The 65,663-nt window shown below is 40.0% G+C and overlaps 1 long non-coding RNA gene across 1 annotated transcript; it reads right to left on the bottom strand.

Moving 5' to 3' along the window:
* Positions 1 to 5,397: 5,397 nt before the first annotated feature.
* LOC138920414 (uncharacterized) lies at positions 5,398 to 27,831 on the bottom strand. The gene is made up of 3 exons (XR_011431565.1): positions 27,694 to 27,831; positions 11,352 to 11,460; positions 5,398 to 5,605 (listed from the first exon to the last, which is right to left on the bottom strand). It is a non-coding gene; the product is annotated as an uncharacterized lncRNA (long non-coding RNA).
* Positions 27,832 to 65,663: the final 37,832 nt, after the last annotated feature.

The raw sequence follows: 65,663 nt of genomic DNA, 5'->3' as shown, positions 1-65,663 counted from the left end.
GCCTCCATCTTCACATGGCCTTCTCCTTCTGTGTCTCCATCTTCGCATGGCCATCTCCCACTGTGCAGTCTCTGTGCCCAACTTCCCTCTTAGAAGAACACCAGTCATATTGTATTAAAGGCCCACCCTACTTCAGGATGACCTCATCGTAACTTAACTAATGACATCTGCAACGACCTTATTTCCACATAAGCACATTCTGAGGTGCTGGGGATTAGGATTTCAACAGATCTTTTTGGGAGACACAGTTCACCCCATAAGAGGGATCAAGCTATTGCTACTATTTTTTTGGCTATTATTATCAACGGATTCTTACATTTACTGAAAAATTCAAAGGAACAGCATAATATATTGTGCATCAATTAAAAGACCTCCTCAGGGGACCTATGACTAAGCCGATTCTGTGGAAGAAAGGAAATCACAAGAAGGATGCTGCTTTCAGTGTTTCTTCCATCTTACCATCCATGGGCCTCCCAGGCAATGCACATTATGCTCTGCCTCAAGCCAGCCCACACTGGGTGACTGACCATCCTGCCCCACTCTCTTCTGCAGAACAGTTTCAACGTCAAAAAAACCCCTCTGGCTATTCCCACCACTCTTTCGGACTGCAGTGCTTTGCCCTGAAGTTAATTTTTAACACTGGGCTCTTGAAAAACTATCTTGAACACCAAGATCTGGCACTGATGGTCTGCCTCATTATTCCATCTCAGCTTTAGGAAACTTCCTTAGTAAACTCTTCACAATGAGCGGGCTGCTTAGGCAAAATTTTCAGTCCTTCAGTCCCCTGTTTTCCAGTTTGCAATTCTAAAAACAGTGAATTCTCTCAAATCAGTTCTTAGACTATTTGGCATATCCCTTACTTTAGACAAATGTTTTGCCCCTCCAACTGTGTGATCTAGCTTTCTCCAACTTCTCTATAACCTATCTCACACCACTCTCTCTTTTGCTCACTATTCTCCAAATCCACTTCCTTTTGTTCCTTGAACATGCTAAGGCATTTTTTTTTTTGAGGAAGATTTGCCCTGAGCTAACATCTGTGTCAATCTTCTTCTATTTCATATGTGGGATGCCTCCACAGCATGGCTGGTAGTTGGAGCAGGTCCACACCCAGGATCCAAACCCGCAAACCCAGGTCACTGAAGTGGAACACGTGGAACTTCAACCACTCAACCCCAGCCCCTACGAAGGCCTTTTTTTTTTTTTTACCCCCAAGCCATTCCACTCGGCTCTTTGTCTAGTTCCTCAAATGTCTGCTCATTCTCAAACCTCACTCTTATTCTCAAACCTTACTCTCATTCTCAAATATCACTTTGGGAGCTTTGTGTCCCCAAAAAGCCATCATATCTAATCCACCTTCCTCAGACTGTCAGAATTTTCATGCACTTCCTTCTAGAGTTATTTATTCATTTCTTTATTTGCTGTCTTATTGTAAGTCTCCTTTATAAAAAGAGATCATATGTCTGCCTAGTTCAATAATAGTCTCTGCTGCTCATACAGTACCTTGAACGTAACAGATGCTTTATAAATGCAAATTGAATGAAAAAGTAAACCTTTAGGCTCAGGCCTTCCCAAAATCTTCACGTTTGCACTCCAAGCAGAAAATGCGGAAGCACTGGCCTTGGTCACCTGATGGGGCTGTTTTCTGGGCTCTGCTTCTGTTACCCAGATTCTGCCTGGGTAACTGACATGGCATTCTAAAGCCTGTCTTGAGTTTTTAACTTAACTCTAAAGTTCTGGATTCCAGACTCTTCTTACAAGAAACAGGGGCCTACAGTATCAGCTGGTCTTCTCCCTGGCTCTTGATGAACTTGACGCTTTTGTGCTGAATATTATAATAACTGCTCCTCCTACCTGCCTTTGTTAACAACCTCAGAATTGACCTCAAACCTGCCAAAGTCCTCCTAGCCTGACCCTACCCTGTCCTCCCATCTCTTATCCCTATCTTTCCACCCTAAATCTTCTTTCTTCCATTTCTACCCCAATCACGGCACAACTGTAAGCATAAAGGAGTGGTTAATGGGGACACATTTTTGAAAGCTAATCATTCCAATTCACAGTCGCCTCTCTATGGGAGGCTTGTGCAAAACTCCCAGTATATCTGTCTCACTGGATACAATAAATCTCCACGCCAACAATTAGGAGGTATGCATTTACCAACTCCAATATAGATAGAAACTAAATCTGCAGTGTTTTCAGCTTTGAGTACTTTTAAACAATTTTCAGCTACAATTGAGACCATTTATAGCATTGCAAGTAGGTATGCCTTGAAGTCGTTTCTCCTCTGTAAACCTAATTCCATCACTTTCCTTAAAATCCGATGTCCAGGAAGCATTTAAGAAGAGCTACTGTGAGTTGCCTGGATATTTTCCAAGCTCTGGATACCGTAGTTAGTCACATGGAATGTGGAATGGGCTAGACATTTTGGAATTGTTCTTAAATTGGTGTGAGCAGTTGGCCCAATAGCTTTAATAATCGTTATTTGTTTAACAAGTTCCTGTGAGGAAAGCTATGCAGTTGTCTTGTGAAGTAGCTTCTTAAAAGGCTTTTATTTTGTCTGGATATGATAAGAATCATTACATGGTATGTCTAACTGATGACTTAGTGCTCTTTCAGTGCATAAAAACTTCTATGGGAAAAAGAATTAGACAATACGTACCAATGACTTAATACATGCCATGTTTCCAATTCAATTTGCTTTGATAAAAATCAAACAATCCCCAGGAACACAAATATTTATCTACAGTGATTGGACAGTCTGTTAAAATTGGCATTCTCAGTCCCTCCAAAACATTCATTTGTCCTTTATACGACCCACACTTTGTCAAGAGGTTAATAATGTTGAAAAATTCCTGTGGTGTTCTTCGTTTTTGTGCTATCTGGCAGAGAAACATCAGGATCTTTAATTTTCTTTTCAACATAGCATGTTCTTTATTCACAATCAATGCTCCCCTGTCTTAATCAACAAATAGGAAGCAGATTTTCAAATTCTAAAAGCACTGTAAATTTATAGCATTTTTCCTTTGAAGTAAAATGTTTTATATGACTACGATGGAACATGAAAAGAATTCGTATGGCTTCACAACTCAGCAGGCTTAACAACTAAAGCACAATAATTTGTCCTCAGTGGAATAGACAAAGATTTCAAGGCTAAACAGGTATTATTAAAGAGTTTGGCAATGTGATTTTTAAATGTGCTAGATTTGTACTGTAGAATATATCTCAAAATATAATTCAATGCTAAATACAATTATCTAGCACACTACCTGCATGCAGAGATTATTCTTTCCTCTTTAGACATTGTTTTAAAGATCACACTTTACCTTGGTACTGAGTTACAAGGTAAAAGGTACTTTACAAATAGATAAGTTATCTACTCCAATAAAACCATAGCCAATAAACCCTTTATCAAATATGTCAAGTACATGTTAAATCATAAAATATCATAGAACTAACTACAGAGGACACCTTCATACTTTCAAGGTTACTATCTTTATCTACATATCTAATGTGCTTTCAAACAAGACTTAAAAAAGGAGAATTTATAATTAGTAAGATATGGCAATTAATATTAGTCATCAAAATCAAAAGCATAGGTGGGCTTCATTTCCTTCAATAAATCTCGGATGTTTAGAAGAACAGTACAATGGGAAGAAAACTCAATTCATAACATCAGGAAAGGAAGTTAGAATCCGGTTCGAATCTATCAGGGAGATGGAAGCCTCTAAAAACAGTATATTTTATAGATTCCCATTAGTCTGTGTGATAAGATATCATTACTAAAAAGCAAAACCGTAGACCACCATTTCTTTCAAAGTGACTCGTAGCCTAGAGATGTTTCCATTGTCATCACCTGTCCCCAACTTCTTTCTTGAACTTTGAATCTCCTCCTTGACCTTTACCTACCTTACCCACTAACCACCTTCCTCTCATCTCTACAGCTATCTTCCCATCTCCTTTGCTTCCTTCACACCAGCGAGCCCATCCTAATGAACCCCACCCAGCCTTGCTCCTGCCTGTCCCTACCTTCACACTACAGCTTCATAATCACACGCTGCTCCTCTACTCGGGGATATTTTGCCTTGGATCTATATCCAGCAGTTGTTGTGTGTGTATGTCTGTGTGTGTGTGTGTGTGTGTATAAGAGCTTGTGTTCTGTAGTCGTTCCACCTGTGCTCTAATCCCAGCTCTGCTCTTACTACTGTGAGGCAGGTTACCCAACCCCACGAAGCCTCAATGCCCCCACCTGCAACGTGAGGCTTAGAACAGAATTTACTTAACAGGGATACTGTGAGGTATGTGAGGAAAGTGCTCTAGACAGTGCAGGCAGAGAGTAAACACACAATAAATACTGATTATTATTATTCTCATATTTATTATTTCATCAACACAGAGGCAATTCTCTTCAGGACAAAGGCAAAGTATTTTATATTATTTTGTATCACCTGTAAGTCTGGTGACTGCCCTGTTTGAACTAAAATCAGGACAAATCATGAGGCAAATCACACGCACTCAGCGGCAAAGAGCCAGAAGCATTGACATGTAAGCAGCACCAGGTGATTCAGGATGAGAAAATCACTGTGTCTATAAATCTTGTGGTTTGCTTTTTTAATGGATTGAGTCCTCAGATAAGAGTGTGCCAGGTCTTAACAAGGGAAGTAAAGGATGGGTCTATTCGGGGCCAGATTCTGAATTTATGTGCAAGTTAAGGCAAGTTTTTTCCTTCCTGCATAGGATGCACAAATATAGACACCTGTGCAGTGTACTAGGTTATCACTCTTAAAGAAAACCTAATCTTCACTTCCCACAATTTATTGTAAGGACAATACCAAGAATAAAACCTTCCCAGTACCAGGGTGGGAGGGGCCAGCAAACAGAACAGGGCGGCAATAGACTGACCATCATGTGAAAACTGAAGCTGGAGGGAGCTGTTGATACAACTGGAACCCCTGTTGACAAGGAAGAAGCAGAAGGGCTATGGTGTCTGATGTCTTCAGTAACTGTGTTCGAGGACAGACTTGACAAGTGCTTTCAAGTCTGCTAACTGGATTGTTTTGGAAAATCTCAGCTTAACTCTTAACATCTTATCTGCTTAATTGCAACTGTGTCGATATTTTAAATGGGTGTTTGTATTATGTAAGGACCAGAACCTTTGGAAACCCTGCCATTAAGGTAATACCAGAGAAGGAGAGAGAAAAAGAGACAGAGAGACAGAGACGAGAGAGGTGTGTGGCTGAAGACTGGTAGAGCAAGAAAACAGCTCCAACAGGGCCTGGTTGTAACAGAATGGCCTCCTGTATGCTTTAATGGGAATTACCAGGATAGACACACGCCCTAGACAAACGTAAGTACAGTAATCCATTCCAAAGTCAAATACAAGTGCTTTTATTATCTTCTATCTTTTATAATTCATGCCTATGTTCCCAAGCATTTTCGTGGATAACCGAAAAATGGCAACATAACAAATTTCTTCCCTTGAGTCTCCATTTCTCTCAGGGCAGATGAGCTACCTGCGGCAGGCTCTCCCGGTAGCAGAGGACAGCTGTGCCTCTCAGGTAATCCAGCGGTCTTGTCCTGAAGGTTGTGCCCTTTAACTGTCCTTCCCAACCTGGAATGAACCAATACACATGGTCTCCCGGGCACAGAACACCTCCAAAAGGTCTTTTGTTTCCACGCTCCTATACTCCAGAGTCTTCACACTCCTCCGACTTTGCTTTATTTTCAGCGTGAAATATTTGTATCCCCACAGTATCTTATTTTGATAGCTGATTTATTGTTATCTCTCATATTGTGCTTTTTAAGACGTCACTGCTGACAACCCATTAAGACTTTGTATTGGAAGAAAAAATATCCATCCTGTCCTGGAGTAAGAACCATAGCCCAAAAGGTAAAAACGTATGGTCGTTATCCACTCACCATCAAACACAGATACACCATAATTTATTATTATTGTTATACAGAGCATATTTGATTATATTATACAGTGCATGAAATTGGGGCAGAAATTATTGAAGCTGGATCTAGGTACCCAGTTTTTCATTATATTGTTTTTCCTGCTTTAGAGTAGGCTTGAACGTTTTCCTCATAAAATACTTTTAAAATGTATATGATCAGAGAGACAGTCTCAGAAAAGAAAAAAAGTGATCTGAACAATATCCTCTGACTTCAGATGGATTTCAGATTACCGCGGGCAGCACTCCTAGGCTCAGTGGAGCTCCAGTGTTCCTCTCTTCCACTTGGGAACTCCTGAGAGGAAGAGGGGTATTTATTTTCAGTGTGAGTTACTTCAGGGAGAGTGCCCCATTTTCTTGTTGAGCTGGTCCAGACATGAAATGCTATACATGTGATTTTTCAAACTGGGTGGAAGCAAGGTAATGAAAAGTGTGAAGGCTTTGGCGTTGGGCAGACTAGAATCAAATCCTGCTACCTGTATAATTTGGGGGAAATTACAATTTCCCAGACTTTTTTCCCTTGTAAAGTGAAGTTAATACCAGCTTCACAAAGTTATTGTATATAAAGTGCCTACTGATGTGTCTGGCAAATAAAAGAGTCTCAATGCATGTTTACTTCCTGCCTTCCTGTCATAGTTTCAGCTGCTAATCATGTAACATGTTTAAGAAACTAAGACTTTCTGGATATAATTCTGAAAACCTTTTCAGTTCTCCAAAACACCAGTAAGAGCTTGGCATATCAGTCACTGTACATTATTAATAGAAAGGCTATTATTAGACAAGCAACCCATGTCTTTAGCCAGATTAGACACCAGATTGTGTGGTATAGTAGGAAAGACAATGAACTCTCTGTTAAGGACATGGGTTCTCATCTCCACTCTCTCATTAAGAAGCTATTGTCTTTGAAAGGGACACCTAACCATCTCTTGTCCTTGGAGAAGGAATTTGTCAAATGTATTTTAAAGTTTTCCACTTTCTAAAACGTAACAGATGACAGGCATAGAGACTGACTAAAACATATGAAATTAGTAATTTGATATGTCACTGTATTAAATAGAGATCAGCTTGGTTTTCCACAGGTATAAAAACTACCCCTATCAGATTTTGACAAATTAGGAGCACTTCTCAAATATGAGGTTTTGCCTCTGAAGCAAATGGCCTTGGCCAGAAGCCACTGCAAATAGTCGTGTTGTGTGATTACTATTGTTTTTACTACGATGAAAGCAGGATTATGAATTTAATACAATAAACAGCTACAAATTAGCTGAAGCCCAGCATAGAGAATAATTAAGAGTGTGGGATCTCAGGTGTCAGAGACAGCAGGCCCTTGGCTTGGCCCAGAATCTGACCGTGGCCTTGGCAGTTCGCTTCACATTTCAGAACCTCCGTTGCCTCATCTCTAAGGCATATCTATCTTTAAAAGTTGTAAAAAATTAAATGAGAAAATTCTGGTAAAATGTTCCCAGCATTTAGTAAATGCTTAAGAATCTATTTTCTTCATGAATTTCCTGTTTTAGAAATATCATACCAGCTTCTTATCAATAATTTTGATTTTTCTCAGAGTTAAAATTCAAAATTTTACTTTTCATGTTTATGAGTCACTAAGCATTATTGTGTGTGTGTGTGTGTGAGAGAGAGAGAGAGAGAGAGAGAGAAAGAGCCATTACACATTTATATGGTTTTTAAGAAGACAGCAACATCTTAACGAAATAGCAAGGGGACAGTATTCAGTATGGCCGAGCAGTCATGAAGGCAACGTGGGACTCACAAATAGATTAAGGGATTTAAAGATTGGGTGACTCTCAGTAGGAAACTGTTTTCTTCCATCAAAAGCCACAGATGTCTCCAAGGCCTCCCCACCACAGCCCCTGCTACAGACAACTTATGCAGGCACACTGGTCAAGACAATTTGCAAATCATCTTTGAATAACAGAGGAATCACACCTCCAGCATATTATATATCTGGAGAATTCGAAGCTAAGGAAAGAAATAGCCTGCATAAATACAGTAAGGGTCCATATTTGTGATGTGACATTTGGAACAATTGCCAAAGGAGACAGGATTCTCTTAAGTGGAAAATCAGCTTCAATTCAAGAAAGTGACCCAGAAAACCTGGACAGTGCAGGAAGTGACCCAGCACTCTGACACTGACACAGATCAGCAGGTGACCCAGATGACAGAAAGAAACAAACACATGAACAGAACAACCCAAACCAAACATTTCCCTGGACCACATTTATCATAATCCTAATGGATGGGAACAGAGGACAAGCCCCTGTCAGTATCTAAGCCACTCTGTAGCATGTGCTCGCTTTGCTATATGTAAAATAAATGTGAAGATAAGTATATATTTTTTTTCCACTGTTTAGGTTAAATTTTTCTCAACGATGGCCTGCAGTGTTGTTAAGAAAAATCAGGTGAACTGATGTGATCCCATATAGCATTTGCAGAGAAACATACCCATAACAACAGGTGGCCAGAACGGGCCCTAATCCTATTTGAGGCACCACCTCTTATGCATACACTGCAAGTATTGATTCTGGTTATTGTAATTTTCAGGCCTTTCACCACAAATGGGATTTAGAACACTTACGTAAGTTGGCTTTTTTTAGGGGCTCGATAGAATTTTTGACGCTCCCAGAGCAGAAAAGACAATAGAGCTTTATTGATTTAGGAAAAAGAGATTATTGTACCATCTCTCTGGAGAAATGACAAAGTAAATTATCTGCCTTGACATTTCATCTATCTCATAAGTCTTCCTCCATGTTTAACTCCTTATTTTTCTTCTTCTCTTGTATCCTCACATTTTCTTTTCCCGAAAGTTATTTGTCTTTTCCTCACCTCACATCAACAAGGAAATCATTTTACAATGAGACTGGTTGTCTCAGTTTACTTTTTCTTTTTAAAGACAGACTTTCCCCACAATGGAATCCCTGCCAAGAAGACAGCTCCACGGCCAGCACCAGCACCCCAGCACCCCCACCTCTTCATCCTTGGAGTGAGAAAACCCAGACATCTATCTGGACCTGAAACTGCCTTTGCTTGAGAAAGCATGAACCTCTGAGACAAGAGAGGAAATGCTGTAGACAATAGCAGAAGTTGTGCAGTCCACAAATGCTCAGCTCTTCACCACACCCATTGGTGGAATTTGTTACCAGTAAACACTCATTGCTCTAAGCACCATTATTTATTAGAGATGAAAGAAAAAATCGTCTGCTTTTAAAGTCAGCTTAGCTCCAAATATAATACATAGGAAAATTGGATATTTTTGCTTTTCTGAGCTAGAAACTAGTCAGGGAAACCCTTTGCTACCTAAAGATTGCTCTTTTCTGTGTACCTTGAGCACAATTTCTTCCTTGAAGCTCCAAGATGGGCATTATTTCAAATCGGATTGTAAAGTAATCAGGGCAGGGAACACGATGGAAACTCATGGAACACTGTTTGGAAATCTTACCACAATTCGTTAGGAGTTATACCTATAAATGAAATCTCAGTGTTTAGTCTTAAACTTACTAAGCAACAAGAAATGTTTAACATCTAACCTAGGTAAAAGAATGATGAAAAGAATAATAAAGAATAAAGAAAAAGAACAGTGAGAGTACCAGCCACATTCCACATCCTGAAGAGGTTCCTTCAGTCTTACCCAGCCTGTCTCCTCATAAGTGAAGCTGCTATAATTCTCAGAACTTCAGAAATCTCTCAGGCTCTTCTCCTTCCTTTCAGGGTATCTCTTGACTCAGTTCAGTAGCTGCATATCTGCCTCTCTCTGACTCTTGTCTGGTGATGAGCAGAGTATTCCGCCTTCTCGGCTATCAAACATTACTCACCTCAGGAGGCTGTGGGCTCCCCTGGGTTCATGTTCTGCAGCCTAGAGGCCAAATAATGCCCCTCCCATCACCCTGGAACCTGGTGCATTACCTATGCTTCCACCTATTTGGAAGAATAAGTCAGATCTTGTTCTTACTGCTTACTCCTTACTTAAGCCCTCTGAGTTTCAGTTTTCTCTTCTATAAAATGGGCTAGACCTAGCCATGCCAAATGGTTGCTAGGTTTAGAAATACTTCATGTGGAACCCCTGGAACAAGGTTTAAAATGTATTAGGTACTCCATAAACAGTAATAAAAATAACAGAAAGAATAATAATGACAATAATAAATTAGAAGTAAACAATTCCGCATTATGAAACAAGCACTAACTCCATAAACAAAAAACTGGTCACCTATTGGAATATATGAGATGATAGAAGTCATAGGAGCCAGAAAATTTTTAAATATTCAACCGAATCCTTACAAATATCCCATGAGGTAGTATGATCAGCATTTTCCACATGAGGAAACTGAGGCATGGAAGGACTAAATAATTCACCCAAGGCCAACCAGTTGTAATGCCCTAACCCTTTTTTGACCCCAGTTTGCTCTGACCCTGAAACCCATGCTTTTATTTCACCATTCTATTCCTTTTAGACTGAGAAATCTGTCTTCATCTCAGTACTGGAGAAGTAGACAAAGGGCTTCTGCTATTGAAAGTCATCCTGATTCAGTTTGAAGTGCCCTAGAGAGAGTTTCCAAGGTTCAGCATCTCATACAAGGACTCCACAATCCTTCCCCTCCAGAATCCACTCGTTAAAATCATGATGGAGTCCACCTTGGTCTTTGGGTTCCGCCCTCCTCCTTCCTCACTCTCCTGCTCTCCCTTTCCCCTATCCCAAGAGCCTCAGTGGACCTAGGCAGAACACTAAACGCGCTCCAAGTTCCCCTCCAAAAACACAAAAGTGCCCACCCAAACCATCTTTCCCTCTAAAATTATCTCCCTTCTCCCCTCATTAAAGCTTAGTATCTTCTCTCCTAAACTCCGTATCTCCACACTCCACCAGCTGTGAGAAAGGCAGGCAGTTTGATGAAACTAATTCATCCTTAAGAATTACTATGTGACAAAGCACCTTGGCATACTTACTTTACTTTTAAAGAAAACAGTTAGCCACAAAAGGGTAATAATAGATAAAGCATCCAAAAATAGAAGTTCCTGTTTTGTTTTCTTTTTAAGTAAGAGGTCGGACGATGTAAAAGACAGATTTCATGCAGAATGTCATTCTTCTAGGCTTAATATTTCACCTTCAGATAAAAAGCTTATGACACTTCCTTCACATTCTGACTTGCTCACTATTTTCACTACCCCATAGGACTCACTCCTCCCATCCACACCCAAGCATACCCATGAGCAAGAATCAAAACTTTAGTTCACCACTTTTGAAAATCAAATCTTGCTCTCCACGACACCTTAGTCAACGCATTCCTCCATCATATATCTTATCTTTTGAAATTGTTTTTATTATTTTTAAAAGAATGCATGCCCATAAAAATGCATTCATACAAGAGAGTATACAATAAAAAAAAATTTTCTCACCTATCACAGACCTCTTGTTTCACTCTCCAAATGTAACTGCCATCATGTTTTCTTATGTACTCTTCCAGATGTTTATCATGAAGATGCACATACATATATATAGCTTTTCCTAAGTTGGGAAATATAAACAGCTTTTTACTTGGCTTTTTCATTTAACAATATGTTTTGCAGATGTGCACATATAAACTTTTATTCTTTCAATTGTATATTATTCTTCAGATATACCATAAGTTATTAATCAGTTTCCCTATTGATGGATATTTAGTTTGCTTTTAGAAATTTCTTATTAAAAACAATACTTCAATGAACATACTTTGCATATGTGTTTGTGTATATTCGTGAACATATCTATGGAACACAGGGCTCAAGTTGTAATTGCTGAATAAAACATAAGTGCGTTCTGAATTTTGATGTTCTCAACTTATCCTCTAAAGGTTCTCCCAATTTACACTTCCTCCAATAGTATATAAATGTACTGCTTTTGCATACCTGCACCAACACAGTGTTCACCATGGGTCTGCCTTACCTCTGGGTGTGGCTGCTTTACAACTACTGATCATGACTTCAGTGTGCAAAGTGACAGTAAGGTAGTGACCATAAATTAGAAATCAAGTGGTACCGTAAAACGTGTCCTAAACAAGTTGGGATATGAAGTGGGTTTAGTTAGTTTTCATTTTATACTTATACAATTAGACATTTAAATGCATCCTTCAAACGAGCATCTTGGAAAGCCATTGTCTTATGCTAAGGATACTGCCAACATTCCAAATATCTTTGCAGTTCTTCTGTAGGTCTTTAGAGTCAGAGCCCCATTATTTTTTTACCTCTCCAGTGGCAACACTGTCTTTTTAGTGGTGGATTTGCTTTTTCTGCTAGCCAGAGGCATTCATAGCCAATTCTCTGGGAAATAAAATGGGTTATCAAGAGATAAAACATTTTGGTTAAAAATAAAATGTACCTTAAAATAGTATGTGTGTGAGAGAGACAGAAAGAGAGAGAAAAACTGGGTCTGAGGATGTTTCCAGTGAAGCATTTAAATATATTTTATGCCCATATATGTGAAAAGTTTCCCAAGGTCACAGCTCTGAAGGATGATTTGCAGTTGGATGTAGACATTGTGGTATGTTTACTTTAAAAGATTGATTATTTTATAGCTGCAACTCATAAAGCCTTTGGTTGTAAAACACCTCACTCTATCTTGGAGGCAGACCACACTGTTGTGTAAATAATGGTGTCAGGTTCTAACTCAGCTAAGAACACTTCTGGCCCTGACACGGCTGGACTCCTCTCTGTACCCAAGTAGCCAGGACCACTTCTATTCCCACATAATAAATATGACTTCTAGTTTATGTAGAAAAATAAAAGAGAAAATTTTGTTTCAAAAGAATAAATATTGTTAAAGGATAAGTCATTACTAAAAAATAAAAATAGCTTAAAAGATAGAAATAAGCATAATATTTGTTTGGGGACATTTTTATTTGTTATAAAGGGCCTTAAAATTAAAGAGAGAGAGAGAAAGAGAATAACTCTATCTTGTTTCAACATCTGCTGTTTGCCAGGATGACCACACCCTGTGTCTCCAACAGCTTTGTCACAGTTCACTTCCAACTGACTTAACTGTCCTCTGTCACTTTCCAGTCATACTCCTCAAATCTGCTCTTTGCTATTTTAGAAGCTGCTGTAATTTGGTATTCTATGTTTTGTCTACCTATTCCCTTCTTAATCCTTTAAAACGTGTGATTGTAGTTTCCCGAAAAAAGACTAGACTTAAATCAGACAGAGAAGGATTCAAATCTTGGCTTTTAGTTGTGACTTTAGAAAATGTAATTAACCTTCCTAAGCTTTTCCAAATTAAAAAAAAAAATCATAGATTGTTCTAAATTATTTAATATATGTTCATAAAAAACTAAAAACGTGGTTATACAAGGCAAGTGTCCTTGAGTTTGGTGTACTTCTGTATACATGTGATAGATATATAAGTTTTGTGAAATGGGAACACAGTAAAACGTTTCTTGCTCTGCAGTTTGCTTTATTTCCCTTTACAATATTACCAGGAACCCAGCCTCTGCTTACACATCTAGTTACACTGACCAAGAGCTAAGTGATTGTAAAAGTAGTCCTTTCCGTTCTTGTTGCTGTTACGTTGTCATTGTAGTTGACGTTAGAAGGTTCTTCTCCATTTCAGTTTTGAGTCTCCCTCCCTCTCCTTGCATCCACTTGCCCTGCTTCTGTCCTCTAGAACACCACTGGTACATCTAACCCCTTTGCCACATGACAGTCCTAAAATATTAAACGCAAGCCTTTGCATCGCTCTCACTCTTTTCTTCTCCAAGCTAAACAGCCCTGGGGTTTTTGTTTGTGCTTTTAAATCCATTTCTTGTTCGACATTATTTCTGGGTCCCTGATCATTCTAACAATAACACCTGCCAACTCTTTAGCCTCCCCACCCCCCCCCCCCCACCGCCGTGAGGCCTCCCTCAGTCTCATCTCTCACCTGAAACTCTTACTTCCTCAGTGCCAGCTCATCTCTCTTCCCCATCTTCTACTGGACTTTCCTCTGTTTTCATTTCTCTCCTCAGCTAGACTGTAAAAGATAGTCTCGTGTTTCTTTTGGAACAAACCACTCTTCACTTCTGCCATCATCAACCTCATGCGAGAGTATCTCACAGCTATCTTTAAATTAGTATGTTGACTTTAACAGTGATTTCCTTGTTTTATATAACCAATACATATTATGTGCACCATTTCAATATTTAAAACATTCTCAAAAGCTAATAAAATAATCAAAATGTGTTATGAACTGAAAAAGAAAGGATCAAACATAAAAGAGAATTTTCATCATCTGAGCCCAGTTTTATTTTTTAAACGTGTGTGTGTATAGCATAGTCGTCAAAATGAGGACTCGAGTCAGACTGCTAAGGTTCAAATCCGAGACACTTAACAGCTGTGTGACCTCTGCGTGCTTCTGTTTCTTCATCTGTAAAATGGGATAATAGCAACCACCTCATCAGGTTGTTATGAGGATTACGTGAGTTACCAATGTATAGGGCTTAGATCAGTGGTTAGCACTAGGCAGGCACTATGTGTGCTGCTATGGTGAGAAAGAGGAGGAGGATGTATGTGCTGGGGAAACCACTTTCCCTCTTCCTGAATCTCAATTTCCTAACCTGTTAGAAGAGAAGGAAAAGGGGTAAGTGCTGACAGCAGTGATAGTGACCCCATACAATCCTAGAGCCCGTGGCGTTTTACGAAGTACGTCCTTATGCATTGGCAAACACTTATTAGTGTTCCCCGTGCTCTCAGCTTAGCTGATTTGCTGGAATAGCTGACCGACGTGCTGCAAAGTATAAATACTGACTCTGGCCCTTGGCCTCCATTTAGCAGAAAGCTTCAAAGTCCTTAAATAGCTTATGCCTCCTCCCGTGCCTGACTTACTATCTGTAAAATAACTTAGGCCTGTAAAAGTTGGACTCCCAAATGGCACGAAGAGACCGGGAAGAAAGAGACAGGGAAAGAATAAAACAAAGGCGTTCATGTTTATTGAGCACCTACAACATAGATCAGTATAATGTCAATCTCATTGAGTCCCCACAACAACTAGGTAGAAGGTTTTATTGCCCATATTTCTGAGATAATTTCCTTATAGAAGTTCAACACCAATGCCAAGGTCACAGCTACTAACTTTAAACCAGGATGAAAGAGTGAGTGAGCCCAAAGCTCCAGCTCGTGCTGAAGTTTCATGCTGCCTCACTGAGATTTGCAATCTAGTAGGACTGGCATGTTGGTTATGATTTTAACTTCCCTGCTAAATCTCAAGGCCACTGAAGAGCTCTGTTTGATACATGATACCAAGAACACGATGAGTAAGGGAATTTATTTTATTATGAACAACTAGCCTATGGATGGCGGTATCTTTCCATCGTGACTGACCCAGTCTGGCACTCATCATGAAAGCTTTCATGCAAAAATGTCACTATATTTTGAATGCACCTTAAGACAGACATACCTTGCACCTTGTAAGTGATCAAGACAGCTATTGAGCAATGATATTTCTTCCATATTTACAGTACAACAGAGAGCAAACACATCTGAAGAATGATCGTTGTTCCATACAATAAGTATTGTCAGTGAATAAGCTCGGGACACTTTTTTGTCCTTGTTCTTCCTCATTTACTTCCCACAAACACACAAACACGCTTCTTTGCTCTCCTGATTTAATGAGTTATAGCCCTGAGGGCATATGAGGGTGAAGTCAGCATAATATACACTGCTGAAAAGTCTTGAGTCGGTCAACTGGGACTTGCTTGCCTGTTCAAAAGAAGTAGCATAAAAATGAAGGAGAAATGAAGCCAAGATCATGAAATCCCAGAGATTTCATTGTGTTTGGCAAACTCCATTAAATTAGAATATTGGGCCTTGAATAAGCAAACTTACAATTACATGCTAAGATACACCTAAATTATGTTCATTGTCATTTTAATTGATAGCCACTAGATGCTGCCAGGCAGGGTATACTATACATTATTGTACTTGGGCCTCACAATAATCCTATGAGGTAGGCACAATTATTATACCCACATATAATGAGAAAACTGAGGCACAAAAATGTTATGTAATTTTCCCATTGTCATAGAACAAAACAATGGTAGTACGAGGATTCGTATCCCAACGGCCTGACTCCAAAGCCCACACTGTCTTAAAGCAAGATTCTGATGTGCAGGTCTGTGCCCATAAACAGGAACTATTTCATTTAATAGTGTCCATGAGATTTCCGAATCCATTTAAACAGCCCTGTACTAAGCAGTTAGCGTGATGAAAATGAACACAACAATTTGTAAGTGCTAAGAAAGCCAAAGCCACCGTGATCACAGGGATTTCCTCAGTAGGGTCACTTCACTTACCTGTTCATCAGAGACCACACTTGAGTTGGAATTACACTAAGAATTTTCAGTATGATTGGGGAATTACACAGTTACAACTTGTGGTGAACATATGTAAGGGATTACACTTTATGCTTGCTAGTACTCTTCCTCTAAGTCTCTGACATTGAGAGGTACGGTGTCAGAAAGGAAAAGTAAGGGAAAACTGTCAGTCTATGGAACGACTTGTCACCAGTTTGTTTCAGAACCTAGAGTTCACGAACCTTTCCCTCCTTTTTACTCCGCAAAGGTCCTTCTCCTTCCAGAAATTTCCTCTTTCCAACGCCAAGGACTGATAAGGAATGAGGACAGAACAGCAGTTGCCTTCTTGTCTCAAGTGGCTTATTGACATCGCTAAGATTTTTTAGACTGGGTGACACCCATTTAGTTCCTTATGCCTGTCATAAGCAATAAACTTCTTGAGGTACTTTCTCCCCGTTGAGAGGGGGTGGATTGGGGTGGGGTGGGGAACATGCCATGGTATGAGTCTTTCTCTCTCTCTCTTTCTGTCTCTCTTGTTTTCAAATTTAATGCAGCTCAATCTATGTCACACAAGGGATGACCCCATTATAGAAGCTAACTGAAGGTGGCCACAAGGTACAACTGAAAGCCAAAGAGGGGAGAATGGATCATGACACAGGAGACGAGACACCCAACCCTGGGCAATGCTCCAGGTGTTATAAATGTTTGCCAAGGAGGAGTGGAAGATGGAACAGCCCTAGGAGTCAGAATGTCTGGATCCAAGCACTCCTCACCCTGGAGCCTTGGGCAGCACCTTTCCCTCTTGAGCCTCCAGTCATCTCACTGTTACGAGGGATAAAGCCTCACCAGAGGGTCGGGAGGAACTGATGAGCTCTCCTACAGGCAGACTGCTCTCGGCCACCCTAGGGGCCTATGTCAAATGCTGGTTGTGAGTTTATTTTTCAGTGTTCTGGCCTTGCCTCTCACTCTGACCAGGAACTTGTTGTTGATCCTTGAACCTCTTCCCAAGCCCAGGAGAGGTAAATATCTGATATTGCCTTGGGTGTGACCCCAGTCAGTCTTATTAATAAACATCCCTTCCTGTTTCTCTACAGTGAGAAAGGAGGAGGGAAGCAAGGTCCGAGGAGGGCCACGGGGCCTCATCAAGCGAGGACCTCAGCACAGGCAGAAAGAGCTTGCTCAAGCTGAGTCAGTCTCGTGTTTTTTCCTGTTAAATGATTCACACGCGGAGGCAAACTGGTGTGAGATGTGTGAACTCTTCTCTGCCTTTCATGAGCTTCCAAATGAGCTGGTGATTTTTGTTTTCGTTTTTCCTAGTTCCCTCTCTTTCCTTGGAAACGTGATTGCAGTGTTTTCCATTTGAGGTTGAGGTTTCCGCTCCTCATTTAAATGCCCTGGGGAGATGGGGTCATCATACCACAGAAACACTGTAGATGCTCTTGACTTTGAATCTAAGTGGCCATTCTAAACGTTATTCATATTCCTTAGACTTCCTTGTGGGTTTTGACTCTAGTAAGACTAAATTATAAATAAAATTTCATAGCTTATTGTATACAATGAAGTCTGTTTCTTTACAAATCAAGCTCTAGACATGTGAATTTTCTACGTGACTGAAAAGGCCTATTTTTGTAAACATCCAAGACATTTTTCAATTATTCTGAATGGGAATTCCTTCTGGAATATAGAACATGCATAACATTCTTCTTCGTAATGAAATTTAACCTTTCATTCATTATTAAAAGTCATTATCTTTGGGCCAGCCTGGTGGCATAGTAGTTAAGTTCACGTGATTTGCTTTGGTGGCCTGGGGTTTGCAGGTTCGGATCCCAGGTGTGGACCTAGCACCACTTGTCAAGCCATGCTGTGGCGGCATCCCACATAAAATAGAGGAAGATCAGCACAGATGTTAGTCAGAGCCAATCTTCCTCAAAGAAAGTAGAAAGTAAAAAAGTCGTTATACTTACATCCTTTTAACACTCCCAGCTACCATTTCATTCTCCTCTCATGTTTAAGGGGGGTCAGTTTTAGTTGAGGCCCTTCTTCTACATTTGGTTTAATCTTCATGCACATCCATAGCCATAATATCCTTTTCAGCCAAGTTATTCAGGAAGAGATGGTTTTACTATTTGACTAAATCTGGACAGTGATGACATTCCCCAGCTTAAAACTCTCTAGTAACTTCTCACTATAGTTAGAATATTAGCCAAACTCCTTTCCACCACCTGCAGAGCCCTATATGGCCCAGCCGTTGCCTTTGTCTTCAACCAACCCCCCCCTCATCCACTGTGGTCCACACACTGGCTTTCTCTCTGTTCCTCCAAAGGGCCAAGTTTTCTCGGGTTCTTTGCACTTGTCATTGCTACTTCCTGAAAGATTCTTCCCTCTTTTTCTTCTGACTGCCTCCTTCTCTTTATTCAGGGTTAAGGTCAAGTGCCACTTCCTCAGAGAAGCCATTGCTGTCTTCCACACAAAGCAGGCCATAACTTTATTGCTTTTCTGCTTTATTTTCATCCCAGCAGTTAAAGCACCATTGGAATGCTTAAATGTATTTTCCTCTTTATTCACTTTTATCGATGATCATTCTCTGTCAGCTCTGTCATGCTCCACGAGAGGAAGGCCTTTATCTGTCTTGTTTGTTGATCTATTGCAGTTTCTGGAACAGCTCCTGGCACCTAGGAGGCACTCAGTAAATACTACTGAAGGAATAAAGACTAGCTCATCTCCACACCTACTTAAAGCTCATCTCCATCTATCAAGGGGAGTTCTGGCTGCCTTGAGTCTTACTACACCTTGGGTAATCTGGTCTGAATTATCAACTGCAATGGCATCCTCAGATGGCTGTCAAAATAGTTAGAAGCTGGTAATGTTCAATGTCATTCGATCCAATGTTGGAAAAAGACAAAAGAAATAAAAGAATGTTGAGGACACACTCTAATTTCTTGGGTAGTTCTTTTTGAGACTTTTCCAACAAGATATAACTACGAGCTTAGAATAGAGAATAATAATCATTAGAGGGGGATCTAAACAGGAGTATAAAGTGGCCCCCAAGGACAATAGGTCTTTGAAGTCTCATGATGTATTTTTAAAATCCAGATGAATTTTGCATTCTAATCCATTATATATCTGGGTTTGATTTAATATAAAAGAAATTTCCCCTTAAATTGTTGGGAAAAAATGTGCCCTCCAAGAAGATGTGTCCTGTTTACCCTGGAAAAACACCAAGAATCCCCAAGTACATATGGTCCAAGCTGATAATCATCTAGAAATTATTCTGGAGGAGACTGGAAGAGAGCACAGCCCCCACCCATCCCTCTCTGCCCCATCTTCACCCCAGGGAGGAAGAGCTGTGGACAAAGATACCTAAGTGAACTGCGAGTCCTAGAGGGTGTCAAGTTTTGAGAAGGAAAAAAGGCTAAACATTTGATGTGTCTGCATCATTCTCTTTTCAGACATTTCTTTTAAATCATTTCACTGCTTGCTTTCTTTCCATGTGCTTAGTGAGGTAAAAAGTGCAAGTACCCCTCACTCCTGAGAGAAGAGATGTTGGAGTGACCATAAACTCAATTTTCTCAGGACCATCCTGGTTACAGCTATTGTCCTGACAGGATTCATAATGCTCCCTTCTCATTTTCACAACATATCACCCTAAGGGACACCTTCCCCACTCTTCCTCCCATTTAAAAGGACAAGCAGGAACCAAACTAAAGGAGTCACAGACAACATGATGTAAATCTTCTTCCAGACCAACTTTAAGCCACCAAGGAAAAGGAGTCCTTCGGACTCAGATCAGTTGTCCATATCATCCATTAAGGAATTCACAAAAGCATTTGGGGTCCAAACCTTGGTTTCTAGTAGTGAAGTTTCCTTTCTCTGATATAATTCTGCAGTTAGGAATCTGTAATCACTATGGACTGCTCGTTGAGGATTGGAGGTTCAGGATCCAGGCCATTATGCATACATTACAATAACAATATTTATAGGGAGAAGACAGAAGAAGCAACCAGGAGGGTATGGGTGAATTGGGTTAATTAGTAAAAGAAATTTTAAAATAAAATGTGATGAATGGAAAATATTTAGTCAGAGACACCACATGAATTTGAATAATCAGCCCTTTCAATGGCCTGGCATTTGAAGGCATGAAAGAGAAGAGCATTATCCCATGAATATACCAAAAAACAGATTGCTGGGATAGTAATTATCATGGCCACTGCGGGAAGCATAATAGACCAGTGGTCCCAGCTGCTGCCCTCTGAAATCCATCACCACCTTTGTTCTGAAGCCATGCCTTCTGTGGCTGCTCCCAGCCATGACTAAGCACAGCAGGCTTAGTAAGGCAGGCCCAATCCTGGAAGATGTAGGATTCCTCTGACAGGCACCTTTGGCTTGAGGAATCTGAGTTAGCCTTGCCAAACTATCTCAGATTTGAAATCTTAAGACCTTTCTTCCTTGCCTTCCTTTCCTCTCTCTTTCACAGGGATCGGCCCTGTGTGGTGGTCTGACAACCCTCCCATCCTCCTCCAGCTCCGTCTCCATTTTCTCCATGAGGTTCTCCTCAACAAATCTCTTGCACTTCTAATTCCATCTTGGCATCTGCTTCTCAGAGGACTTGAACTAACACAGTGAGCCAACTAGGGATCTGTTTGAGGGACAAGAATAATTAGGTCATTTAATGCATTTAGGATCATTCCATCCAAGACTAAGAGGAAGAGTAATGAGTGATCGTAAAATAATGAGTTTGACCACATTTAAGAGGGAACTTTCTGAAAATAACTAGGTGGTGATAGAAATGGTTGTGATGGTGGGGGTGGAGGTGAGAGTAATCAGGATCTGAAGTTATTTATTTGCGTATCTGATGCTACGTTAGGTCCAAAGGATAATTCAAGAATCTGAAGAGATTCCATTGTTTTTGGCAACATGGATAGTTTAGTGGATGTATGTGGACTGGAGCCCTTTTAAGAGGACTCTGTGTACTCTTCTTTGGACTCTATACAGTACTTTTAAGAGGGCTCTATATAGACATAATTTTTTTTTTGCTTTGCAGTGACTCGCTTACAATTTTTATGATTACAAAGTTTTGCATAATTAGAAAAAGTAAATCAGAAAGTTAACTACTTGCATCAGATGTCAATTTTTTTCAGCCCGTAGGAATGCACTTATTATAAAAGTAATAACTTACATTTTTATATTCTTTCAAAGTCTTCAAGTGTGTCAAACTTTGTTTCCCCGATGAGATACAGTAATGCTTGTATAACTGAATTGGAAAGTGTTTGTCATACACTCTTACATTTAAACCTAACATGGACCATGTGAGGTAAGGAGGGCAGGTAGTGTTAATACTCACTTTCACCAAAGATGAAACTGAGGCTCAATGGAGTTAAATAACTAATAAATAGTAAAGTTGAACCCAGAAACCAGGTTGTAAGGCAGAATTTCTAGGAATGACTCCTAAGCTTCCACACTGTGAACACTGCAATGTGTGAATGTGATGAGACATCACCCATTTCCATGATTGTGCTATGCTATGTAGTGTAGTTGACCTTAAAAAAGGATTATCCAAGTGGACTCATCTAATCATTTGAGCTCTTAAAAGCCTCTTCTGCTGGTGGTAGAAGAGAAAAAGAGAAATCAGAGAGAGAGATGGCAGAAGGCAATGTCAGAGAAAGTCAAAGCATGAGAAGAATTGAATGTGCTGTTGCTGCCTTGAAGATGGAGGAGCCCATGTGGAAGGTACGAGAAGGAAGTGAATTCTGCTAACAACCAATGAGCTTAGAAAGGAGACTCATCTCCAGATGAGAACTGCAGACGCAGCCGATACCTGGATTTTGACCTTGTGAGAAGCTGAGCCACACCATGCCCGGACTTCTGACCCACAGGAACCGGGGAATAATAAATGGATGTTATTTTAAGCCATTAAGTTTGTGGACAGCAACAGAAAACCAATACAGGGCTTTTCTGATTCCCTCACTATTTCACCACACCACCCTTTACTCTGGACCAATGCTAATAGAAATGAGTAACAGTAAGCTGAAAAAACACAGGATTAACCTTCTAGATAGAAGGATACCTTCTAGTTTTGTTAATTTAATTTTGATTGGAATTTTAGCTTTCTTAGAGATATTTATTTTAGGCCTGATCTCATTTCCTTTGGTTCTGAGCCTGTGGGCTTGAACTCATTTTTAAGAAGACACAACTCTCATTTCCTCATGTTGATTGTTTATTTGAAAATATTTCAGGTAAATTATAAATAAAATAATCCAAAAAGAAAATATGGTGAACTTAATTTTAGGCTGTCATAGCTTGGGTACATTTTAAAACTCTTTTTATAAAATACTGAAAATATCGTGGGGATTGTCTGAACACGTATAATGAAGGATTATTTTATCTGCTCATTGTACCTCCTTCTGTAAACTTTATTCCTATTCTTTGGGGAATGCTCTTCCCTCAGTCAAACCAAGTGCTTCTTAGAAAATGTCCATGTTCAGATAAAACCCCATCCTCCCACCCCCAGAGAATAGTACATTGGCCTAGAGATGGACAAAATCTCCAAGCTAAGACCCTCCCCTAGTAATTTCTAACTTTTCACCAGAGAAGGTATATATTAATCCATCACCAGTGGTAGAAGTTGTAGGATGTAGAACTCAGAAAGTGTTGACAGGAATGTTTCTTGCCGTGTAGAACACACCAATCTACACTGAAAGAGAAGGGAGCCAACACAGAGAGAGGAACAGAGCAAGAGCTGGAGAGAGATTCCTAAAAGTGTTTGACTCTCTGCTTCAGTTTTTCTGGAAGTCCGTCTGCATCCCTGTAATTCCCAGGGTTTGACTCTTCAGTTCTTCGTGGTATTCCACGAAACAGCATATTTCTCCTTTTACCTCAACTAGTTCAAGATGAGTTCAGTCACTTGAAACCAAGAACTGTGACTCATACAGCAGAGAAATTTTATTTCATTTTCCCTTGAAAATGTTTATCATCCTGTAGTGGAAAACTTCTAGCAAAAAAACTGCCCAAGTATCTCCAGGAGAGGGGTGATTCAGCAGGGCTTCATTTTTATTCCTTTCAAGTCAAAACTGGGGCTTTAACACCAACGGCCACACTAACTTGGTTGTTTTGCTCACCACATCAAATACTCCTTCCCAAAGGCTTTGCACATTTAAAAACTTTTAAGTTATTAATGCTGTCTTGATTACAGCAGCCTATAATCTGTCAGTGTCAGATCATAAACACCTACTAGGTACTTGTCTCACCTATCTAGTATATTTCCTTTTGCATATTTTTAATTAATGCTGAAATTAAATGAATTTATGAGTGTCACATATTGCTAAGGAGATTTGTCAGGCAGAGAGAGAGAAAGAAACAGAGAGATCTATTCCATTGTTTTTCTTTCATTTCTATTCATATTCTTAAGGGTAAAATGTGATAATAATTTTAAGTCAAATATATATGGATAATATGAAACCTATAGTTTTCACCTTTTGACATCGATCACTTGCAAGGAAGAGATAATAGTGCCAGGTATAAACTCATTATCTCGTGATTGGTTAATGTTTCACAAATAGAATCATAATGTGTGCTTTGGGTGATAAAGAAACATTGAAAGGCACTATTCAGACTGACCTTTGTTAAATCGTTGTTCTTTGGGCAAGTTATTTTAAATTCCCTGGGGCCTCTTCTCTAAAATGGGGATCTATAGGGTGTTGTGGCTAAGAATGTAAATGCTGACATAGACATCTTGGTTCAGACTTTGGCCTCAACACTCTGACCTTAAACAAGCTGTTTGGTGATTCTGAGCCTTGACTTTCTAGTGCATCTTAAGATAGACAAACAGATAGATAGGTAGAAACACACATATACATAGGTACATACATACATACTTACACACACCAGGCATGTTCAAGAATGTTAAAGGCCACATTGTTCATAAGAGCAAAACATAAATTAAATGAAACAACCCAAGTATCCACCAACAGTAGAATAAATTGTAGCAAAATCATCCAATGGAATATTATTCAGCAATAACAATGAACAGCAACACACATCAATAGTGATAAATCTCAAAATAAAATATTGAGGGGCCGGCCCAGTGGCACAGCAGTTAAGTGCACAGATTCAGCTTTGGAGGCCCAGGGTTCACTGGTTCAGATCCTGGATGCAGACATGGCACCACTTGGCAAGCCATGCTGCGGCAGGCATCCCACATATAAAGTAGAGGAAGATGGACACGGATGTTAGCTCAGGGCTAGTCTTCCTCAGCAAAAAGAAGAGGATTGGCAGTAGTTAGCTCAGGGCTAATCTTCCTTGGAAACCAAAAAATAAATAAAAAATAAAATATTGAGAAACTAGTAAGTTCTAGAAGAATTCATACTATAGGATTCCATTTACATTAAGTTCAAAAACAAGTACAACTCAACCTTGTATTTCCTACGGATACATACATAGATGGCAAAACTAAAGAAAAACAAGGTAATAGTTTACGTAAAGTTTATGACAGTGGTCACTTCTACAGGTAAGAGGGGGATGTGAGTACAGAGGACCCACAGGGACATCTAAAGACCGATAAAGTTGTATTTCTTAAACTAAGAGGCGCATATACGGTGTTTGCTTTCCAGTCCTTCTGTAAACTATACATAGGTATTTTCTGCATTTACATATGATAATTTCAAAACAAAAATAATGATTACAGTAAGTAACTACCACATTTTGAAAGAATTAAATAAGAGTGTAGATGTTTAGCAACAGTGTCTAACATATAATAAGCTCTCAATAAATGAGAAGAGCCATCATGATGATGTTAAGACACGCAGGTATTTGTACCACTTAGAAGAAAATACCAAGACGTATGCCTTCTACTGTGTACACTGTTGCATTCCAAGATGGCTGAAAATCTATGGTAGAACTGCAGTCCTATTAGAGGATGAAACTTGATAGTTTTCAACCTTCAGCCTCCCAAAGGATAGTGCTAGAAGAGATTCTTAGATTCTTAGCCACAGACAAGAAATCCACTTAGTTAAATATCAGGCACCCAGTGGATATCCATATTGATGAATATGAGGTGCTTAATTACCTGATAGAGAATTAAGCACAACCTTTAAAAAAAGGATTGATTAACATTTGCATCTTAGTAGAGAAAATAATAAACAGTGGGTAAGTATCAACTTAAAGCTGTTCTAACTAGGGTCTATTCACAAAATAATAGAATCATAGAATTAGTAAAGCACCTTGACCATTATCTCATTCAATTATTTATTTTACAGCTGAAGAAGCTCAAGCTCAGCAATTTAGTTGGCCTCTTCAGGGTCAGCAGTGAGTTTGTGTTAGACTCAGGACTAAAACACAAATTAGGATGGAAGTTGCAAAAAAAAGTCCTAATATTGGTGTTCACCAGACCAAAAAGAAGGGAAGATGGGAAGTGGATGAGAATAGAAGGGAAAGTGAGTGAGATCAGGTACAGGAGATCCAGCACTCAGTTCCTTTCAGAGGAGCATAGGAGCTGGAATCCATTGAAGCTGCCCTAGGATACAGGCCTAACACACCACTTTTTTGGGTAACATCTCTCAGTAAACTCCTTTTGGGGCAAACTCCTGGGAAGAAGACAGACTCCACAAATTCTAACAGTAGTAACATCTCATGCAATTTCAAAGAACTCTGACGCCCTCAACCTCACCCTCATCTCCATCATCTTCATCTAATCCACTTGATGGGCATGCAATACAATCCTTGCTCTTACTTATCTGCTCATGAATTATGTTTACCCCCAGCCAATCACCAATCTAAGGCTAAGTTCATAATTATTTCTTCAATAAGTACTGACAGGAAACCTGTTAGGAATAAAGTCTCTGTACTAGGCACTAGGAATTTGATGAAAAATGTTAAATCAAACTCCATTTACCCTGTCCAATGAGGGGAGACAGTGAGTTAATCAAAAGAAAAATAGACCAACCAGAAGTAACTCTGCACAACCAATCCCCCCCACCCTTATGTCACAAGGACAATTAAGTAAAAGCCATAAAGAACCTTTGCTCCAGGACCTTATCAGCTTGAGCCAGCTGATAGGGAAAGTAAGTCTTATGGCTGAACTCTTGAACCAGGAAAGGATCAGTCCAAAGTTTCTGTCAGGTGACGTGACCTACAAAAGCATTCCCATTTCTTGGCTTATCTTTATGACTGACGAATGATTGCCTCCTATTTGCTCTATAGGCTTGGAAAATGTGGTTAAATTGCTGAAGCTCTCCCAAGCAAGAGGTTTCCTTCTGGGAAAAAAGAAAAATAATCCCCTAAATGCAAGGTTTAATTAATGAAAAAGTAACTTAGATTATCAAACTATGCCTTTTATTTTTTTTGGTCTGATGCCTTGTTTAACAAGCAAAAAGACCTCTAAACAGAAACCAGACCTTTCTCTAACTTTTATATTCTAATTTGTTGCCACTCCACAACATTTGTAGCAGCCCACAACAAGAAAGTATGACCTCATCAGTTATTCACTCCCTGCCATTCACCGATTTAATGAGTTTCATTGGAAATTCCCATTTTAGGGGAAATTTCTAAATCATAATAGAGCTCTTTTTTTTTTTGTTATTCTTTGTAAATGAAGCAGTTGAATTGTAATCGAGGTATAGTGGATGATTTCTCTAAAGGAATAATTCAGTGTGCAAAGCCAAGTGTAAGCCTTCCTGTTTATTAAGGGAAGCTAGGTTTGAGATCCTAAAGCAGGGCTGTGACCATACTGCATGAGCATCTAGCGACAGTACGCACTGGCAAAGCTTAACTAGTTTACAACTTCAGAGACTGACAGCAAAGGGCAGAGTTAATAACTGCTGTGTGACCAAGCACTGTGCATAGACAAGTGTTCAAACAATGAGAGTAATGCTCTCTTTTCCAGTGATTTATTGTCTGAAATTCTGAGTTAAATGGAGCACCACTGTATCTAAAGGATGCAGTCAGTGGACAAAAGCTATTCAATCAAATGCCAACCTCCACAGCCCATTGGGAGAGGCAGCAATTTATTCAAAATGTAGCTCAGAATAAAGCAAAGCTACCTGTCAGAAATTAACCCTATTATAAAGAAAACAGAGTAAGAAAGAGGTAAAAGTACAAACAAGTAAATAACAGCAAATACATCTATCTATCAGACAAGATCATGGCAATTTTTTTTAATCTCAAAAATTATTCCAGTTTCAAGAAAATAATTTGAAAAGATAAATATGCTCATAGTCAGAAAAACTAGGTTCAGGGGGTTGTCTGTTGGTCTCTTTCCTTGATTCAGTTAACTTTCCCAACGAGGGCCAGTATGTTTCTCAGACCTTGACCCAGCAGTAGATTAAAGTCCTTAATCAGAGATATGAAGTGCCTTATCTAGTGACACATATTCTTTCTCTGTCCTTCAGAGCACATCTTGTCGCTCCAAAGGAAATTCACCATGAAACTAAATGAGAGTCAGTAAGTACCTCATATGGAGATCCCCCCTGGCTGCCTGAAGACCACATCACAGCACCAGTCAGTCATCCTTTAGAAGAACCAGCAAATTGTACGTGTAGTTACAGCGCTGGGTAGAGGAAGTCAGGATGGGAGAAAGCAGCCTTAGGTCATCCTCCCAAGGCCTCTGATGTGGCAGGAACAATCACCTCGTACACACAAATGATCATTGTAATCCCCGGTACAAGGGCTTGGGGTGTGGGAAAGGAAGCTCGGCACGGCATTTGAAAGCTAGAATTGCAAGGTAAGAGATCTGAGAGCTTCAAGAGGAGTCTGTTTTGTTTGTTTTCAGTCTAGACTGAGAGCGCAAGGACTTAGGAAATATGCTTTAGGTTAGAAGACACCCTGGGGTTGTTTTCTTTCTCCACTTGGAGCCCTGAGTAATAAGGCACATGCCAGTGCCTGCACTCAAAGCTGACGAATGGCTACAGAAATTCCCAATCTTTCTCTCCACACCCAATCGCTGATCAAAGATGACTGCTCAACTTCCTTAGGACCTCCTTCGCATCTCCCACACTCCTCATGTCTTCAATATTCCAGATAGCTCAAAATTTCTCACCTGCATTACAGCAATCATCTTCCAACTGCTCTCCCCTGCCAACCCCAGATCCATATTCCATACTGCTTTCAAAAGAGCAAGTTTGGCCAGAAGACAGTCCAGTTTAAAACTCTTTAGTGGCTTCCTATAGCTTTGGGTTAAAATCCAAACTATCCCGATCCAGGATCTGGTAAAACAGTTACCTGGATTCATTTCCTGTCTTTGCTATTTCCCAACTTGGGAAAGTTTCTTAACCTCTTTCATCCTCAGTTTCCTCACCTATAAAATGGAATAACAATAGTTCTTCTTCATAGATTTCTTGCTAAGATTCAGTGTGATACTCCCTTTAAAGAGCTTTGCACTGTGCCTAGTAAATGGTAGAGCCCAGAGTCGAAATCAAAGCCCACCATACTCCAAATCTGTTTTTTATGCATCCACTATGCTACCTTTACACCATTTAATTTCCAAAAACTTGCCACTATAGTATTTCTGATCCTACACGCTTTTCCAGAACGTTGCTACTTCCTCATTAAGAGGTAAAATCTACATCCCCTCCCCTTGAACCTGGGCTAGACCTTATGACCACCTCAACTAACTGAGTCTGGCACAAGTTAGGCTATGCAATTTCCAAGACTAGGTCATAAAAAGCAATACACCTTCTGTCTGGTAATCTCTTCTAGAGCATGCACCTTTGGAGGCCTAGGCTGCCATGTAAGAAGTTCAGCTACCTGAAGCTGCCATGCTTGAGAGATCATGTGAAGAGATCACATAAAGATAGAAATGCCTACCGAGCCCCAGCTGCCCAGCCATTATTCCAGCAGCCCCAGCCATCACCGCATGGAAGAGAAAGGAGCTGTCCCACCAGGTCCTGCCCAAATTGCAGATTTGTGAGCTAAATAAATGTTTATGATTCTTTAAGCCACTAGGTTTTTGGAGTGTTTTGTTACGCACTAATAGAAAACCAGAACACCCACAGAAACCTCCAACAGTAGTTAATCACTTTCATTTCCCCTGACAACACACCTTCCATGGCTGTCGACATCTACAGCTGCCTCTGCCTACAAATCACTACCAGGCCACAGGCCCAGCCTCCACACACATACCCTCATTTAAAGAGTTACTTTGCTTTCAACAGTCATTGTAGTGAGTTTTTGATGTACTTTTAGTCATCTCTAGTCATTGTTGTAGTCTTAGTCATCTTTCCTCAAATCTGGAAGTGGGGGCCAGCCCTGTGGCCGAGCGGTTACAGTTCTGCACTCTCTGTTTTAGTGGCCCAGTTCCCAGGTTTGGATCCCAGGTGCAGACCTACTCCGCTCATCATCAGGCATGCTGTGGAGGCATCCCACATACAAAGCAGAGGAAGACTGGCACAGATGTTAGCTCAGGACTAATCTTCCTCAAGCAAAAAAAGAGGAGGATTGGCAATAGATGTTAGCTCAAGACAAATCTTCCCCCGCCCCCCTCCCCCACACACACAAATCTAGAGGTGGGTGGTTAAGGACCCAATCATCAAGTCAAAGTTTCTAGGCTTAAATTTTATTGTCCACTGCTGCCAGGCTGTATGACTTAATCTCCCCAGACTTCTGTCTCTCCAAAAGGGAGTAATAGTCAAACCCCTATCTTGGCATGGTAGAGATTCACTTATAGCTGCTAGCAAAGTTCCTGGTATTAAACGGGTTCAGTACATGTTGCTGTTGTGAGAGCACTAATTACATATTGTATCGCAATTATCTGTTTCTCTGTTTCCTCTTCTGAACAAGAACAGTGTATCCTTAATTCCTGGCACCCAGGATATGCAAAAAATACTTTTGTTAAATGAATGAACAGACAAATGGATGAATGAGTGAATAGGTACGTATAATCTAGCTCCCTTCAACTCCTTATATCCAGCATTTCGGGGAGGTAAGATGATAGATATCTCCAGTGTTATGGGAAGCAGTCCTAGAGCTGGCTGCATGCTTTCCTTCATGTCTGGTCCAATTCTTCTCTAGTGGTGCTATAGTACCACAGCCATTATCTATGAGAATCTCTCATTCTCAAAGCCATGCAGAGAGCATCCTCAGTTGGCCAAGTGAAACCTTTCGATCCTGACCATCCAAACCAGATGGCAGAACTCTAAGGAAAGCCAGTGCCAAATCTCGGATGACCTCCAACCGCAGATTCCCTTTCCCCTCCTAACCATTTTATAGCCTGCCATCGAGATGCCTGACCTTGCCAAGTAAAACCTAGTTAATCTTTTACAATGTCAGTCCCCTTTATGGACTCCAAGATATGGCAATGCCATATGGTGGCAATGCTGTAGAAAGGACTCCGCTCTTACCTGACAAGCAGGTTTATCTACACGAAGCAAATAATTTACCTCTTGCCTCGTGCATAATAATTCCCCACTGATTTCTGCTCAACTGAGAGAAATTACTAAACAGCAACACAACCTTGATTAATAAGAAGAGATATTCTATGTCTTTAATTTTTGTTCTTGCCATAGAATTTACACGTATACATATTTAGACATAAAATTCTCAACAGCTAACAATCTAAGGAAACGTTGGCTGAGTTCCAATAACTGGCACTGGAACTCAGGGCTATTCCAGAATATCAATGTCACTCCAGGATGTCTTAATTTCAACATCCAGAAAACCCGAATGCACCAGGGAGTCCTTCAGTATGCCCTCTTGCCTCAGCATAAAAGGAAAATTTTAAATATTTTTTAAATGAGTAAAATCCAGGGTGTTTTAGTCTATAGTCATAAACAGCTTTAAAAGTAAATGTGGAATTTATCTTATTGTTGTTATTATTGTACATTCTAGGCCTCTTATAAGTTTAATCATTTCTGCATTCTTTCTCTGGAAGGAGCTGTTTGCAGGCTGCAGAACGAGCGTTAGAAAGATCTCTGAGGCGTGGCACCACCTTCTCTGATTGGGCAGCAGCTCTCGAACGATGTGGGCCTTTTGCTGTTGACTCACAAGAGGGCAGCAGCTTTGCAGCTTGATGTCAGCATGCAAGAATGTCAGACACTTCTCTCTGCCAGCCAGCCCCCCTCCAGCCCCAGCAGTAGCCCAGAATTAAGCAAAGCTGTTTGGGTTAGCCTCTGACCAGCCTCCCGGCTGGGCTCCTTGCTACCCTGGTTACAATGCTCCAGCAAAGAAAATCCCCACCAGATCTCGGCAGGGAAACAGTAAAATCTTCCAGCTATGTGTCTGTGGGAATGCCAATGTAATTGCCCAATTAAGCTTTGGAGTATTTGGGGGACTGGGTACGGTTTTCTGGGTGCCCCTCTTCATAACACTCACACACACACAGACAAGTCTTCCCTAGAAGGAAAATATCAGAATGCAGAAAGAAATCTGTAAACAGGCACTAGCAAAATTTCTATATTCTAAATGGATTGTGTGCTGTTTGTATTCCTGGTACTTGATCTGCCTCAATTTCTCCCACCTTCCTGATTGTTTCAACTGAAGCCTCAGATGAGAGCCAGGACCAGACCTGTTGTCTGTTCTACCCTAACAGTCTAGATGCCCGTGAAATTAGACGACTAGGGTCTTTCTGAGAGGATTGGCTTCCTAATGCTTATGAGACATGGCAGAGTTGCCTGCCCCACGGTAGCCGGTCCTAGCTCTGTGAGTACCTATTTTTATTTATGACCTAGTTTCGCATCTTCTCTTCCATCACCTCCCCACTTAGCAGAAAAGAGAGTCTTAGTTCTAAGTTAATTAAAATGTTCATATTTGTTGCACCTTTTAGATGATTCTTCTGGTTTTAGGCAACTGAAGGCAGTAAGCAGATGCCACATTGTATATCCAGTGAAGATAATCATGGTCAAGGTCAAGCAAGCAATTAAATCAGTATAATTAAGCCAAGAAATTGATGAATCGTGGGAGCTAAGAGTGCCCTAATTTAATTTGCTAAAGTGTGGGCATCCCAGGGTTTAAGACAGTTTGATTCCCTTGGTACATTAAGATTTGAGGCAAAAATGCTCTCTATGATCTTGCCCTCATTCCATTTCTTTATCTTGATGGATGGCACCAGCTTCCACTCCACGTTCTGTTTGAATGTCCTCCAGGATTTTCCAGTTTGGTTACTGTATTAGGCTAAATTGTGGCCCCTAAAAAGATATGTTCATATCTTAATCCCCAGAAGCTGAGGCTATGACTTTATTTGGAAAAAGTTAAGGATCTGGAGATGAGATCATCCTGGATGATCCAGGTGGGCCCTAAATCCAATGACTAGTATTCTTAGAAGAAACACACAGAGGAGAGACACAGGGAGAAGAGGACAAGGCCATAAAAAGATAGAGGCAGAAGCAGAGTGATGCAGCCACAAGCCAAGAAACTCCTGGAGCCCCCAGAAGCTGGAAGAGGCAAGGAACAGATTCTCCTCTAGAGCCTCTGCTGGGAGCACAGCCCCTGCTGACATTTTGGTTTTGGACTTCCTGCTTTCAGAATTGTGAATATGTTTCTGTTGTTTTAAAGCAACCACGTTTGTGGTAATTTGTTACAGTAGCGGAGGAAAATGAATACAATTCCAAATTCAAATGCCCTAGAGGAATCATACAGATGATGAAATGAGCAAGGAGTCTAGGTAGGGAAATTCTGGTTTCAGCATCCCATATAACTTTTCGTTACTAAAACTGATCCTCTCAAAGGCAAGGAAACAACAAAAAGTGCAAGTGGTCAGTAGCAAAAGTGTGAAACATAAGTACCCATCACTCAAATCCATCTGATTGTTACCAGTGGAAAACACGAGCCCAGTGTGGCCAGACCTTCTCATTTTTATTGGATCTTTATTTTAAATCCCCTGCATTGTAAGTGTTGGTTCAAAAACCAAACAGGCGAACTGCACTCTGTGGGCCCAAGCAAATGTATTTGAGGGCTGAATTGTGACCACAAGTGTCCAGTTGCAACCCTTGGAGCCAGCTGACACTTCTGACTGTATTGAAGGTAGGTACCACAGACAGTTCATGACAGAACCAACAACAGGACCTTGCCTTCCTCCTATTTAACCCAGCCTGCCAGCCCAGGCCACTTACATTCAAAGTCTCTCCCATCCTTGGTGTGGGCAGAGAGAAATATTTTGTTGAAATCTGAGACAACATACCTCCTTCTTCCTTCTAGGCCTTTCCTCTTAGTTTCTCTGTGGTAGCTTAATTTGGACTCTCACCATTTAGAATCTAGAAAGTGTGTCTGTGTGTTTAAGAGGATTGGAGGTAGGTAGAGACTTTGCAATGCAATGTGTGATGACTATAGAAGGAAAAACAGAAGAAAACAAATTCTATGCCAGGGAGAATTGAAAATCAAAAGCCATTTTTTCTGTGCTTATTTTATTATAAAGCCTTAAAATACATTTTACTAAAAGGATTGGTCTTTAGATCATAAAACTTAAGATATAAAACTCAGACATAACTTAATATTGACACAGCCTCTGCATTTATTTGAGTAAAGATCGCTACTTCTGCGACCATTTATCATATCTTAGAGCTAGCCTACCTCCCAATTTCGTACAAGAGGCTAAGTGGTCTGAGTGGTCTAAGCTGCCTGCAGATCACTTTAAAGTAAGATATAGCTCAACCAGTTAACCTTTTCAGTCTGTCTAGGAAGGCGGTTAGGAAGGTGGTCGAAAGTACTGCAAAAATGAAAGTAATGCAAAGATTTATACTGTAACTCTTGGTTGAGTCAGCAGTGAGAAAAGAAAGTTGTAATCAATTTTCATAACTGATCCCTGTGTTCTTATGGAAATGCTCTGAAAATTAGTAAAGGAAGCTTTTGAAGGGTCTCTTTGAAAAGTACAGTAATTTAAAAGATTTTCAGGAATAGAGAGAGAAATGAGTCTCCTTCCTGGTGGACAATCATCCTTAGTCAAATTAAAGTTAAAGATACAAAGAACTCTAACAATTCAATAATAAGAAGACAAACACCCCAATTTTCAAAAGGGGAAGAGAATTGAATAGACATTTCAGCAAAGACATATAAATGTCTTATAAGCACATGAAAAGGTCATTAGTCATTAGGTCAACATCAGCAGTCATTAGGGAACTATAAATTAAACTGGTAGTGAGGTATCACTTCACACCCGCTAGGAACAAATCTGTCAAGAAGACAGACAATGGAAGTGTTGGTGAAGATGTGGACCAGCAGGAACCCTCATACATTGTTGGTGGGGATGGAAAATGATACAGCCACTTTGGAAAACAGTTTGCCAGTTTCTTAAAACGTTAAGTGTTAATTTTTCATACAACGTAGCAATCCTACTCCTAGGTGTCTACCCAAAAGAAATGAAAAAATACTTCCACACTAAGACTTGAACATGAATGTTCATAATAAGATTATTAATAATAGCCAAAAAGTGGAAACAACCGAAATGTCCATCAACTGGTAAATGGATAAACACAATGTGGTATATCCATAAAATAACAGCATATTATTCAGCCATAGAAAAGAAGGAGATAGATGTGACAACATTTAGAAACGTAAAAACCATTATACTAAGGGAAAAAAGCCAGACACAGTACACTACGTATTATATGATTCCATTTATATGAAATTTCCAAGAAAGGAAAAGCCATATGAACAGACAGTTGCTTAGTGGTTGCCTGAAGCTGGGGTGGGAATGAAGATTAACTAAATGGGTATGAGGGATCCTATTGGGATGATAAAAATGTTCTAAAGCTATCGTTTTGTGTGGCAATGTTTAGTAACAATATGTTTTGTGGTAATGTTTAGTAACTCTGTAAATTTATTAGAAATTATTGGATTGTGCACTTAAAACGGGTGAATTTATGGTATGTATGTTCTATCTCAGTAAAGTCATTTAATAAAGTTAGAGAATCATTAAAAGAATAAAACCACATGTAAAACATTCTCTCTCTTTTATCCCATAACCACTCTGCCAACAAATTTGTCAGCTGTCCCTACCAAATACCTCTTATTTTTTATCTTTTTGCATATTTGAAGTACATGATACACAGTTCAAAATACAACATGTATAAAGTAGAACACAATGAAAAGTTTTCCTTCCACTCACTCAGCCATCCACACCTCTCCCTGGAAACAATCGCTATCAGTTTCTTGTCTATCATTATAGAGACATTTTAGGCATCTCCGGAAATATATATATATATGTGTATATTCCACCTCCCCAACACAGACGTACCATTTTTTTCCACAACGTGTAGCATACTATACACAGTATTCTACACATTTCTTTTTTCACCTGATAGTCAATACCAAATCAGAATCTAAATATTGCTCAAATCTTGTCCTTCTTTACCACCCCACTGCCAGGGGACTGGGTGGGATCCTCAGTACCTCTTGCCTGCACCATTGTATTTCATCTAATTTGAGATGCCATCAGTTATAAGACACACTGGTATTTGGGGGCCATCAAGAGAGGAAAAAAATGCTGCCAATTAAATTATGACATTGATTGCAAGAGGCATCCCAATTTCAGAAAAATGTAATGTTAAGGAGTACGTATATATGCTTCGAGAAACAATAAAATACGGTATTACAACATTCTCCCAACCAACATCAAACATTCTCCAACATCAAACCTGGCTCCCTTTCAGTCCATAGTTTCCTGCCAGAGCAATTTTTCTAAGCTCTAGGTTTAATCCTCTCATTCCTCTACCTAAAATCCTTTATGGTCTCCCACTGCTACAGGATAAAGTCTAAATAACTTAGCATGACACGCAAGACCCTTCCCTTTTCTGGCCTCATTTCTCTCCACTACTCCATGCTCTAGACATACCCAACTACTGACTATTCCTCAAAAATGTATGGCTCTTTCAAAACTTTGTGCTTTTGTACATGTTGTTCCCTCTGCCTGGAATACACTTGACCCTCTTTCCTCCTAGCTAAATACCATTTGTCCTCCAAGACTCATCTCTGGGAAAATTGCCATGCACTTCCCCAGTTCAGTTAAATGTCGTTTCTGTGCTGCTACCCTCGCTGTGTTTAATTCCTCCAGAAGCACTTCTTGCCTAGTATTAGCCTTCATTGTTTCCTTGACTGTTTTTACTACTTTTACTTTTCACTCATCACATGATTGCCACAGTGCCATGGTAAGCATTCAATAAATATTTATCACATGATTGAGTATGTTGGCCCCTGGATGTAATCAACACATCTGCAATAACGGAGGTGTGGTCAGCTCAGCAGAGGGGAAAGTACATTGCATGTGAAGTCAGAAGATGCCTGGGCTCTGACACTTCTAATGCTCTGATCTTAGTTTTGTCAGTTAATGTTTCCAAGACTTGGTTTCCTCATCTAAAAACATGAAAAGTGTTAACTGCCTGAAAGGCGGCTAAAGGGATTACATGAGGCAAGCATCTGAAGTAACTGGCATGGAGTTGGTGCTCTAAACTTAGCAGATTTTATTAGAGTAACTGGAACATCCTATGCTGTCAAACAGATTTTATGTACCCCAAAAGCAAACACGTCACTGGCATGTGATGTAATACCCAATGGTCTTTGTTTTCCTGTTTTTATTTAACCTTATTTTCTTTTGAAAAGGTGATATATACCATGCACCAGAAATCACGGCTATAAAAAACATATACACTCAATTCTTGCCCATACCATTACCCCCAGGCCCTGTAATTAATTACTTTAATAGTTTCTTTTAGATCTTTCCCATGTTTTATTTTTAACACAAACACAATCACACAAAAATGCATATTTTAGGACCCTTTTTTCACACAAAATGTACCATGTTATATATATCCTATTCTGAATGTTGCTTTTTCCACTTAATATCTAAAGGGACTTCGTGACTTTCTAAGTTTGTCCAGAAGAATTCCAGTCAAGTAGATAGTACGTGGAAAGAGGTATTTTATATATTGCTTCATATCACAACTCCCAGCCATAAGCAAAAGGCAAACTTTGACTCACCGTCTCAACTCTTTCTAAAGGGGACCACAAAGAAAGTGTATGACTAAAACAATGAAGGATCGAGTCTGCCTCTTATACCAGGCCACAGGAGAAGAAATCGCAAGCAGACTGAAAGGGCTGCAAAGATCCTGGTGTTTGGCCTTGAGATCAGAAGAATGCTGCACACGGCACCAACGCACAGACTAGTAAGTCTCAGCACTGCTGTTTCCTGTTATCCCTGTTATATACTACTGTTTACTGTTATTCATCGTACGAATGGTATGCTCCCTAGAGAGACTTCACCCTTAAAAGAAAAGATTATTTTCAGAATTGTAAACAGGTTCCATTTTAGGCTGTGGCTCAGGTTCAGAACAAGATCCGCATTTTTTTAAGACTATGCCTGTTTAGAAATCAAACACTGGGAGTACAAGGAGGTGGTTTGGGCTTTGTAAATAGTTATTATTCTTTCAGTTTTGTTGATCACATAAATAATAAAGTTACAAGTATAAGAATAGTAAAAGTTTTGGAAAATGTGGATATTGGAATAATAGACTTTCGCTTCTTTAGCAAGCTCAATTATGACCAAAGAGTGCCCACGTCCTCTCTCTTTCTCTGATTTTTCTCTCTGGCATCTATCACCTGAGTTGGTGACCTGAAGTCCTTGAACTCTCATATGAATTCACCCTCATTTAATCACTATGCTCCCCACTCTCAAATCCCTGACTGCCCACTGCCTTCGGAAACAGACTAACCAGGAGAAGTCCAATGAGTGGGTCAGCACAGACAGCAGATTCACCATCTCATGCCCAGTAAATTACCATCACTCTGACCCCATTTGTCATGTATACACACTGCAGAAAATTTACCGGGAAGATTAATAATGGGCTAGGAAGAGAACAGAAACTCCTGATGATCTTAGATGGCAATAGAAGCACAGGGCTGTGTCTGACCACACCAGCCCAGAGAAGTGGAAGCTTGAGTTGGCTCTCCACACCATACAGGCCACAAACACTGCAAACTCAGCAGGTGAAGAAAAATAAGTGCAGGCAGCTACGGGAGCCAGCAGGCAAAGGCTTCGGATTCAACACAGTGAGAGGGAGTAGGGAAGGTAATTAGGGCAATGAGGTAAAGCCCATTAACAGCTGATTTCTCAACAAACTATAAAGATATTGGCACAATATATTTACTATTTGGTACTTGAGCCAGAATAGTAGGATAGTCTAATGAATGAGCTGGAGATGGCCGAATAGAGAAGTGCAGAGGGAGCAAACACACAAAAGCACTAAGCTTCTAAGTCTTGAAATAACAGGGCACTTTAATAACTCCAGAGAGTTCCTTATGAATGGAGACGGAACACCAGAGAGACAAGGCCAGCATCCTGGTAAGAGACAAGACAAGGCTGGAAAAATGACCGGAGCCAGATGATGAAGGACTCTGTGAGGTCATGCTATTGATCTTGGATTTTAATTTGAAGGCACCACTGGGAGCCACTGCAGGATTTTAAGCAGGGAATAACAAGATGAGATTTAAGTTATGGGAAGGTTACTCATAGCATGTAGGTCATGGATTTGAGTGTGCTTCCATAGCACCTACCATACTATATTGTAATAGGCATTCGTCTGTCTTCAGGCTAAACTATAACCTCACTGAGAGCAAAGAGTGTGTCTGCTTTCTCACTATTGTACATCTGGTACCTAATACAATGCCTAGCACACAGTTAGTCAAGAATGAATGACTGAATGGTGGGCTGGATGGAGGGTATCCAATCTCATTCATCTTTTTGTTTCTAATGCTTGTACAATACTTGGCACAATGTAGGTAATCGATAAAGATCTGTTAAAAAATGAATGAATGCTGACTTCTGCCTCACTCTCCAGACTTATCTCCCAGCATTCCCATGGTCCTATAACAATAAATTGTATAGTTTACCCAAATTCCTTATATTGTTTGCCTCTTGTATGTTATTCTCTCTGGTTGGAATTCCCGACCCCATCAGCTGTCTAGCTTGTGAATTCCAATGATGTCTCAACGCTCAGCTCAGATTTTACCCACTTGGGGGGAGACTTTTGTAATATCAATGCCTCCCCCAACTGCTGACCCACATAAGATTCCTCCTGACCCATTTGCTCCTTGGTTCTAGCTGTGTACCTTCTCACTTATATGGTTTTTATTGCATTCATCACATTTCGCATTATAATTTATTTTGTATAACTCTAGATTTTGAGCTTCTAGAGGGCAGGGTCTGTTCCATTTTGCTTCTTCAACACCTGTCCCAGCCTGGACGTTGATCATAAGCGGAACTCAAAAAATGTCTTTTTGAAATTTAATTGTCTATTTTTGAAGTTATTTGTATTTTATCACTTGTGGAGTTAATTCGTTTCATGGTTTACTCTCCAGAATGTTAAGCAGTTCTGCCTTTTTCTGTCCTAAAGTCATCTCAGGCTGCCTTCAGCATGTGCCATGGGATTTGGTGAATAATTCTGTGCCCGTGGAATCTATTGCCTTTATGATTTGCTCTCTGTCCTCTCACCTTTCATGTCTGCAGATGGAGGAGTCCTAAGTCTGATGAAATGGCCCTTTAATCATCCTTTTTTTTAACTTGAACTTCAGATCCTATCTTTATCCAAACTATCCTGTAGGAAGCTTACAGAGGCCAGAATCACGCAGTTTTCTAAGGACAGACACAAGCTTCCTATCATTGTACAAATGAAGAGTAATATATTTTTGTCTCATTTTCCAAAATTCTTCCAGTGGTGATCATGATTTTGTTGGCTTTTCAAGTAAAAGCAATAGATGGAATCAGAATCTTTGCAGTGACCTCTCAGTCTCCTTCTTTTCATAAACAAGAGCTCAAAGCCATTGCAGTGTCCCCCCAAGTGTGTTTTTTCCTGATTTGGATCATGGTCACCTACCACTCTTTGCAAGGATGCCTTTCAACCTTGGCTACAAGTGTCCTGTTCAACAAGATGCGTTGCACAACTGACTCCTTCCAAATAGAATGTGTGAAAGAAAAAACTAGAAACAATTGATTCTCTTTCTATTTTTTCTAAAATTAATCGTTTTCCGTTTTTCCACCTAATTTCCACTCTCAAGGTTTAGTAGTGAATACTTGTGGAGTGCTAGATTCATGTCAGGCACTGTTCTAAGTGATTTATATGATTTACATGTAATCACTTAACCCTCACAAAATCCGTATGACATTCATATCAGTATCCCTATTTTACAAATGAAGAAACTGAGACACAGAGAAATTGGATCATTTGTCAGGAACACATATTCCAAAACTAGTATGTGACAGAGTGGATATTGCAACCTATGCAGTTTGACTTATGGCCTAGAGCTGGGGTTTGGCGGAGCGGGAGGGAAAGAGAAAAGGCAGAGTTTTATCTGAGTCCTTCCTCTATTAGCAGTGACTTTGGGTGAATATTTAAGCTTGCTGAACCTCAGTTTTGACATCTGTGATGTGAAGATAGAAATAGATACCTCACAGTTTGTTGAGAGTAGTAAATATAACCATGCATGTAAAATAGCCGGCTGGCTGAAAGTGCTTACCAAATGTCATTTTTCTCTCTCTCCTCCACCCAGTTATTTCTCTATTTTTAGGTTATCACAACCATTTGAGAGCCACCATTAGGAACCATACAGTTTACTTCCTAGTCCCCTCCTGTACCAGCCGTATGAACCGAAGCCCCCATTTCCCTTACTGTAACCTAGCAATCATCAAACCCACTGTCAGATGAAATGAGATCGTGTTTGAAAGGCAATTAGCGTAGTACCTGGCAATATGGTAGGTGGTCAATAAAGGACAGCAGCTATAATGATGGTGATGATAAGGAAGCGGAGGAAGGGGATTAGGAAGGATTACCATGATGTTTTCAGTCCAATTCTCCCTTCTCATCTAAAAAACCACCATCTGCCCTCCAAGGCTATAAGAAATAGAAAAGCTTGTCACTGTTACTTCCTTGAGAGAGGGAAATTATGACTCCCCAGAAACTATCCTCAAGCACAACAGTCTCAACCTTGCGTAAAATCACCTGGGACATTTATTAAAATTTCAGAGAGCAGGGAATCACCCAGAAATTCTAGTCAGTAGGAAAGTCACGTGGCCCAGAGACCCAGAGACCTACATTTTGCACCAGCTCTCAGATGACTGATTTGGTAGTCCTGGGATCATGCTAAAAAACACTGCCCTAGGATGAAATCAGCATATTTGTTGCCTTGAACCAAGATTATTTCCAAGAATCTGAAAGAGATGTTTAGTGGGATTTAAGCTTGATTGTTGCTTTAAAGGGATTATTTATTGGGAAATATTTATTACTGCATATCATATCAACTCGAAGCATTTCTTCAAATATTTCACAGTTTAATTCTTGAGAATAAGCAACAAAATAGACACTCCTTTGACAAATATATATCTGTACATGTATGTACACATAGATTTGTATGTAACACATTTGAGCATTGTTCTCAGAAGTTTGAGCTATCCTTAAAAGAACTTTCGGTCCATTTTCATTATCTCCTACAGCCTAGTCTTAAATATCAGTCCCAGCTAAACTGTAGATGGTATCATCAAATATTTACCTATTGTTACATGAAGGATAATGAATTTGTGTTTTCTGTAACTCTGAAAGGGCTAACTTTGTTTTATTCAAATTTCATTCCTCATACATGCATCAAGAATATTTTAATTCACTTCACAAAGTTCACTCAGTGACCATCTCCAGTATTAGTAAAGAAAATTCATGCATGGATAGTGCCACTTCATAGATTGAGAAGCAGAGGGGGGAGAGTTTACATTTCCACAGACTACAAAAAAGGTAACATGATAATTTACTGTCATTGAACTGATTCTGTGCGCAAATCACTAGACCATGTCTGCCATCAACTGAATTTGGTCAATCTTGGTTTGCTTTGGAGAAAAAGAATTTTCAAAGAAAAAAATGAAATTTTCATAGTATTTCACTCATGGCCATTGTTATGGCTTCCACAGTATTATTAAGAAATTACATCTAAAATCCTTCTAGAGACAGATTTAAGCTCGCAACCCAGGGAAGCAAATAAATTCATCTCTACTGATCTTAAAAATTTTTGAGACATTAGATAACTTTTAGATGTCTCTGGCCAAGACTTGAGTAGACTAAAAACTAAAGGAAAGCTGCAGGTGGTTCTTAATAGAAACCATATAATTTCACTTGGAGATAATGAACATCTCATTTTTTCTAAGGAGTTTCTAGTGTTTTGCTAACATTTGTTATGTAAAGAATTATATCAGACGGACATCGCCAATTACCGATCTTCAACATTACTTTGATCAAGCGCTCCTCGCAATGTTTGGAAGTAATATGTTTTAATTTAACCATTTACAAATGTTTGAAATTAAATATTGGCTCAATCTAATCCAAGTTTAAAGAAAAAAAATTTTCAGAAGCTTAGTTTTAGATTTTCTTAATTTCATAGCCCATTAAAATTTATTCCAAAGTCTATACGGTCTTATTACATCTTTCATGTCTTACTCCTACAGTTGAATGTTTTTCATTTTAACTTTTGAAATTGGAGTTTAAAATGGGCTACTTCATCCTGCTACTCATTCTATGCCTTTTAAAGGAAGAGCTATTTGGCTGGAAAAAAGTGGGGGGGTGTTTTTAAAGACTAACGGGCCATTATAAATTAGAATCATGTGATGTCTTTGCTCAGTTGACAATGTAAGGAACAGGTGCCTATTGAGTTTCTCTTTGGTTTGACAAGCAGGTGCGTGGTATGCCACTGTTGCTGATCCATCCAGACACTCCAGTTCAGACAAAGGCAATCCAAAGTTCCTAGTCATGTTTGTTTATTTTAGCTAAGGAGTCCTTGTGAACTCCACCCAGGTCTGGGAGTCTGCTTGTCCAGGAACAATTTTACTAGGTACATTCAGTGTTTCAAAGTTCACAAGAATGACTTTACAGGGTTGGCTGATTTTCTCTTTATAGATCCTGACCTCATCTCTTGAAGCCTCCTAGAAGGCAATATCAGTGTACCCTATGTCTATTCAAAGTAGATGTTGAGGAGAAAGTAATTCTCTAGTTTAGTGCATTTAAATTAACTCATGACTCTTACTCATCGATGGACATATTCAAAAAACCATGTTTTGCACTCAACCGCAGTTTGCACTGAACTGAATCGCACAGTAAGCTGTAGGAGGGCACAGGTTTAATATGCTGGTTCTTAGCCGAAGGTCCATGGACCTTCTGCCAGTATGTGAAAATGTCGTGTGTGTGTGTGTGTGTGCGTGTGTGCAGTTGTGCATTTTCCTGAACAGAAGAACCATATTTTTCCAGAAATTCTCAAGGGGGCTTATGATTCGAAAAAGTTAAAGAAACACTGACAAGGGGAGAATAATAACCCATTACTTGTCTTTGCTTTGCTATCAAGTTATTGCATTGCAAACATTGCAACATTGGCTTCTATTGACCTTTCATAATCACATCAATCAAAAGCTGATCCTTTGGCCTTTCTCCTGTCCTCGGGGTTACCTTGAGCCTCACCGCAGTAGGTATTGCTCTGGACGCCAGGCCCTTGAGAGGCTCTCGGCCTAGGTCAGTTCTAGGGGCAATGAGAACACTGGTGGAGCCCCAGATGATTTCAGATGGCAGAGGCATGACATTTAGATAAATTCAGAGAGTAACAGATATCCCCCTGACATTCTCTTTTAGTGTTTCTGGTTATGAGAAGGAGAGAGGCCCAGTTGGTGTTGGGATTATTTTTCCACTTCTGTAACACTTTCAACAGAGATAACAAGACTTAAGCTCAGTCTCCACAGGAAACTATATCAGCAGGCATCTAATAACATTACTTAGTTCATAGTATTTCTTTTTATAGTCATCTTCTATTCAAGGCAAATGCTGTTGTTTTCAATTTATAGTTAGTGAGAAAGTCTATTTTTGAAATAAATGCATTTAATTTTTAAAAGGAGAGATGACTTGAAAAATATTTTTATTAGTACAGATGATAAAAGGATATGACAAAATCATAAAAGTGGTATGTAAATAATAGAAATGTGGGAAACATTAGACTAAACAATTGCTAATCAAGTCACACTTTTATTTTTAGAGAGATTAACAGTCTTTTGGAAAATTCAATCTATTTAGGGCAAATCTTATAACCAGCAATAGAAATTTCTAGTAAGCATTTCTGAAAAATAAGTACAAATTGTGAGAGATGCCTTTAATGTTGATTAGTTAGGAATGCTTTCAGATGCTTGTAATAGAAAACACAACTGAAGGTATCTTAAACAATAAGGACTATCTCCTGATGGTTCCAGGGCAAATTCAGTCAGAGACTCAATGGCAACATCAAGGACCCAGGTTCTTGCCATATTTTCCTCTGCCATTCTTTGCATGTCAGTTTTGCCCTCAGATTTGTTCTCAAGATAGCTTCCATGGCACCAACTCCTCCCCCAACAATGACCAGAGTCAGGAAGTATGAACCACTGTCTTTTGTCCCTTTCAACAGCAAAGGAAACTTAACCAAAAGTTTCCGTATTTGCCTTCACATTTCATGAGCAAAGTTGCAGCTCTTGCCTATATTAAATCAAACTTTGCCAAGAAGGAAAGGAATTACCAGGATTGCCTTAGCCTAATCTGCATTTACCAACTGGGGCCAAGGAGGGATCAGTGAGGACCACAGGCCTGGCAACTGAACAACGTTGAAGTTCTCTTGGCAAGGAGGTATGAAGGGAAGCACTGTTGGGGATGCAATCTACTTTGTTTGCCATGAGCCTAAATCAACACAAGATTTTAACAAGTCTGGGGTGTGCAGAAAGGCTAAGCATTAATGTTGGAGAAAAATCTTATGTTGATGTCACAAATAAGTAATAGAAATCTGGGCCACATTGACAAAATACACACAGATGATGGTAATTTGGAAACTAACAGGTTTTTTTAAGGGTTCAAATAGAGCAACCTCAAACAAAATTATCTCAGTGGTTTAAAAAAAACATTGATTGACTGATAATCCTTCCGCCTTCCCCCACCCCCCTCAGATCTTGTGAGTAAGAAAAGGATATGCAAGGACAACTCCAGGAAAATTTTAAAAAAAAAGCAGTTGTTGTTGTTAATGTTTTTAAGAGTTTGAAATTTTTTTTTTAAAGTTCCAGAGTAGTCATCATGAAGAAAAATAAGAACCTCACTGGACTTTGTTAGACATTTTCAGTTTTTAAAAATTTTTAACTTAGATGTGGAATATCTGGAGAGACATCTGTATCTTACCTGTGCATAGATAGGACTTGTGAATGATTAACCTGGCCATAACAGGTAACTTTAGCACAGGTAAATGAGATGGGATATAAAGCTCAACTCACCTCTCTAGAATTACCTGTGTTGTAAATGCTTTCTAAGCATAATTCTTTGCTTTATTCCCCACTCCAGAATGAATGGGATCAAATAAATGACTGAATCAGGGTCTGGACTGAGACAGGAAAGGCCATTCAACAAATATTGAAACACTGATTGAGCACCTAATGGATGCCAAGTTCTTTGTATTTATTCTGATTTTCATCTCAATAACTCTAAAATACAGACATTTTTATTCTGATTTTAAGATGTGAAATTGAGAGCCAAAGAAAGGGAGTGATTGGCTAGAGTTTACAAAGCTAATAAATAGTGGAACAAAGATTTGAACTCAGGTCTTTCTGACCTCAAACGCCATGTTCTTTCTGTTGAACTATCCTGCCTCCTGAGGATGTGTGCAGCCAAACACCAAAGGAGAAAATAAAGAGGTTATAAAATGGGATCAAAGGAACAAGGTATAAGATGCAGAGACAGGAAAACAAGAGTCAAACCAAATCTAGGCAACAAATAGACATTTGGTACCCACTAAGTGCCAAGCATGGAATAGAAAAGAGACTGGATACCTGTCTAGACTTGGTGGGAAAAGGTAGGGAGGTCAAGATCAATACTGCCTCCCAGATACTTGAGATTTAAAGGGAGGGGCTTTTTATACGTTCCTTGGTGTGGAGCCAGAACAGGGAGTAGGTGTGGCTGGGATTTGGGGATAAACAGGCACACCTGGGGAATTAGGAATGTGCTTGGCAGGGTGGGGTTGGGGAAAGTATCCTTTATGGTAAGGTTGTCTTTTCACAGCTAGGTGAGACTTCACTTACCTTGCATTTATTTATATGGATCTGGGAGCAAACTCTAGCTACCTAACTCTTAATTAAATGATGAAATTTTCCTCCTTGATCATAGCCCAAATATTTCCATGTATTACACATTGGTCGAAGTTATTTTTATCATAAATTTCAGTAACCAGAGTTTATTAGGGATTATTAATAGTGTTACCATATTTGAGATCCCTCTGGAAAAATGATCGCTCAGTTAGCATTTCTTCAGTTCTGATACGAAAAAGCTGGGCTATTGTTGCCTGAGTTGTCATCTGGGTGTCAGTGTTATCTTAGATATCTGCAACTTGTGAAGCCTGAATATCACTATTACAGTTGTTGGTCTAGATGATACCATACAGTCTCAGATGGATGATTCATCTTGTGGAAAGGAATGCAATTCATTTTAGTGTATCAATTTTAACCTGCCGATCTTCACAATGGCCTGCATGTTTTTCACTAGTCCTTCTCATACTTACCAGTGCTCCCAAGAAGACCTGGCAGATGTCTGTATTTATCCAAATCTAAAACAAAACAATGTTAGTGCTGAGACAGATTTTCAACCTGGGCTTACCAAGAGTCTATTTAGTTTCAACCCAAAGTTGGACACAGCCCACAAAGCAAGTTGGGAAAATCCCAGCAGGCCAAACCATACAACAGAATTTCCAGAGACAGAAAACCAATGCCACATGCTCCCTACCTTCTTTCTTTGAGAGTACAGAAAATGTAGACTCAACATACAATTGGACAAAGGTTAAAAGATACATTGACCAGGCCCATCCCACTGATTCCCGGGGAGCATACATAAACTCATTTGACTAAAGATAATTTACAAAGCACCCCGTTTCTCAAAAAGCATTGAACTCACCTTTCTAAATGAATTTTTCCATATTTAAAAATACTTTGAAATTAGCTTGCAAAATTCACTAGTGGTAGATTGCATTGCTTCTTTCACAAAGGTAATATGAAGATTGTCTGCCTGACCTAGGAACAGCTCTACTGTGAAATACCCAAAAGCTCTGAGGCTGTGGTCAGAAAGAGTCTTGGGTTCAAATCCTGTCTCAAACATTTGATTCTGTATTACCTTGGGTAAGTTCCACAACCGCCCTAAATCTCTTCATCTAACACAAAGGGGTAATAAACTTTACTTTAACAAGTTGTTGGTTTGAATCCAATGAAATGCTGCAAACAAGTACTTATAACAGTGCATGACTCTTAAGGAACTATGAAGAAATGGCAACTTAAACTTAAAGAGCAGTAGATTCAATCAAGGGTCAGAAAGGGAATGTATTTAAGTACACTGTACTTATGTAAAGTGGTTATGTGATTATTGGAAGAAAATTGAAGGTTTAGGTATTTTGAAAATTCCATGTAAAATACAGAGCAATGACCCTCCAAATAGCAATGACTCCCCCATCTAAATCGGCAGCCTCGACCTCTACTTCAAGCTCTAGACTCTGATATCCAGCTGCCCAGGACTGCTCCATCACAACATGAAAAGAACTGAACTCAGCATCAAAACTATGATTATTTCCTAGCTTAGTGGAAGATATCCCTTATTCACTCAGTCACAAAATTCGAAAACCTGGATGTCGGCCTAAATCCTCCCTCTCTCATGTTCCACCCCAAACATCTAAATCAAGGATGATAGAGCTGTGGTTCTTGAACCTGACAGAGCTTCAGAGCTAGGGTGCTTTGTAAAAACACCAGGCCCTACCCCAGAGATTCTGCTTCAGAAGGCCTGAGGTATACTGTGGGAATCTGCATTCACAAATAAATAATCAAAAGTTCCACAGAGAATCTGATATTTATTAAGATTTGGAAGGTACTGTTGTAGTGTACCTTCTTACCAGACTTCACATCTGTACCTTTCTCTCCACCCCTCCTGCATTTCCGTTACTTCAGACCCTCATACCTCTCTTGAATACAGAAATCACTCCACAAGTGGTCACTCCGAATCCAGTCCCCCACCCCCGCCCCATTTAATCTATCCTCCCAAGTCCTGCCAGATCTATTGATCTGAGCCTAAGCTTTAGAGAAGAACACATGTAAATTCAAATCCCTGCTTTCTAACTACCAGGTCTATAACCATGAGCAAGTTAGTTTATCTCCCTAAGACTCAATTTTCTCATCAGGAAAATGAGGATGATACCAGCACCTATGAAAAAAGATTTGGATGGGATAATGTATGTAAATCTCTTAGTACAGGGACTGGCATATAGCGAGCTGTTAGAATTACTATCATTATTGTCTTTGTTATCATGATACAAATCTCATCGTGTACTTCCTGTTTCACATCCTCCTCCTGCTCTCAGCCTTGTTGTCAGTGAGCAAAGCCCACGGTTAGGACTTCTTCATTCAAATGGCCTTTCTCCAGCCTGGACCTCTAATTATCACCAGTCACGAAGCATCCTCTGATATTGCATGTCCTTCCACATTTCTTCCCACGGCTCACACCTGAGGCCTGCCCAGATTATGTGGCTTAGCCAAATGGGAATATCTAGTGTGTGTTCCTTTGGTTCATCCCCTGTCCAAGTCTGATTTATCCAACTACCAACTAACTAGAGTCGGATGGCTTGACTCTAAATGAAGTTAATAAGCACAACGCTCTATATGTTTTGTATATGCCCAATTTACCTCAGATATATGGTATACATAATTACACACTCCTCCCTAAACATGAAATTTCTGAGTGACTCTCGCCTTAGCCACTACCTAAAGTTTAAGCCCAGGTAGAGGTAAAGATAGAAGCAAAGAGGGTAGAAGCTCAGGTAAGCTCCGGTAGAAGTGAAGAGGACTAGTCTGAAGAGATGTTATCTTCTGGGGATGGGGGAGTCTGGTGATCAGATCAGCAAGTGTGCTAATATTCTTTACCAGGAGGTGAAACATCTTGATTCCAGAAAGGTACATTATGGTGGAAGCAGTACCCCAGCCTGTGACTGGGGGTATTTGAAGGACACGGGGAGGCAGAGGGAAGCCCTTGGGAAGAGAGATCAGTAGGACACATACGACAACAATGAGGAGGATGATGATAGCTAACTGTTAAGGAGTATCCATTATGGATTGTGTGCTATGTTAATTCTTTTACAAATATTTTCTCTAATTGTCACAACAACCTTACAAGAGGTTGAGTGCCAGATGGAAAAACTGAGTCTCAGGGGGTTAAGAGATTGCCCAAGATCACACTGCTAGTAAACAGGCCCGCCCACCCCCACCCCTACAGGAGCCCAAACTAAGAGCACCTGAAGGAGGAACTTCAGCTCCCTGAGCATGGCCATGGCCCAGGGGCTCTCTTGAATCAATTTGCATGTTTTGCTCAGAAGAGCAGTTAGTTCCTGTTTCTGTAATTCCTAGGATCCTTTTCCTTGGTTCAAGCCAGACAGAGCTGAGCCTGTTGGTTGCAGGTAAGGCCAGAGCCGAGAGTGGCTGAGGCGACTCAAGTACCAACTGTAGGTTGGCACTACAGTTCCAGAGGCTGGCCGAGACAAGACTATGCTTTTAAATCAGCCAAGAATTCACTCATAAATCCACTCGACTGTGCTCATCACATAAAAGTAAATAACCTTCAGGAGAATTAATTCTAGAGAATTAATCCAAAATACTCAAGACATATGGCCTCATTAGTTACAATACCAAAAAAAAAAAGGTCTAATGACATGGGAATGAATACGTAATTTTTGGCACAAACCTACAAAAGCAGCCATTGAAACGTACATGGCAAAACATGCATACAACTTGGAAACAACATGAAATAGATTTACAATACAAGATAAAGTTTAAAAAGGAGTCAAAATTAGATCCACCATATGCACATAATTATGTTTTTGTTTAAAGCATAGAAAACAAAATGGCAACAAGGCAAAAAAAGATAAGCTTTATTTTTTAAAATTCAAAGACCTAAGCTCCCGGAAAGTCGTAATGCATTCGGGAACTGTTTCTGAGTCTGGCTCAGCGCACCCTTCTGTTTTCTTGGTTGTGTAGCCATGATCCCATGACCCAACAGCCTGGTGGCCTGTGGTAATCAGAGCTACTAAGTAACTTCCCTGAACTTTCCAGGGTTTGGCCATTTTCTCCACTACCTTATAAAGACCCTCCAACAGGTTTTTGGCTTTATAAACTATCAAAAATGATCAGAAATCCAGTCTTCCTCCCAGCAGTCCATTTCCACAGAGTGATATGGTGAAACACAGGACCACACAAGCAAGGGCTGGTTTTAATTGTTAAACATTCCCCATTGTGTTTGCTTCCTTTCTTCTCCCTGACGGGCCCCACTAGAACTCATCCGTAAACTGCTGTTTCTTGAGGACTCCCCTCCAAATAAGGCTGCCCCCCACCACAGTCGATCCTGAAAAGAAGAACAGGTCACAAGCTTGCATCAACCAATGATATTTGAGTCTTTACCCAGGAAGGAAATGCTTGCCAGCTTGATCATAACGAACACAGAAAATATCAAAGGACTCGTTACTGTCTTCCAGTGGTGGAGACATTTTCAAGTTTCTGTTCCAACATATCTTGGCAGCCATTTTACTCCATGCAGCCAGAGAGGGGAAAGTCTGCTCTTGCATCATTACCAACAGTTTGGGGAAAATTCAGTTTTTTCACACATAAACAGAGCTGGCTGCATTTGATTGCACAGAGCCAGCCAAACTGGGAAGCCTTCATATCTCATGCCTTCTGCAGTTATTCACTCAGCACCACCTCTGAGACACAGCAGAGGCACAAAACACTTCAATGGGCTGTTTTCAGATCTCTCACCTCCCGTCAACCCTGTGTTGTTGGTGAACAGGCAGATTTAGTTAATTCATTTCCAGAAAGCAATGCTGCTCTGTATGACTCTACCAAAACCACATTAAAGGGACCAGCTGAGGACTATCTGAATTACTAGAAAGACACTTTGATAAACGTAAGTTTTCAAAGAACTGCGACAAATGCAGTGTGAGGGTAGATGAACACAAGAAGATTAAGAAGAAAAAAAGCTTTAACGGTGGAGAAGGAACAGGGGCTCTAAGGGAAATGCAGATCTAGGATAATAAAGAAATCAAGAGGAGGGGGAAAAAAAAAAGAAAGAAAGAAACCTGGAGCAAATTTCTATTCTGGAAAAAAAAAAAAAACACTCACTTTTTACCTCTCTTTGGTTCTGAGGTATAAACGGCAGTGAGTGACTCCAAGCCTTCAAACAGGACTAAATTTACTTTTCCACAAATTGCTTCCTCACCTAGGACAAGAACCACCACACTTTCTTTCAGCCTTCCTCTCTATTCCACCCTCTGATGAAATTAAATCATCACCAATATTTATGCTTTGCACTGATTTCTTTTTAATTTTGACACGATGAATCAAAACTGAGAAAAATTAAAATCAATCTGATACAAGACCAATTGGAAAACCATTTTCCAGAGACTGACAGCTGATCTAGAGTGAGCTGCCACTGCTTGCTTGGTAAGACGTCCATGACCGTGGCCTTGCCCAGCTCTCAGGGCATCCAACCAGACAAACTCGGTAAAAATCAGCACCATTGTTAACACTCTTCATTTTACCAGACTATGAGGAAACCCAAAAGAAGATTATACATGGCTCCTTTCTTGAAGGAGCTGGGAATCTCAAAATTCTTCATTTATGTAAGCCTCAGCGAAGAGTTTAAAGAATTTCAGAGCTGGTTTCCAGTAAAAAACTGCATATTCATCTGGTAATGAAGAAAACATAGAAGGAGGATTGGTTGTAAGCAAACTCTTCAGATATCCTAAGAATTTGCAACTCAAAACGTAACCCATGCAAGCCTGTTAGAAATGTAAATCGTGGACCCTACCTCAGAACGACTGTAGCAGAATTTGCATTTTAACCAGAGCCCCAGTGTAGATATGTGTTTCTTAAAGTTTGAGAGGTGCTCACCTTACACTCCTCAAGCCCCTGCACATCCTCTGTTCAAACCGAAAGCAACATGGCTTCAAATGCTGGCTGGGGTGAGAAAAGTTCTAACTGCCTCAAATAGTATAGAAGCAAGAGCAACTATTTTTAATTGAAATAAAGTGAGGCATTTCAGAAAGTGCAACAAAACTAATCAAACAAGTACAGGAAGAAGGAAAATGGGGGTTTCAGTTACTGATAAGCTTGATATGAGTCAAGTGACTGTGGCTACTAAAAAGAAGAAAAAAAATGAAAAGCAAGCAATGCAAAAGCTAGAGAGACTGCATTAATAGAAGCAGGGTGGCTGGAGCTGGAAGATGCCTGCCCTGCTCTGCCTTATGCCGGTCAAGTCTTAAGTGCATTCAGTTCAAGACATCACAGTTAAGAAGGATAGAGACAAACAAGAGCATGCTCAGGAGGGAGGGACCAGGAGAGTACAACTGAAGCCATGACTGGCGAGGGAGGGATTTGGGGAGCATTTGGAGTTGTTAAACCTATTTAAGAAAAGATTTGGTGAAAAAAAGCTTAAAAATATGAACAAATGTAATATGAGAAAAAACACTTGGTCTATGGACAAGCATTTGAGAACCATTGGTTAAGATATTCAAACAAATGGTAACTCGACTTTGGTGATGAACTCAATGCAGTCTATGCAGAAGTAAAATATAATGATGAATACCTTAAATTGATATAGTGTTATAAACCAATGTGACCTCAATAAAAATAAATAAGTAAATAAAGACTTACAAGAATAAGGTACTTGAGAACCATTCAAACCCCAGAAGTCCATTATTTATGGACTTTATTGGCCCTTCAAAGAATCTTCTGCAAAAACCAACAAAGCAGAGAAGCAGGTGCCATTCTCTTTGAATGACAGGAAAGAAAAACATGATCAGAGATGGAGCCTGGTCTAGAATGAGCCCTTCTGAGTCTTTGTCCAATCATTCAGTTTCCTATGAAATTCCTACCCTGATAGTCGTTAGAGAAGAAAAGGGCCTAAAAGTGGCCAAGAAAAAGGATTTTGATTTTTTTCTTCTATCCCATGATCCAGTACAGTGGCCACTAGCCTTCTGTGACCGTGTGCACCTGGAACATGGTTAACGGAACTAAAGAAATAAAATTTCATTTTCATTTAACTTGAAGTTAATTGAAATAATAAATATAATTATTTATATTAAGCTGATATGTAATTCAGTTACAGGAAAACTTTAAGCTTGTGTGAAACATTTTGCATATATGAATCTACTTTTTCAACGGCAAATGTTATAAAATCTAAACATTATTTCCAGTGACAATTTAACATCCTAATTGACATGTGCTGTTGGTAGAAAATATACCCCAGATATCAAATATTTACACAAAAGAAAGCAAAATATTTCAGTATTTTATGTATTTATTACATGTTAAAATATTTTAGATATGAGTTAAATGAAATATATTATTAAAATCAACTTCACCTGTTTCTTTTCCTTTTATAATGTTGTCTACTAAAAATGTTTAATGATATATGCGGCACACCTTATATTTCTATTAGACAGCCCTGTTCTATGTTATTCTGAAAGAGGGTATTATTTTTATTTGTTTATGTTCGGAAAGGAACTCAAACGTCTCCAAGCTGAGGCTGCCAGCAGTTCACCTTTCTATCAAACGCACCTGACTTAAGAAGGAAAGCCGCCAACCCTTCGGAGAGGAGCAAGATTTCCAGCATCGCTCCCTCGCCTCACCCCTCCCAGTATTGCAGAAGTTTGCACAGAGCCCCATTCTTAGAAACGCAGTTTCCCTGCTCTAAGACACCCCCCAGACAATAAAATGAAACATGTCTGCAATGTATTAAATAAAGGAGAAATTCCTTCTCGTTCCCACTCCTTTATTTTAGGTGGGTAGTGGTCCCTTAGGTGGTCCACCTCTTTTGCTGTTGCCCCATTGGTCCTTGGGTGGGGTCAGAGGGGAGACCATCACCTTGTTCCTTCCGTCCTTTGCAGGGGAAGCAGTAACAGAAGCTACATACCCTTGAGAGCCTGTGTGAGGAACGAAGTTACAGATAGCCTAGTCCTTCCCACCTCCCCCAAATTAAGACCCCCCCAAAGCTCACAACTTGGAGCTGCGGTTTAATAAATGAGCTTGGAATACGTCATTCCTTTCTTCTTCTTCACTTGGCTAGCTTCTGCTCTCAGATCCCAACTGCTGAGTCTCAATGTCCTTTTCTCTACTTCAGTCATACCCTGTGCCTCCTTCTTTTGTATTCATCACAACTCTCTAGCTTAAAGATCGCCTAGAATCTCCTGAGGTGTGTTTCCTCATCATTGCCTGACATTCTTTTTCTTTTTTTTCTTTCTTTCTTTTTTTCCCAAGGAAGATTAGCCCTGAGCTAACATCTGCCAATCCTCCTCTTTTTTCCGAGGAAGACTGGCCCTGAGCTAACATCCGTGCCCATCTTCCTCTACTTTATATGTGGGATGCCTAGCACAGCATGGCTTGCCACCCAGTGCCATGTCCACACCCATGATCTGAACCGATGAACGAGGGCCGTGAAAGCTGCACGTGCATGCTTAACCACTGCGCCACCAGGCCGGCCCCTGCCTGGCATTCTTAGGGTAAAGGCCAACATAGAAAGGACATCCTGACTCTTGAGAGTCTAACGAGTTTACGGGCCCAGGGATAAGGGAGGAGATAGACTGGAGTCTATAACGGGAGCTTCCTAAACTCTCGACTGTTCACATGCCACTTCATGTTTTTTGCCATACCTGTTTTTCCAGAACTCTTATTAATACTTGTCTTTAAATCTCACACTTTTAATTTAAGTAAAGTATTTAAATAAGAAACTTTATGTCACTGCCATAGATGGAAAACTAATACTTTTATATGCATTAAATATACATAACAAGCGCCAGCCTCGTGGCCTAGTGTTTAAGTTCCAGCGGCTTCCATAGGCCAGGTGGGTTCAGATCCTGAGTGCCAGCATACACACTGCTCATCAAGGCACACTGTGGTGTCATCCCACATACAAAATAGAGGAAGATTGGCACAGATGTTAGTTCAGGGCCAATCTTCCTCACAAAAAAAAGAAAAGAAAAGAAAAGAAAGAAAAGCAAAATGATCCCAAGAAACTCATTCCCCAGCCTACTCCACTCCTAGCTTCCAGCTCCCAGCTGTGACTTCTGAGCGAGCAACATGCTGAGAGTGTCGGCGTGCACGAGGATTTTAACTGGGAGGCAAAAGGAAACATATATGAAGCCTGCAGTTTCCTTACAGTGTGCTTTGTATCTCAAAGCGACCACGTTCGTCTCTGTGGGGCTTCTCCCCCTCCCCCCACCTCCTTCATCAAAGACATTATTTAGTCATAGTTTCATAACCCCCCTTAAACCAAGTTCTGCAAATAAGGTAATTTTGACTTGACCTTTTCTTCTAAGTCCTCTTTCTTACTTGGAAACTCCTATTTTTACAGTACAATACAGTTGCTCTTTGTCCATGCACATGGGATGAAACCAAACTCCTTCCTTGGAAAACAGGATCTGAAAATTCTAGGCCCTCAAATTTTATTAAAACTCTCTATTTATGTATAATGACTTTAGATCTAGACTACATTGTACTTCTACATACACGATATTATTTCAACAACTCTCAAATAAAAATAGAAAAAACACCAGTTTAAAAAAAACTACATTAAATAAACAGAGATTTTTACATATGTCCATAGAGATTTAAGCAATTAGGATGGAAAAGAGAGTTTCTGGAAGCTAAATGGATAAGCCGCAAGCAGCTTCCTTCATACCAACTAAAACTAAGGGTGCTGCAAGCAGGTTATTTTGGAGGTAGATTTCCACGAACTGTCAATCACTCTCAGTTAACAGAAAATTACACCCATATATTCTTAGAAATCCCTCTGTTTTTTCCTCACTACAGCATTGTTCCACTTTGAGGTGGTGTATATTAAATACACGTGGCTTGATGTGAAAATGCTGGGGGATTTTTGCATACACAGATGCCCTTAGAAATATTTTGCAGAGGTAAGTAATAGTTTGACACATGTTCCAGCTAATCTTTTTGAATAGTGAAAATATTTCCCTCAAAATTAATAGTTCTTGGGAGGGAAAAGACTATTTTCTTGGCAGAAAAAAATATTGACAATAGCTACCTAATTTCCACAGTTATAACTGTTCTCTTTTTATTCTTTTGCCTGAAATATCTGACAAAATATTGCTTTTCTAGGTCCCTTTATAAAGTGTGAAGGCAGTATTAGCCTCACAGAAATTGATAAGCAGAGAAAATAATATTTTAATAAGTGTCAGGGGCCAGTATAGGTATAAAACAATTTGTACCATGCAAAAAAAGAATGGTCTGTGATAATATTAACTTTAATGTTAATTGTACCATATTAGCATGAACTTTCACATTCATGTTTTCTACTCTCATAAAGACTTTCATATTCATTATCTCCTTTCAGCTTCTATGAAATAAGATAGCAATATTATCCTCAATTTAACTATGAATAAATAGAAGTGTAGAGAGGTCAAATAATTTCCCCAAAGTTTCAAAGCAAGGGAGTAATTAACAAGACAAATCCTACCACTTTATCTTTCAAACGAAATGACCAAACTGTGGAGAGTCTCCATATTGTGTACCCGCGTTATAAGTTAGATTGTCTTGTGTTCCTGTCATTTTTCTTCTTTGGAACCTAATACATCACTTGAGCACAGTCTAAAGAAAACCTCACTAATACTATATTGTCTAATAACATTTACTTAGGCTTATGCGATAAATAATCACTGGGTTAGGTAATCCTTTGAGGAAGATACTGTTATTCCCATTTTACTAATGACAAAACTAAAGCTTAGAGAATTTAAGTTATGTATAGAGGGTCACACAGGCAAAAATGATTAGAGAGGAAATGGAATCTGGTTCTAGCAAACTGCAGAGCTGCTATCTTAGCCCCTCCCCAAAACTCCCCAAGTGGGTTTGCAGAGTACCAGGGTCACTTTCCAGCCAGTGGAACTGTTCAAATGTAGACAGGCTGAGAAACAGACCAGGCTGATCTTTACACAAGCTGGAAACTTAGTTCGGTGAATCCAATTAAGTGCGATATTACAAAAATATCATCCAAAAGAATCCTTCGAGCAATTAAGTGCTTCCTAACATCATACCAAGAAAAATGTTAACGAGTTGTTATTAACCTCCAAGGCGACCACTCTGAAAGGACCCAAAGTTATCCACAGTGATGACTGTGAGGAGGATCTTCCAGAGACTTATGATCCAACGCCAACTCTATTTGGGCAGGCAAGCGCCTTTGTCCACACATTTGGCTCCCAGTCTGCCTGCGCTTTTCAGGACTCTGCTCTACCCCTCCCTCTGACAGCTGGACACTCATGTCGTCACCGCTCCCACTGATGCACAGGAACAGTCTCTGATCCTGCTCTTCTCTGGGATTACACATTCCCTGGATTAGAAGGCATGGTTTAATACTTTGGGGCTACAAATAATATCGAACTGTGTCTGAGAAGGCAAATTAAGTAAGCAATACAGACTAGAAATGACTATTCACTTTCGCGACACCAAGCCAATCATCCGTGTTCGGTAAATGGTTGTAATAGGATTTATTCAATAATATAAAAAACAATCGAGAACGAAGATTTCCCCAGAGTATGTAGAAATATGTAAGATCCACAATAGATAATTGAAAATTGAGTGCACTTATGCTTAGAATCACAGAAATGAAAGACGATTTGGAGATAATCACATCCCACGAACAATTGAGGCCAGGAGAGACATGCCCAAGGTCACAAAGATCATTAGTGGCAAAAGCAGGCCATGAACCAATAATGCCAGACTGTTGGTTGAATGCTCTTTCCACAACATTGTTACTTAGGAATGAAATTTTTGAACTAAATTCAATCACACTCTCAAGTATGTGGTTACTGCAAAACAGATTTCTAGGTACGTATATATTTAGGCCCTTCCATGCAGGTGCTTTAAAAACGCTGGAGTCAAGAGGCCTGGGTTCTAGTCTCAGTTTTTAACTAGCCACTTGACAGTGAGTCACTCTGTCATACTGGATATTAGCATCTGAACTGTAAAATGAAGAGGCCAGATGTATCTGTCAGGTTTCAATTGACAAAAAATAAATAAAAGAATCAAACTGACGTGATCAAAAAATTCAAACTGACTTATCACTTGTAAATAAAGAGTCCAGAAATAGACATTTTTCAGGGGTGGCTTAATCCAGGGGCTTGATCCGGGCTAGTCACCAGGATCTAATCTTCTCCCATCTGTCTGCTATGTCCTTCTACATTGGCTCTGCTTTCAGACCCCATGTGTCACAAGACAGCTGCCAGCTACGCTAGGTCTACCTCCCAAATTCAGATCTTCTGGGTCAGGCGAAATCTACAACCACCCTGGACAAAATGCCATTTTAGGTCACTTACTGGTGCATCGGTTTCTGGTTCTGTGAGCTCCTGTTTATACCTATCTTAGCTTATAAGAATATATGAACTGTTTTGAGGAAACCTAGTCCATCTCTGTGCCCCAGCAGCAGGCATTTGCTACATTTCTACCGCCACGGCCATGACGTAAATAGCACTTCACCACGTGCCGCACACCTCAGCTCTGCCTGATTGTAGTTTCCTCCGTGTATTCTATTGTCACATGTCACTTTTCCTTTGTACACACTCCTCCCTCTGTCCAGGATGCCCTTATTCTTCCTTGTCTCTCTGAAGAATGCTTACTCATTGAGCCAAACATCCCATTCCCTGGGAAATCTTCCCTGTTACAGCCCTCTCCGCAACTGAAATTGACCACTCAATTGTGCTTAGACCTTCCTACCTACCTTGATTGGAATGCGTATATTGTATAGTAGTTTTTTGTTTACATGTCTTCTCTAAGGGCTATTGGCATTTAGAGGGCGGGAACCATGCTTTATTCATCTTTTTGTCCCCAGCACCAAATACAGTGCCTAAAACATAGAAATCATTCAATAAATTTTGATGAATCAATCAATGAATCAATAAACTCTAGTTCCTCCAAACTAGAATGTTACTGACTCCCATTCTGTCACCTAAATCACAATGAAAAATAATGCATCTCTATCCCACACCCCACTCCAATGCCCTAACTGTAATGAATGGCTTTACAGTCTTATATGTTCATAAAGCAGAGTTGATCCTGCTTTCTAACCATTGTCAGGACAGACAGTTTATTTGGTTCTCATAAAATGAATGAGATTCTACCACCACTAAATCTGAGGCATCTGGACATTAGAGAATGTTCACCCCAATACCTGTACAATCATATATATCTCAATGTTTCACTATCCTAGGAATTCTTTGATGAGAGTATTGGAACACTTTTTTTTTTTTTTTTTTGAGGAAGATTAGCCCTGAGCTAACTACTGCCAGTCCTCCTCTTTTTGCTGAGGAAGCCTGGCCCTGAGCTAACATCCATGCCCATCTTCCTCTACTTTATTTGTGGGATGCCTACCACAGCATGGTGTGCCACGTGGTGCCATGTCTGCACCTGGGATCCGAACCGGCAAACCCCGGGCCACTGAGAAGCAGAACGTGCTAACTTAACCTCTGTGCCACCGGGCCAGCCCCCTCTTTTTTTTTTTTCTGATGGAACACTTTTAATGGAGCTTATTGAGTGTACAATTTATGTTGCCCATCAATAGTCCTCAGCTATGGTGGTGAATTCAAGAAAAAAGCCTGTGTGCTCGGGAACCTGTTAACTAATAAAATTCCTGTTTGTGCTCCATTACACATGGGCTAGTCAGAGGTTATTATGCCAGAAGAGTGTAGAGTGCAAAACCCTGCTTATGGAGCTGCAGGACAGAGGCTTGGGTGTGGGGTTGTCACTCTGTGTACCCCATCTTGTATCCCATTTCATTATTTTTATATAGGGAGATTCAAATTTAAAAGAGGCATCCAAAAAAACCTAGAAAAGAAAAAGAAAGATAACATGCAATGAGGTCATTGCCCTTGTCTTGGTTACAGGAATGTATAAACCAACTTCTGTTGACATGTACAGCTACCAGCCAGGAACCCCAAACCATGGGTCCCTGGGATAATTTCCGTGATTCACTGTAGCCCAGGAAAAGCTCAGCCGGATAGGCTGCTACTGATGTGGGTGTGGCTACTATTTGTTAAAGCTTAATTAATAGGTTGACCACCAGTTTACTGCCAGTCTGGGAACTTAAGGAACCAAGAATTTAGACCAAGGAACTTAGTGGGAGATATTATCCTAGCTTGATGATGTTTCATTTGCTTGACTCATTGTCCATGATTTGGAAAAAAACAAATAAACAAATAAATTCAGAAAGCATGTATCTATGTTTACTCAAAGAACACATTCAGTATTGCAATACTAACGTTATTGTCATTGCAGACCCACTCAGAGACCACACACTACACCACCAGAAAAGGGCCCAATAGAGGCCTCTTAAGAGTTACACCCTCACGCTCCTGCCTTGGAGACTCCATCTTTCAGGCTCCTTGAATGAGCCTTGCTCATGCTTAGATCCAGGCTTGGTGCATACTCTCTCATCTGCCTGGTATACCCTTCTCCCACTGCCTGCCTGAGCTCCCAACATCATCCAGTCAAACCTTATTTTCCCTCAGCTCTCAATTCCCCGGGATACCTCCCATGATCTCCTGGATTCAATTATACCTCCCTGCATCCTTAAATAGGAAGAGGGAAATGAGAGAAAGACGAACTGGGGAGAAAAGACAGACTTTGAACACTTGCCAATTTCATTGACTCCTTTTCCCTTCTTTACTTGCATTCCAACGTACCATCTGCTGTCTGATTCGCATTTTGCAGCTGAATATTGAACTTAAAGGCCTTCTTCTTAAGACTTATAAAGACATTTTGGGCTCTTTGCTTTACACACCATTGTATTCTTTCAAAAACAGTTCAATCATTCAGCTCTAAGACCTAGGAACAGTGGCTTTACCTACAGTAACAGGTTTTTGATAAACAGTTGTTAAAACACACGGCAATATCTTTCAGCCATAAAAAAGAAGGAAATTCTGCCATTTGCGACAACATGGACGGACCTTGAGGACATTATGCTAAGTGAAATAAGTCAGACAGAGAAAGATAAATACTGTATGATCTCACTTATATGTGGAATCTAAAAACAAAACAAAGCAAAACTTATGGAAAAATAGATCAAATTTGTGGTTACCAGAGGTGGGGACTGAGGGTGAGGGAATTGGATAAGGTAGTCAAAAGGTACAAACTTCTAGTTATAAGATAAATAAGTACTGAGTGTGTAATGTACAACATGATGACTGTAGTTAAAACTGCTGTACTTTATTTGAAGTTGTTAAGAGAGTAAATCCTAAGAGTTTTCATCACAAGGTAAAAAAATTTTTTTGTTTTCCCTTTTTTAATCTATATGAGATGATGGATGTTAACTAACCTTATTGTGGTAATCATTTCACATTATATGTAATCATTTCATATTATGCTGCACACCTCAAAATTATACAGTGCTATATGTCAATTATATCTCAATAAAACTAAAAACAGTTGTTAAATTAAAAAAAAAAAAAACCAGTTCAATCAACAAACATGGAACCCCTGCTATGTGGCCAGCCCTGTGCTAACACAGCTAATAGGCTGTGTGCTTTACAGAAGATGCTGTATCCTGCCCGCCTATCTCAGCTCTCCACATCCTTCCTAGACACACAGCTGCTCGTAAGTGTGTTTATCCTTTGCATTTTCATTTTAAATCAGTACTCTGTAATCACCGTCACACATTTTGCTCCTGTGGTAGGTGAGACAGTTGCTTACATGACTCAGCCCAGCTCATGTTCTCGGAAGCTTCATTTATTTGACATCCCACCCTCATTCTAACCACACTGCCTTGGCAGCACCACTAAGTTCTGAAGATAACAATGATTAAGTCCAGTCTCCTAAATAAAGAATACATAATGGATTTGTTTTCTTCCAGTAAGAAAAATCACGCTAGTCTCCATCTGAATATTAGAGCCTGTGCAATTCTACAAGGAACACTCATATATTAAATTTTCACTGGCCTACAAAAATGAGGATGATCAAAAAATTTGTTTATCCTTGGCAATTGAGGTTTTCCTTCCAGATGCTGGTTCTAGAGAGAGGAGACTATAACGAAAATCCTCTCCTCCCAAATCCCCATGCTTTGATGGGGATGCCTCATAGAGTCTAGAGTGACGTGGTAAAGGATAAGCATAGGGTTTTGGAAGTTCTCAAGAAGCCAGGAAAGTGGCATTACCAAGTGAGAAAATGTAAGCTGGACAAGAATTTCAAGAAGTTAATGTTTACTAGTAGATGTCAATTCTTCATCACCCAGATGATGCTAATTCTAGAGATGTAAGGGAAGTTGAGGGTAATTCAAATGGATAAAATCAGAGAACTGGAGAGAATTCAGTATGAGCTCTCAGAGAAAGAAGGCACTGAGGGTAATCAGCCTTGCACGGAAGTATTTAAAGCCTTAAACAAAATCAAGGATAGTTCAAAGATGTCTGTGTCCGGGGAGTACTCCTGAGGCAGTTACTACATGTAGCCAAAAAATGGTCTTCATGCCTAGAATGAAGGGATAGGGGTACAAACAGATGCTGAAGAAGGAGACGATACATCACGGAATGTTGTAAACTGAGTACAGGGAAATGTATAGCATAGTTCTTTCTCTCAAGACTGAATCACATTTTATTAAAAATAACATGCACACTTCTTAATAGTTGACCAAGTGTGTTGCACTTCACCGAACAATGAGGCGGGTACACCCCATTCCTCCAAGGTATGTGGTTTCTGCAGAAGAACAGTTTCCATGTTCTCAGTCCATGAAAGGAAAAATCACTGTCAGTAGAAAAGTGATGATAGAATGAAGCTAATGAACCTGCTTGGGAATTGCCCTAAAAAGTCTATTCCATCATGGAAGCTCCCTTTCCCCTTCCAAGAAAATCTAATCTAAAATCTCAAGTACAGACTAGTTAAATTTCAAAGGGAGATAGGGGGTGTTAATAAAGGAATGCTTTTTTCCTGGTTAGAGTCATATCTGCCTCTCTCCATGAAAGTCTAACAGACTTTGGACATCATAAAACTGCAATTCTCAGAGTCTAACACCACTTCCCTGTTGATACTCTCCTGTCAAATCATCAAGGGGAACCTGGAAGACTAGACTAGATTGGCAACCTTTGCTTAAGGCGTGTCAGTCAACTATGTTCTGCAAATGAGCCAGGAGCTGGAGGCGTCCTGAAGACTGAGCAAAGAACTTGGTGGGTGGCCTAGAAGGGAGTCTAGGCTGTGTAAGAGAAAGACACAGAGATGGAGCTACTGGCCATGGGAAGCTGCTGAGAGAGATGCTCAAACTTCAGGGAAAGATGCCAGTCCACATCAAGACTACATAAGCACTAAAGAGAATTGGCCCAGGTGCCAGCCTAAGACTATAAATAAAGAATCTTGGCTTTGTCAAAGGGAAGCCCTTGTTATCCTGGGGAACATGTTACAGATAAATGGATGAGCACAAAGAGAAATACATCAAAGGTGTGGGTAACAATAAAATTTAGCATACTTCCAGCGATTACAGTTATTGAAGTGCTTTCCCACAAATGATTGCATTGAATCTTCACAACTCCAGGGATGGAAGAAAGATAGTTTATTATCATGATTGCTGTGCCCACCTTTCAGCCTTATTGTCAGGCTAGAAATGAGATGTTAAATGAAAACTATCTTGCGTGTGGCCACTCAGGACATCATCAGACCTCCCCGGGGAGAAGAGACCTGATCCCTCCACCCTGCACGCAGGAGGCAGCCCACGTTCAGATCCTTCATGGCACCAGTCCCCACACAGTGAGCCTGCCCACAGATGACTGGGCCAGATCCCTCCTCAGACCCTCAGACATCTTTGTCGCCAAATGACTCACTCCGTCTTTGGAATATCTGTGGTCAATTAACTCCACTTAAGGCTTCCATTCCTATGATCCTCGCATGCCAAAAGAGAGTCAAGTTATCTCCTCTTAACCCCTTAATGCTCTGTACTTCCTTTCTTTGGCTTCTCTCCTCAAACCACTATGCCCTCTGGAATCTCCTTCCTTTATGGAAAAGGAAAAAAAACCTATAAGCACAACATCTCCCCAACTTATACTGCGTATTTCACCTACCATAGAACTAAGGGTAGCAGTGAAAATTTATTGGCTCCTTAATGCCACCTTAGAACCACCACACTTCCACCCTGGTACCCATGCCATCTGACTATACCACCGTGCACTCTTCTACCTTTTTACCATCTACTGACCTCCTGGTCACATCTTCAAGACATAACCCTTCTCTTCTCCCCTCAACCCCAACCTCTGTCCTCATTCTAGAAAACTTCAGTGTCTTTGTAGGCAATCCACCCAAGACCTTCACACATTTCTTCTTTTTTTTTTTTTTTTTCTGCTTTATCTCCCCAAATTCCCCTGGTACATAGTTGTATATCTTACTTGCAGGTGGTTCTAGTTGTGGCATGTGGGATGCCGCCTCAACGTGGTCTGACGAGCGGTGCCATGTCCGCGCCCAGGATCCGAACCAGAGAAACCCTGGGCCAGCCAGAGCAGAGCGTGCACGAACTTAAGCACTCGGCCATGGGGCTGGCCCCATTTCTTGACCTCAAATGCAAAATAACAAATCTCACCTCTACTCAACTTAGACTCCCTAGCACTGCCAGTGATACATCTTGAAACTTGTTGTCACCAAGAATGGTTCCACACCCAAAATCTTAACTGCAAATATCACATTCTCTGGCCCAGCTGTCTTTCCTCTAGTGCTCTCAGGACCCTCGCTTGCACACACTTGCTCTTCAAATTCATTGAGCCCTCTAGCTCCTGGGTCTTCATTTCCTCATAGTCCATCAGCCTTCCCCTAAGCAGATTACAGGTAATTGGCTGTCTGAACTGCTCACCACCAGTACTCTCAAATGCAGGCCTGTCTCTCCCTATATTATATTCATCAGGCAAACTCCCAAGACAGGATCAATGTCATCTTGGGACCTAGAAGGCTGAGCACTCTTAAGTAAAATGTTATAAACATTCATATTATTGTCATAATAAATATGTGGTCTGTGATCTTAGGATGTCAATACACTTCCTCAATCCTTTCATTTGATAAACTCTCCTTCCTACTTTCCTTAGTAATTATTTTAAACCCATAGTCCCTGTTGAGGAATCTTATCAAAGCCCACGCACTTCACTCTAAGTAGACAACATAGTCTTTTTCTTCACTGAAAAAAACATTGCATCGTCAGAGGTAAGACGAAAAGGAGGGAGTGTGGTGTCATAAAAGTGAACTTTCTTTTGAAAATCCTCTACCATCTCTATGAGACTATTAAATAGAAAAGTTCTCAGGGCTCACTCCAGGCTCTCTTCCCTCCTCATGTTCAGAGGTCTATCTCATCTACTCTTATAGCTTCAATTATCTTCTTCACGTAAAGGACTTTGAAATCTCTATGTTTAGTCCAGACCATTATCCTATGCATCATTAGAACTTCAA

This window comes from Equus caballus, chromosome 23 (genome assembly GCF_041296265.1).
Source record: "Equus caballus isolate H_3958 breed thoroughbred chromosome 23, TB-T2T, whole genome shotgun sequence".
Classification (NCBI taxonomy): domain Eukaryota; kingdom Metazoa; phylum Chordata; class Mammalia; order Perissodactyla; family Equidae; genus Equus; species Equus caballus.
This window is presented reverse-complemented; position numbering and strand designations above follow the sequence as displayed.